The sequence below is a fragment of the Equus caballus genome, chromosome X (assembly GCF_041296265.1).
Source record: "Equus caballus isolate H_3958 breed thoroughbred chromosome X, TB-T2T, whole genome shotgun sequence".
Classification (NCBI taxonomy): domain Eukaryota; kingdom Metazoa; phylum Chordata; class Mammalia; order Perissodactyla; family Equidae; genus Equus; species Equus caballus.
Window position 1 is genome coordinate 99,874,565 of NC_091715.1, and position 70,493 is coordinate 99,945,057.

Below are 70,493 nucleotides of genomic sequence, written 5' to 3' on the forward strand. Positions count from 1 at the left end.
ATATATTCACATCTATTATCCTGTTTGATTCAGGTGAACAGAGCAGATGTTATCCTCTTTCTGGTGGAGAAAAACCCACGGTTAACAGCAATTTAGTAGCAAAATTGGGATTAGAACCTTTGTCTTCTGACCCTAATTTAGTGTTGTTTCCACTATACCACTTCAACAGTAGCTTGAATGGTTTTGGTCTAAATGGAATACATTTGAAAACATAAATAGAACATAATATTTGGTTATATAAGATCCCAGCTGCTGGGTCTGGTTTAGCAGAAGCTTGAAGAACAGCAGACGAAGGTGGGAGGTAACCAAGTGTGTAAGCTGAGTGCTGCATTTTGAGATGTTCAACAAAAGCAGCAGAGGGTGTTCGGGACACTGACTGGGGCAACCCCGATTCTTCAACCGTTAGTCTGTCGTGGCTTCGCACTATTCCTTATCAACCCCAATGACAAAATCTAACCTTTTCAGCATCGTGCCCCTGCATTCCTAACATGTTCCTCCAACTTTTCTCCCGGTTTCCTGCTTCCTTGTCTATGTCATACACACTTGGTGAAACTCCCTCCCTCCTGACGTCTGACTCATTTTCACATCCCAACTTCTCCTGAGCCATTCCACCTCTGTCTGCCCCTCTACTTAACCCTTTCGTTTTTGCTGCAAGAAATCCCCATTCATTGGAAGCAATCTCTGCTACGTAAATAAAATAATGTGGCAAAACACTCTGCAAATAGTAACTGAGAAATGTTTATTATTCTCATCTTCTGCATTTTCTTAGTGCTGCTTTTTACTTCCCAGCCTTACCCGAAACTGGGAATTCTTTGCTCTGATGATGTTATTTCCCTCCAAACTTTCTCCAACTTGTTGGTAAAACAGTCTTGACCTGGATGTGTGTGTGTGGTGGATTGTGGGATGGAGGAACGTTGTCTAGTGGGGAAACGTTCTTCCCACTTCCCAGCTCACAGGAGTTAGCAAGCTCTCTGCTCTTCAGACATTTATAGACAGTAAGGAAAGTGTCAGAAGCAAGGAAAAGATTAAGGATGAAAGCAAGAGAGAGAAAAAATTATGAAGAGATTTTAGAGGAGAGAGGAAGAGAATGATGTGAGATCATGAGCAGAGGTATTGACCTTAGTGGGGAAAAAGGGATTTTGCTTTGTCTGGGCATGATGGAAGGACTGGAGAAATTCTGAGGTAGAGAAGAATTTTGCGGGGATAGCTTCCAGCTTCTCAGTAAAGCAAGAATGAAGGTTATTTGCTGAAGTGGGTGGGCTTGGGTTGGGTGTTTGAGAAGAGTAGAAACAATTTGAAGTAGTACTTTCAGTACACGTGGTCAGGGAGCCAATGAATAAGGCTGTGGAACAGCAATGGGAATTACCTACGCCACCTCTCCCACCCCCAAAGAACAAAAGAGCTACTCATAGTTTATTTCTCTTCTCTCAACTCAGCAAGTAGCAAGGCTAGGAAGAAATGATAAAAGGAAAGGACAATTCCCTGGGAGGGGGGCACTGTCCCACCCTCACTGACTGCCCTGCCTCGGGCCCTCCGCAGAGAGTACTGCAACTGCCTCCCACCAGGAGGCCAAACTTCCAGGCTTTCTCTCTTCCAACGCGCGACCTTCATTGCACACTATCGTATTGATGTTTAATTCATTGTCTCACCCATTACGCTGTGAGCAACTTGAAGGCAATTTCCAAGTCTTCTCTGAGCTCCTGGGGTCTAGCACAGATCTAGCATGTAGTAGGCACTCAATAATTGCTCTTTGGATGAAAGCTGTTAGAATGATATTTCCAAAACATAAATCTGACCCTGATGCTTGCCTTAAAAAAAAAAAAAAAGAATCTTAAATGATCCTTAGCATGGTATTCCAGTGCCTCCTTCTGTGCTTCCATAGCTCCATCTCCTGCCACCTCCTCCCATTTCCCACCTAGAACCCTGTCTTGAATTGGGCATACTAACTAGTACTGGAAGTCCCTTAGCAAGCCATGCTCTCTGACCTCTGTACCTTTGCACATGCTTTCTCTCTATCTGAAATGCCCTACCTGTCCTTGTCCACCTAGCAAGGTCCTGCTCAGTGATACCAGGGTGGGTCTCCAACATCCTCCTACAGGTTACCAGGATGGAGCCACAGACAAAGCTGGTGGCCCAACCTCCTTTGATCTTTCTTTTCCCTCCTCAGAGAAGTAGTTGAAGCTAGCCTATGCGTTTACTCTGTTTTGTCCAGATGTCTCCTGGGTGCAAATGAGTCTGCCTGGGGTTTAAGTGTCAGAGTGGACTTTTCTAACCAGTCACGATGCTAAGCATAGACGTTTCCTCTCCTGAAACGCAACTGGAGACTCTATCCATCCCAACACCCTCCAGGAAACAGAAAAGCAAACAACCCTCCTCCAAGTGAACCAGAAGACCAACAACGGAAACAAATGCACCTTCAGTGGCCTATGGGATGGTGCATACTGCAAAGCTCACGGGGGCTAAGCAGGTCACGTAAATGAGTAGAGGAGCACAGTGGGCTGTGGGGACCAGAGCAAACTGGAGAGCTCCGCCTCATCTCCAGGCCATTTGTCTTTTCTCTTTCTATCCAGTCATAGCTTTAACTTTGTAGGATTCACTCACTTGGGACTTCTCAGAGAGAGTCTTACCTCAAAGGTTCCTTTTTTCTCTGACCTCTAAAGGGAAGGGAGACATTTTGAGCAGAGGAAATAACTTGAGAAAAGGCACAAAGGATAGAAAAACTATCTGAGGAATTCTTTTGCCCTAATCATCTTTGTCTCAGTGACGTACTTAGGCCTGACATGTGATCAGGCCACTACTAGATGAAGGGGGCAGTAGAGCACAGTGCTTAATCACGTGGACATTGCCCAGAGAGACCTAGGGTAAGTCTTAGCTCCATAATGCATTAGCCTTGTGACCCTGGGCAAGTCATTCAACCTCACTATGTTACAGTGCTTTATCTGTAAAATGGGGATAATAATGGAAGCTATTTTAAGTTTGCTGTGAAAACAAAATGAGCTAATAATGTGTGCAAAGCACTTCAAACCATGCCGAGCCTATAGTAAACGCTCAATGTTAGCCATTATTATTGTTATTATTATAATCTAATAATTAAATTTTAGGTGTTGCTGGCTGATAATAGCCTAATGTTTTTTGCCTCATAGGTAATAATATTCTTATTTTCACAGGAGCCTTTAGTGTCATAAGCAAGGGAACGAGGAGGGAGTCATTCCCATCATGAGGGGGTCAGTGGGAGGGAGATTTGGGGAAGTCTTTTGTTACACCCCTCAAAACAAACGCTGTGGGTTTATTTTCATGGAGCCTGATACTGTACTTTTGTATCTGCAGCCTGAATGCTTTCTCTAGAGCTGGAAAAGGAAAAGTAAAGGCTTCTTCCAAGTGCTCCTTGTGATCTGGGCAAGTCCAACTGCAGTCAAAGTAGGGAGCAAGTACCCCATCCAGCTCACGCTCCGTCCTCCTTCTAGACCCAGACTCTGTTTTGTTTGGCGTGCTGGTGAGCTGGTGCCCATGGTGAGCTGTGAGTCAGGTTCCCATGTGTTCGGTGTGTGTCTGTCGCAGTCATGCTGTGTCTGTGCCAGCCCAAACAATTTCTCAGAGTGTTCCCTCTGGTCTTTCTTCTAGTCAACTGCCCCCTCCAAGTCATTCCAAGTCAGTTGTAAAGGACTCCTGGGGCCCTGGGTCTGAGTGGTGTTGAGAAAGCCTGTGAGCTGCCAGAGCGAAGACTGGGGCCGGGACTCAGGGCCAGGGCTGGGCTAGGCTGGGTAGCTAAGAAATGCTCTCTTGAGAGTGTGTAGTTTGAGAAGCCGGATGTCCTTTCCAAAGCCCCTTTAGAAATCAAAGGCCCTTTCTGCTCCTGCATGGGGGCCTGGCTGCTGCCACTTTGGCCAGGCAGGAGGGGCCGCTCACGCAGCTCTGAAAGCCTGGCTTGGGGGAGGGGGCAGTCTATCCCATTTTGTTTGCTTGTTTTAAAGAGGAGTCAGGCCTTATTGCTAACCTTTTACTGAAACCAGGAGCTTAAGTTTTGAAAATTTCATCTCAGAAGAAAACACACACACACACACTACTTCCTGGCTGAAGGTTTTCTGTAATAATAATAATAATGGTAATAATAACAATAATAATAATTCTCAGTTCTTATAGGGTACTTTGTAAACACTAGTCCTATGTCCTTTGGGCCAGGAAGTGTCTTCTGTTCTAAATCCCAGTGCATCAGAACTTAGAGAGTTTTTAGAGACAAGTCATCGAAGTTAAGCAAGTCACCCCCAAACCAATCTGTTTCTCTCTCATCATACACACCCTGTTCTCAGAAATGGAGGGAGGAAAGAAGACTGTTTCTCTTATCCTTTGCCTCGGCCTGGAGCTGCTGGGGCTTTAAGTATGAGTATTTTGGTGTAGGAGGATGGGGATGAGGGCTTTCTCACTGCTATTCACCCATCCATCCATCCATCCATCCATCCATTTAACATATTCATTCAACAAATATTTATTAAGTAACTTCCTGTGTGCTGGGCACTCTGTAAAGTGGTATAATCCTCTCCATCCCTTTAGCGGGTTCTCCCAGTGTATTTGGAGCTCATACCCAGGGCGTTAAACACTTTAACAGGGGTGATAGTTAAAAGAGTAAGGGCTGGTATGGACAGGAGGCGGGAGAGTGACTGGGGTAGTTGGTGAGGGGAGGCACGGAGGAGCTGTATCTTCCCGTCATTCCAGGTCCATTTTGTTTCCTCTATTGCAGAGGCTTTTTCTACATGTAGACCTAAGAGGGGGTGAGGACAGAACTTAGGGGTGACAGGCAGACTGCCCTGAGCCCAAGACTGTACCTTGGGTACTAGTGATGATTCTAGAGCAGAGCGTTTCAACCTCCAACACAGAAACTGAATCCTGGACTGGCTACCGAGGGGCCCTGCCAGCTGCTGGCTCTGAAGTTGCCTTTGGCTCTGGGCTAGATCTGTGGAAGTTGGGGCCCAGACTCCTCACTCAGCAGCTTGTATTGATCTCCCAGCCTCTTTTGTCTCCTCCTCCCCAGTGGAAGCCTCTCCCCCTCTCCCCCTCTGCTTCTCAGCCTCTTCCGCTCTCCTCCTCTGCTTCTAATGAATTGAAATCTCCGAGAGCCGCCAAGGCTCTGGTAGTTTTACAAAACTGTCCTTGCTCTTTCTGCATTTGTCCAGTCAAGGGTATCTTTGCCTGCGGTCAGAGTGATGCTGTTAGTCCGGGTGATATGATGGCATAGCAACACAGAGCCGCCTGAGAGAGGGGAGGAGGAGGAGAAGGCGAAGGAGGGCAGGGAGGTGGGAGAGACGGAGGGAGAGTGTGCATACAGCAGCTGTCGGCATCCCTGTCTCAGGGACTTCTTTGCTGATTCACAGAGGCAGCCCAGCCCCGGCCTCCCAGCTTCCAGTTGCCGCCTGCTCCTCAGACCTGACGGAATCTGAAGGTAGGCAACAGAGAAATGATTTCCAAGCCTCGCCCTTTTTCGGCTGGCTGAGGGGAAATGACTGAGGGTACTCTGTGTGTGTGTGTGTGTCTGCCTGCCTACTGCCTGCATGTGCCTTTAGGGGAAAACTTGCGTTACAAAATGCCCACAATGAAGTAGCCACCGCTCGTATTCATAGAGGGGGGAAAAAAAGATGCCCAGGAATAGAAACTCAAGCCAATTTGAGCAACTGATGAATAAGAGGAAGGCCCATAGTTTGCTTCTTTGAGAGGAGAGGGGTGTTATTTATTTGTTTGTTTATTTATGTTTGTCCTCAATGACATGCTTTTTGTCCATGGGTGGATTTCCTGGTGGGAGGGGAGGGAAGGGGTGTGGACAGCATTGGCTGAAAAGGGAGGAGAGACAAAACGTGGGACCTCAGAGCAGGTTCCCTGAACAAATGAGTGTCTGGCCAGCAGACAGGACACAGGAGCGCTTCCCTGGAGTAAATGGGGCTCTGACCTAGGAGCCTGGCACCGAAGGCGCATCCTGGCTCCATCTGTCTTTCCCGTTCCGTTTTTCCCCTTGCTTCTTCCCTTGGTTTCTTTTCTACCCCCTGTAATCAGTAGGCACCTCTCCACTCCTGAGAACATAGCTTGGAGTGCTTTGAAATGGGGCTTCCCTCTCCTAGAGTCAAACACCCCATTCCTTCTGCTCTCCTTACCTTTCCCCAGCATCAGGCCCAGTGCCCCAGCCTGACAAGTGGGTCTGAGACTGTGTGGGTAGTCGGGCTTATCCTGCCTTTGGTAGGCAGGTAGAGCCAGGCCCCACGGTGTTGGGTCCAAGCAGGTAGCTGGGCTGGGGTGGAGTGGAGAAGGAGGGATGGCAGCGGGAGTAACTGCCTGCTTCCATTGAGAGCATGGTGCATGCTGTCTGGAAAAGAGCATACTTTTGTCCTGTGTTTTCTTTCTGATTGCTCAAAAGAACAAAGCCTATAAAATGCTCTATGTCTAGTTCACCTCAGCTCCTGACTTTTCCAAAGGAGTGCTTGTTTCTAGATTAAAGGCCCTCAGGTAAATCACCTCTTCAAAGGTCCTGTGGAGCCACAAACCTCAGGAGAATGTCCTTCTGGAATTTGGATGGGGAGGTGATTCCAGAGACCTTCAGGGGCCTTCTAAGGAACCCCCCTGAAAAGGCAGTGCTGCAGGTGGAAGTGATAAGTGTCCTGTCCCTGAGAGAAGATGTGAGCCCCTCTTTTCCTGGGTTGGCCACCACCTGCCCTGCCGTCTTGCTAGCCCTGAACTATTGCTGGGGGCTGAAGGCACATGGAAAGGGCTCCTCTTCCTATGAGGATTATTCCCCCAGGCATTCTTCCCTTGCTAAGGAGCTCTGAGCTCCGGGCCAGAGGCCCCTTCAGCTCTGCAGTCACCCAAAGGAGGACAATGTGGCTTGGAGCAGCAAATTTAGCAAAGGCCCAAGAGCCAGATGCAGAGAGCGCATCTGGGATGCAGGACTTCTAACCACAGATACTCAGAACTTTCTGACATTCAATCTGCCATAATGCCAGATAGGATGGGCTCTCACTAATGAAGCTCAAGAAGATATCCTTCTAAACTTGCTGGAAGTTTAGGAACCCCACTCTGTGGACATTATACCATGAAACTACATTCCTTCCTTACAAAGGATTCTAGACACGCATCAGCAACTGAAATCACCAGTGAGATAAATCCTTCCAGGACAGCACTTACCGAACTGAACCACAGAACGTTGCTCTGAGAGACTGGTAATAGATTCTGCTTTAAAATAAGGAGTGGTGGTAGTGCTGGTGGGTGACATGCTACCGTCCAAGAATTTTTTGAAAATGCTTCATCATTGAATTCTCTTCTTGGAGAGTCACAATGTATAGACATATATTAAAGGCTCTGAGAAGTACTCCTGGAAAGAAATCTGTTTAATTTTGTTTGACCCAGAATATCCCAAACTGATTTGACCAGGGAACACTTTTCTGCATGGAAAACACTTTAGCATCTTGCAGGCACAGTTTTGGGAATTGCTGCTCAAAAAAAAGCTAGAAGAGATTGTTGCATGGAAAAAAATTTGTAAGATATAGTCTGCTCCAATGCCACATTTTTAAATGTGAGAAAGTTGAGAGGTTAGTCAGATTGTTCTCCTTCCCACAGCCAATGAATATCTGAGAGAGGGAAGCCCTTATCTCCTGCCTCGGTCCACCGTGCCCAGCTGCTGCTCTCTAGCAGGTTCCCTCCTCGGAAACTAGTCCCAGGAAATTGAAGCTGGTTTAAGGAATAAGCCGGCATTTTGAGTGCAGAATTTATATCTTATGCATTTTTTTCAGTATTTTGTTATACCCCCAAATTATGAATTTTCCTTTCAGCATGGGATTTCTTGCGTTCTTTTAAACAATGTGTTATGAAAATTTTTATACATTCAAAGAGGTGTAAAGAATAATATAATGAAAATCAGGATACCCACCACCCAGGTTAAGAAAAAACATCACCAGTAGAGTTGAAACCCTCTGTCTGTCCTTCTGTGATTAAACTCCCTCTTTCCCTTCCTCCCTCTGAAGGAACCACTCTTCTCGATTTGGTGTTTATTATTCTCATGCATTTATTTATACTTTTGCTACACGTGTATGTGTCTTTAAACAGCGTATACCACTGCTTTATGTGTTTTAAAATTTTCTGTTAATGATATGTATTCTTCTCCAATTTGTTTTTTCTATTCTATGTTATATTTGTGAAATTCATCCATGTTGTGACATGTGCCTCTAGTTCATTCATTTTTTCACTATTGTATAGCATTCCCTTTAATGAATATGCCATGATTTATTATCCATTCTGCTGCATATAGACATTTAAACTGTTTCCAGTTTTTGGCTCACAGTTGGGGCTACTATGATCATTCTTGTGTAGATGTTCTTCTGTGACTGTTGCTGTCGCATATATCCCTAGGACAGAAATGTCCCACCACAGGGTACGAGAATCTTCACCTTTGGGAGACATTGTTAAATTGCTCTCCAAAATGGTTTACTGATTTATACTCCCACCAGCGGTGTATAAAGGTTTCAGACGTATTACATTAATTGGCTCTTAGAATTAAATTCTCCCCATGAGGACACATCTCTGATTTTTTCACTGGAAAATAAATTTTATTTTTCAAAATTGCTTGACAGCTAACTTCTCAGGAACGTATATCATTGTTCTGTTTGTAAATGAGAGGGTGGCCTAGATAATCTCTAAAGTCCCTTCCAGTTTGACAATGTGAGTTTCCATCATTTATTCATTAAGTGAGAGCACCCGAAGCAGAAGCTTGGCCTTTGGCTACGTTGCCGGAATTATTTTAGGAACACACAACAAGGTTCAGAACCAAAGAACTGTGTGTCCCGTCTCTTAGTGTCGTGCTGTCAGGTAGAAAGGCAGTGCTGGGAGGGCATCATGCCAGGTTACCTTGGCTTGGAAGGAAGACTCTGTAGCCCATGGGAAAAGGGTCTTCTTCCCACTGCCCTGTTCTCTCCCGAGGCTCTTGTGATTTAGAAGTTTGCCCTATTTCTTTATTTTTTCTTCCAAGAATAATAAATGCTTGTTATAAAAGATATATATATACACAAAGTGTATAACGTCAGAAGGAGAATCCCCCTCATACAACTCTCCAGAAGTAATGTTGCTGAACACTGTTGCATATCCTCGCAGGCTTTCTTTCTGCGCATGTACACATGTAGATTTTTTCATGAGGGTTCTTCAAAGTCGGAGTTCTACCAAATGCATTATTCTGACACTTGTTTTCTTTTGCCTAAAGTATATATCTTTGATATCTGTTCCAATCAGTGCATACAGATCTACCTCTCTAACAGCTACGTAATATTCTGTTGTGTGAGTGGCTACCGTAACAGATAAGATCTGAGTACTTACTGGATATCAGCAACTATGAATTAACTCCTTGCAACGAGGCAATGAGATAGGTCTTTTTGTTATCCCTGTTTGACAGATACAGGGACCGAAGCACAGTAAGATCAGGGAGCTTGTCCGAACTTGTGCTGATAAGCAGCAGAAGCAGGATGAAACCCGAGCATCCTGGCTCCGAGCCTGCCCCTTAACTGTCCTGCTGTGCCACCTCTCTGACATAGTCCGTTTAACCAGTCCCCCGTGGTTGGACATTTGAGTCGATTGCAGAGTTTTGCTATTGCAAACGATATTGCAGCAGATTCCTCACCCACTTCTGCAAGTATTTCTGTAAGACAGGTTCTTAGACTTCTCCAGTTTACAGGTGGAAAGAGCTTATTCATTTGTCCAAAAAAATGTTTACTGAGCTCTGAGGTCAGACTAGGAGAGTTGACCAAGAATGTTACTTCTCAGATGTCCTAGGCAAGTCATTTAAATGCTCCGTAGGGTTTGCCAGCTGGGTGATGCCCTAGACCCCAGGCTCACTGCATCCTGTCTGTTCTTAATTGCTATGTCTTTGGCTGGGTAGTGGCATGACTGAGTCAGTGCTTGGGCTCCCACCTGGTGGCCCATAGCCAAAAATCTTCTCTACTTGACAGGGATCAGGGACTACAATGCCTCAGAGCCTGGGTTCTAGAATTTACAGAGGCAGAATAGTGTAACAGCAAAGAACTCGTATTCTGGGACACACTTGCCTGGATACGCATTCCAGCTCCTCATCTCATATTCACAACATCACTTTGTACAAGTTATGTACTGCCTCTGTGCCTCCGTGTTCTTATCTGCACAAGAAAAGCAACTATAGTAATTACTTCATAGCGTTGTCATGAGGATTAAATGACTTGATATGCAGACTGATCAGTATGTAGAGTGATTAGTTAATATATGAAAACATGGAATACAGTAAGTTTTAACTATTATTATTTATTTGGCTATAGAAAAGCTGCTACACCAATCTTTCAGGAAACAGTTGAGGATGTCTATGGCAATTTGGTGAGGAGGGGAGGGGAGGAGGGGAGTAGCTGTTAAATAGCTAATATATTTACATGGTTCAAAATTCAAAAGGTACAAGGATATTCAGTAAAAACTACATGTGCTATTGGCAACATGGGGCTTTTGTGGATGTGGGTAATTATTCTATTTCTCAACCTGAGCAGTAATTATAGAGGGATTTGCTTTATAACAATTCAATATATTTTACACATATGTTTTATGCACTTTTTTGTAGGTATATTATATTTCTCAGTTTTAAAAAGAGGGAAAATAGGGAAAAATTCTAAAGGAATGGAGGGAATTCTCCCATCTCTATCTAGTAGCCACTTTGTTCCCTTCCCCAAAGGCAATCAATGTAAACACGTTCATTTGTATACTTCCAAAGATATTTTACTGTAAATACAAGCACATATTTTCCTTTTTTTAAAACAAATGTGAACTAACCAAACATATTTTTTTTCTTGTTTTCATTTTACTTAAAAATTTATCTTAAGAGATCATTCCATATTGGCACATAAAGAGTTCTTAATTCTGTTTTTACTAGCTGTATAGAATTCTACTGTACGGATACACCATTATTTATTTAACTAGTGATGGATATTCAGGTTGTTTGCAATGTTTTGCCATTTCAAGGCTTGCTTCAAACGCTAACATTCTGCATACATCATTTCACATAAATGCAAGTAAATATGCATATCCCAAGCCTTTCTCTTTGTGCCTCTGGGGATTTGTACCTACAAAGTTGAGGACCTGTACAGCTACCTAATTGGAGTTCAATTCAATAAATCAGGTCAGGAAACATTCACCGAGTGTCTGCTCTGTGCCTAGCACTGTGTTAAAAAATATGTGGGATAGAGATAAATATCAGGCAAAGACCTCGTCCTCCACGAGCCATCAATTTCGTTTTCATGCTGGAATCCTGGTATTTCCCACCTGTTTTTAAAGCTTATATCTCTGTCCAAGAAAAATAATGTTTTCCCCCAGAAGCCTCCTGGAAGGGCCTGTGTGCCGCTTTGAGAACCAGGAAAAGAGTAACCCTAGTGGCAAAAAGCGACAGCTTGATATCTAGCAGGATCCCTAGGGAAGATCCCAGAAGAGTTCGCTCCACCCCAGAAGCATCCTCCACACTACTCCATGTGTCCAAATCTTCTCTCTCACCTGAGCTCAAAAGCATCTCTTCCATAAATACATCCTAAATCCCCCCAACTTTAGGTGAACACTTCCTCCTCTGTGACCTCTCATGGCCTGACTTCTGTGTCCCACATAAGGGATGAGTCATGTCCTCCCTTAAGTTATACTTTTGTGTTGTTTATATATCTTTTTTCCTACACTTGACCATCTGAGGACCAAGTCATACTCATCTCCAATTCCTCACAGCCTCTGCAAATTAAAGGAGGAATAGGAAGAGAAGCAGTGTGTGTAGGCGGTAATTTGGGACAGGATAGAGATAAGTAGAGAAGCAGAAAGAAGAATCTTTGTGTAGAACAAAACACTGGCCAGGAGTCATGAGGCCCAGGTTCACTCGTGTCTCAGCCTCTTCCTCTGTCAGATGGGATCATAATCCTGGCTGGGCCAATCTTACCAGATTACACTGAGGATCAAGAAAGACAGTACAGCAGGCTACAAAAGCATGCTGCACAAACATGGGAAATGCTAGAGTTTTCATGCGTGGCAACTCTTAAACATCAACATTTTATAAGTTAGCAAACCAACATCTAGAGAGGTAAAATGACTTGAGTTCACAGTTGGTGGCAAAGTCTGAAAATAGCAGAGAATAGTCATGCTAGGACCAAAAGGAGTTTATTCCTTTTCTTGCCAGTATTGGAATTAGAAGATCTGAATTCTCTGACTCCTGGGTTTGTTTTATTTTTGTTTTGTGAGGCATCAACTTGAAATCAGGTCAGCAGAGGAATGGGAAGGAAGGAAGGAAATCTATAGAGAGGTGAACCTCAAAAGAGAAAGAGACAGCTCACGAAAGAAGAAATACAACTGGCCACTAAAAATGTAGGGGGAAAGTTAAGCATCTTTAGTAATTGAGGAAATACAAAGTAATTCTCAAGATGCCATCTTCACTCACAAAATTGGCAAAGATATTCTAAAAATAAGAATACTCACTGTTGGCAAGTGTGCTTGGAAACTGGCACTCTCTACATTGCTGGTGGTAGTATAAAGTGGTCTAACTTTTTTTCTAGGGCAATTTAGAAGTATGCGTCACAAGCCTGAAATTGGCTCATACCCTTTGATCCAGGAATTCTCCCTTCTAGGAAATTATCCTAAGGAAAGAATCACAAATATGCATAAGGCTGTTCACTGCAGTGTGACTTAGGTCTAATTGTTAAATTATGGTATATCCATTCAGTGGAATAGTATACAGCAATAATTACAGCTGACATTTATTGAGCAGCATACTATTGTCAGACACTGTGCTAAGTTATTTAAATACATTATTAATTTTAATCATTAGAACAATTTCTATGAGGGCAGTATCCTTGTCATCCCCATTTTGCAGATGAGGGCACTGAAGCTCAGAGAGGTTAACTTGTCCCAGGCCACACTGCTAATAGGTTGAATAGTGTGGATTTGTCTGACGCCAAAGGCCATGACCTCAACCATAGCGCTCTATCTCTTTTGCAGCCACTAGAGATCATAGTTTAGAGGAATAGTTGGTGACATTCTAAAATAATCATGATATAAATGGCAAACGAGAAAAGCGCAATACAACGTGATGTATATCATATGATGACAATTTTATTTTGAAAGTGTATATATATTTTTTCATAGAAAAACTACTGTAAGGCTTTTCACCTGTTAGTAATGGTTATCTCTGGGTGGTAGTATTGTAGGTTCCTTTTATTTTCATCCTTATGATTTTGTGTATTTTCCAGTTTTTCTATGAAGAACGTGCATTACTCAAGTAATCACCAAAAACCAAAACATTAATATAAAAAGAGGTCTGAAAGCAAGCTTTCATGCTTATAGCACGTCCATAGCAATACTTTGTTTTTTATCTGAGTTATTAAGTCTTTTATGTTGGCATTGGACCAGGGGGAGCCACCTTTTCATCCATTCTTTGGCGAATCTCTTTGGGGACGAGGAGCTATGTATCTGTGTAACCTCTAGGGACTTCGACTACAATAAAGTGTCCTTTAGACCAAAATTCTTGCACCGTCGTGATCTGTAACAGTCCCCAATCTTTGGATCATGGACCCCTGAGGAGGAGGGAAGGGTACTTACTGCAAGGAGTCCACAGATCTTTAAATGTGTGAGTGTTTTTCTCACTCTGTAAGTATAAAAGTACAGCTACTATTGTAGGTGTGAGTGGGTGAAGTGAGATTTTTCTTTTAATCTTAAGAAGTGGCCCTTATACCCAAAATGTTGGGAACCACTGAAATAGAGACTAAACATGGTGGCTATTTAATCATCAGCATCAGGAATCAAAGATGCTCACTTCCTGCCCTTTGGGTCAAGATTTGTATGTCTCTGCCCCCCACTAAAAGATATCACTTTTGTTATTTGCAAGCATTGTTTTTGCCACCCTTTCTCATTGCTCTTGTCTACATTCACTAAACTGTCAATTGGTTTGTAGATCTAACTTCTTCACTGATATCTTCCTTTTCTAAGCTTAGCTCCTGACATGTAAAGCTGAATATGTCTCAAGCATAGCTTATTATGGAACACTGCCCAAGCACAGCTTATTATGGAACACTGCTCTCATCCCCTACCACACCAACTTCGCTCCTTCTCCTGTCTTCCCTCTCTTGCTGTTGGCAACATTATCCACCCGGCTCCCAAATTAGAAACCTTTGACTCCTTCACCTCCCTTACCCTTCACATCCAATTGATCACCGAGCCCACAGTATTTTACCTCTTCAGGGTATCTCAGAGCCATGCTCTCTGCTCCATGCTCGCTGCAACTGCCTGCCTATTATACCAGCTTCTCAATAGGTTCTTCCCCTGGGAGAATCACTCCACCAGGCAGCCAGAGGGCTCTGTCTAAAATGCAAATCTGGCTGTGTCATGCCCCTGCTTAAAATCTTCAGTGCCTCCCTATTGTCTATAAGATAAAGCAAGAATCCTCTGCTTGTCATTCAAGGCATGACCCCATCTGGCCACAGCCTCATTTTCCAGCCTCGTCTGCTACTCCCCACAGGGCACCTACCTTGTACTCTGGTCACACATTTTATTTTCCTGCTGTTTGGAATGTTCTTTTTCGTTTTATCTTCTCTGCCTAATGACAATTCGATTTTTCTTTCATTACTCACCTCAAGCATCTTTCCTCTAGAGAGACTTTTCCTGACATGACCAGGAAGAACTCACCTCGTTTATCCCTTCTCTCCATCCCATAAATACTTCTATCGTTAATGCAAGCAACACTCTATGGCTTGATTTTTTCCCATGTTTATTCTCCCTGTATGTGAACTCCTCAGGGGCAGGCACCAAGTCTGTTTCATTTCTGTGCCTCCTAAACTCTAGCCAACTCTAGCCATGCTGAACTTACCGTTCTCCAAACATGCTATGCTTTTTTGTAACATCTGCCTTTGCACAGGTGGGTCCCTCTGCTGGCAATGCCCTTCTCCCTTTCTCCCCTTCTCTGCATAGGCAAACACCTACTTATCCTTCAAGACTCATCTCAAATGCCATCTCTCTGAAGTCTTTGCACGTCCTCAGATAGAGTTAGTTGTTCCCTACTCTGTGCTCCCCTAGCCTTCTGGTCAATCCTTAATTATAACATTTGCCACATAAGCATTTTCTTGTATAATTACCAGCTTACATGACTGTCCCCCCACCTCCCTAACCCCCATCCCAAGCTCTGAAATCTCGGACATCTTTGTGTCTCTAGCACAAAGTACAATAGATAATAAATACTTCCTTGATCAATAAAGAAAGTCTTTTATGGTACAGAGTGGCCTGGGAAAAACTATTGGGTAGGTCAGCAAGCTTTGAATATTTATTTACATAACTGGTCAAGTCACCTCTGGGTAAGTGCTGGATTCATAGGCTTCTCTAGGTCTTGACTCTAAATCTCTCCTTGTTACTCTTACAGGTGCTTATGCTCAACGGTTGGTGCACTGCCCATCCTCACCCCCCATGAGCCTTGGTTCTGATGCAACCTATGGTCATGCAGGGATGCCCTTACACCCTCCCACGATGTCATGAGTGGCAGGCAGCTGACCAGTTCCATCACAGCAGCAGCCTCCGAAGTGCCTGCCCCCAGCTTCAGGTAAGATGCTGATAATAAAACAAAAACCTGTGGAGAAAGAGTGGACACAGAATCTGTGTGTATTCTTGTGGATGTCCATGCTTCCTAAGGCTCAGGGGCACTCTCTATATGCATGAAACCCCTTGGATATGATGCGACCTCTGGGCTCATCTCTTGTCACTCATGAGGCCTTTTATGGGGAGTATGGGGCAAGGAAGTGTGTTGCACTGGGCAAGCCAAAGGGCCCGCAATGGCTGGTTCTATATTAACCTCCCAAGGGAGGTCCCAGAAGAGCTTGATCCTTCAGGGCATGGCCCAGGACAAGCCAGGACCTTCCTTTGCCTTGGTTTCTCTGTGGTATATGTCATATTCTGCATCTACAGGATATTCTCTCTCCTTCCATCGGCTCTTCCTTCTCAAGTCCTTAGTCTTATTGTAGCTCCTGGCTCAGTGCCACTAAGAATCCCCTGAGCTTCATACCTGCCCCTCCTCTCCCTCTCCTTCCCTAGGAGTGGAGTGGTGGTGCTGTGTATGCCTGACTGTGTATGTTGGTAGGTGGGCAGAGGATGTGTGAGAGGCAGTAATCCTGAGAGGGCAGCCTCCTTCCTGACAATAAGGGAGGTCCGCGGGAAAGTTGACTGGATAAGGGTGAAGCATAAGTGTACTTTGGCTTGCCGTACAATGCTTTGGGGTCCAGAGACCATCGGGTGTGAGAAGGTACCGTGTTTCCTGGTATCTCACAGACGAGCTGTGGTGCTGAGTCACTGCTGGGGGTGCATTCAGCAACTGAATATACGGGGCGGCGGGGAAGGCAGAGAGGAAGGCCACTGGGATGGAGATTGTGAGTGCTGGGGAGCCCATTTTTAAGGAGAATAATGAGAAAAGGTCAAGATCTAGAGAGGCATAAGATCCAGGTCCTCCTGAGCTGTTTTCCCACCTCTAGCCAGAGAGAAATTGCTACCTCTTATTCTTAGAGCCAGTGTCAACTTAGAGTCCCCCAGAGCACCTGTCCCTTCCCCAGAGTGGGGCTTTTGCAATGTCAAGGGATTGAGAAGCCTGGGCCCTTCCAAACGGGTTGCCCTGCTCATTGTCCATCACCCCTCCCAAGCTTCACCACCTAGGCAGAGGGCCCTGAGGGCTTCATTTTGTGATTGAGAATGGTGAGACCAACCCCTCTCCTCTGCCTCTGTCTAGTTTCTTCTCTTCCTTCCTTACGGCCCTGACGTTGTCTTAAAGTTTCAAGAGATAAGGAGAGATCCCTGTGGGGAACCGGGGTGAGAAGCCAACATCTTGGCCACGAAAGCCAGAAGTAGAAGGCCATTGATAGGGAGAGAAAACAATTACTATTTGCTATTTGCCTATTGTGTGCCTGGCTCTGCTAGTGGGACTTGTGAGTACAAGGGGGAACTAGGAGGGGAGAACAGGGCGATAGAGCTGAGTGGGGAGTTAGGAAACTACGAAGAAGGCTGGAGGGAATGCAAAGCTAACATGGGTGGAGCCCAGCTCATCGTGGGCGCTTCCCTCAGAACCAGGACAACTTGGTTGTGGCTGGGTCACAAGGGACCATTTCTAACTCTGGGGCATTCCCAGTCCAGGGGACTCTGCGAGACTGGCTTAGGCCCAATTATCCCAGCATAAGCAAGGCAGCAACCCAGAGCTAGAGCCACTCCCTGCTCTTGGCCTGCCAAGCCCTGCCATCCCCCAGCCGCCCTGGATGGCTCCACCCTAGACCCCCAGAAAGGGTCAAGCAGCTGTTCCAACTATTCCTGTAGGTGGGCCTCAGCATGGAAACAATGTGGAACTGTGGAAAGCCCAGAAGACTCTGTGGGAGATAAATGAGGATGGGAACAGAACCCTTTTTGGTAAAAACGAAGTGTTTTCCCTCAGTGCTGAGGGTGGGAGCCCAGCTCGGGAATGTTAACCTTTCCCCAGGCAAGTCTGCTGGAAAAAGAGAAGAGTGGTCACTTCCAGAAGGGCCCTGCCCCTCAGGCCAGTGGCCCAGGGCAGCACAGGCAGGGTACAGGAAGCCCCCTGGCACTGGCCACCTGCATGGAGCTGCTGGGTTCCATTTTGCCCACTCCTTCCTCTGCAGAGGTCCAAGAAGATGCCCGTAGACCATCCATCTCCCCTGCCCTGGAGTGCAGTGGGGTCTGGGCGCGTATGACTCTCCCTCCACTCCTCTCTGCCTCCCCGAGGCAGGGCAGAGCGTGCCCTCGTATTCGCACTGGGCTCAGATGAATCTTCTGCTGCCCGGCTTCCTGATCCTGCTAACCCATGGCTCTGTCCCAGGTGTGCCATATATGTTCCTCACTGCCTCTGAGGACACTTACTTAGTCAAGGACAAGGCTTATTTTCAAGCCCATCCTCCTGCCAGGCCTTGGGGAAATTGCTTACCAGAGGTTTGTCACCAAAGTGGTCTGTTCCTTTCCTCCACCTCAGGGGAGGGGTGAGCCCGGAGGCAGAGTGAGTCCTTTGTGTCTGCCGTGGAAAGAGAATATAAATCAACAGAGCTACCCTCTGCAAGCCCCTCCTCAGCACCGTGGAATGCCCAGTCCCACTCCCGCCATCCTTGCCAGCCTGGGAGGGCCCTCCTGGCCCCGGTGTGGCAGGCCCAGTTGGGAGCAAGCCGGAATTCCCCAGGGACAAAGCTCTGATTCACCGGCTGAGCCCTGACATAGCCGCCCCCTCCAGATTCCTGGGGGGTCAGTAAACAAACAGGGTGACAGCTCCCGCCTCCTGGCCTGGCTCAGCGCTCTGTCTGCTCTGCCTGAGGGAGTCTGCTCAGAGCCCGTCAGGACTCTGCCTGCAGCTCACCAGGCACTGAGTCCAGATTCGTGCTGAGGGATAATCATGGAGCTGCCCAACCCTGCAACGGAGTCCCCAGGCAGCACAGGTAGGGTCAGCTCATGGGGACACAGAGTGACTGAGTTCCGAGCTTTGCCCCAAAGCTTGGCTGCTCCCTCACTTCCCTTCAGTCTGTGCTGGGAGCGCTGTTTTAATGGATGACTGGTTTTTGTTAATTGCCTGGAGAGTCTTGTGTGGGCAGGAAGTATGGTTTGGGGGTAAAGGGAGACTAGAAGAGTCTCGGCCACCAGCAGGACCATGTTCTTTCCAGAGAAGGCAAGTAGGGGGACAGGCAGGCTGGCAGGTGGGTTTCCCCTAGGGTGGAGCCGCACAGGCTGAGATTTCCTCTTCTACGCTCCCCTTCCCTCCACCTCCTACTGCCCCCGGGCTGGGCAGTCCTGGCACTGTGTTGGAAGTAGCTAACTTCTTAAGGGCTGTTTGGCACAACTTCCACTCCCCCGACCCCCACAATACCCCACGAGCAAGGGATGGGCTCTGAGCTTGAGGGCCCAAGGCAAGACTTTGGCAGGCTCCAAGGCTGGTCATCTTAGCTGCCGACTCTGGTCGGAGTCCCTTGGAGATCAGGATCCAAAATGCTGCTTTAGCCCTTTCTCAACCCATGGAAGGTGAACAGTCCTCTTTAGGACGATTTCCAGCCTTCCTGACTGGTGGAAAATGCGAGTGGGGAGGAGGGGGAGGGGACGCCAAGGCCTAGATTCATTTGGGAAGGATGTCTCTTGCTGATAGCTCTCTGGCTGGTCTGCTCTCTCTCTGAATCTTTATGGGGCAGCCCCTCAGCTTTCTGTTCTGGAAGGTGGGGTAAACTGTGGGGCCCTGAAATAGGAGCCTGCAGCTCACCTTGAATGCTATGGTTGCCAGTGTTTGGGCAATTGTGAGCCGCTCTTATCTAATGCAAGTACCTCCAGGACCTCATCTGGGCAATAGTCCTGGCAGAATTTACAACAAGAGAGATAATGATAGTCATCAGCAGTTATCTGTGACCGATCTGTACCAAGAGAGGACCTTGCAACAAATGGAGCCAAAGAGTCTTCCTTTATCTCAACCCCCACCTCCCCACTGAACACACCCTGGGACAAGGCCTTCTCTCCCCATGTTCACACTTGTCCTACTTTGGCTTGGTGCAGACCAGGGTGCGGCCCACTCCAGGGATTGCAGGATGTCTGTGTTTCTATCCAGGTTAGAGCTGCTGCCACCACCCCTGCACCTCCTCAGGATGGTGCTGGGGTTTCCTGCCTAAGCCCAAAGCTCTTCAACGGGTCTGTTGGCGCTGCCGGACCCCTGGAACCACCAGCCATGAATCTGTGCTGGAACGAAATCAAAAAGAAGTCTCACAACCTGCGGTAAGGCCCGGCCCCTCGAAACAGGGGCCTGCGGGATGGGCTCCGACGGTGCCGGGCTCCTTCTGCTGCTGCAGCTTGTCCTTCTCCTCGCAGCCTGTGCGTCTCCTTGTCAGCCTCACCGTCCGCTTCTTTCCTTCTCGGGCAGTGGGGAAAGAACCCGGGTCAGAAGTCAGGAGCCTCGGATTGGAGCCCCAGTTTTAAGTAGCTGTGTCACCTTGGATAAGCGGTTTGAGTTATCTAAATTTTAGCTTCCACTTATTTGTGGATTTTTTTGAGGAAAAAAATGAGTAGAAGAATAATACTGGTCCTACCTACCTCACAATGTTTCGTGAATATTCAAATAAGATATGGAAATCCTTTCTGAACTTCAAAGCGCTGATGTGTAAATGGAGGATATGATTACGCCCTCCTTTTCTTCTTCTCAGAACTGTCCTCCATCTTGGTAGGGCTCATCTGCCCTCTTCCCACCCTTTTAGCCCTCTACTCCCACCCATTGGTTGTGAGCCCACCTATTCCTCCCCAAGCTGAGGGCAAATCAGTGAGAGCCTGAGGGCAATATCCGCAGCACGTGTTCCTCTTCCCTCACCCCGCTCTGTAACATACACACTTTTTCTCTCCACTCCCTATCATCAAGGACCAAACTCCTGGCTTCTGGTGGGTTCTTGTGGGGATGAGGCAGCATGGAGAAGTAGAAAGAATGCAGGCTCTGGAGCCAGACAAACCTGAGTTCAGATCATAGCTTTACCAGTAACTCAACTGTGTGACCTCGGGCAAATTACTTAACCTCTCTGGGCAATAACAGTGCCTATCTTAAAAGCTGCTCTGGGAATTAGTAGAAGGAAAAATTTAGGTAAGGGGCTTGGCCCAGGTGGTAGGGAGGCAATGAAGAGTTATTACTGTCGGCTGAGGGGAGTGGGCTTGATGGCTGCACACAGGCTAGGCTGGCCTCCAGCTTCCTATCGCTTGGACCTCAGCTCATGGTTCATTTGGGGGGGTAGGCGGACAGAGATGATCATACAGTGTACATTTTTCTCCTTCCACACTTTAAACTTCTAGCCTGTGTTGTTACCATCCTTTGGGACCCTTGGGCTGCTAGTATTTGGGTGCATTCTCACACATGTGAGTGCCCACACTCAGCCACCTGACTTGCCTTTTCCTCTTACTGCATCCTCTCCTAGTCAGAGGGCAGACTCTGAGAAGCCCCTGTGGATGAACAGTTTGGCATGACTTGAGTTCCTCCAAGGCAAGAGGGCAACCAGACACTGTCACGTCTAATGCCCTTGGTCCGTTTCCTACCCTTCCCAGCCTGATGCTGGATACTCAACTCAACGAACCGACCTCCACAAAGTGTTTTAGTACTGAGCTCCATGGGGAGGTGCCTCGGGAGCCTCCGTGGGGGGATAAGAAGGAGGACTCCCGGCCTCCTCCTGCTTCAACCAGAGCAGCACCTCTTTAATCTGTGTAGTCAGCCCTCTGTCACTGAGGGTTCCACATCCGCAGATCGAAAGGCCCATTTAGGCAGAACACATACAGACCTTTTTCTTTGTCATTATTCCCTAAACAATATAGTCTAACAACTATTTACATAGTATTTACATTGTATTAGGCATTATCAGTAATCTAGAGGTGATTTAAAGTATAGAGGAGGAGGTGTGTAGGTTCTATGCAAATGCACCATTTTATATAAAAGACTTGAGCATCTGTGGATTTTTGTATCGGCGGGGGTCCTAAAACCAATCCCCTGCAGATACTGAGAGACGACTGTATACATTAAGGTTCCGCATAAATATTTGTTTGGGGAAAAAGATGTTTTGCCAGTTAAAAAGAAGATTGAAAATCACTGATCTTACCCATTGTGTGCAGTGCTCGCCTAGAGGCCTTCTCAGACCACAGTGGAAAGCTTCAGCTCCCTCTCCAAGAGATTATTGACTGGCTCAGCCAAAAGGATGAGGAATTGTCAGCTCAGCTGCCCCTGCGAGGGGATGTGGCCCTGGTGCAACAGGAGAAGGAGACACACGCGGTAGGTTAGAATTACGGAGGCCGCGAGGTGTAGCCTCTCAGTGGGGAAGGGACCTCTTCTGCAGCACCCTGACAGCCGGGCCCCCAGCCTCTGCTTAGACACTCAAAGTAACAGGAAGCTCTATGCAGTCCTACTGGTCTGTGGATAGCACTCCACAGAGTAAGTCAAACCTTCCCTCTCTATTCCTCTCATCAAACATTGGCCTCCCTTAAAATCCTGCCCTGAATTTTAATGGGGACAAGGAAAATGAACATGATACGATATGAAGTGAAAAAGTGCAGGATGCAAAACTGTATACAGGTGGATCTCAATTGTGCAAAAATCGATATAGATCTGTGTGCACCTATACACACATGGAAAAACAGAGAAGGAGCTATATCAAAATGTTCACATTGATAAACTCCAGGTGGTGAAATTAGAGTTCTTTTTAATTGTCTTCTTCATACTTTTCTGAAATTTCTAAGATTTCTGAGACTTATATTACCTCTATAATCAGAAAATAACAGATGTTTCTTAAAAATGACTATGGAATGCACTGGAAGAAATGATAATTATGTGATGTGACAGAAGTGTTAGCTAACACTACAATGGCAATCATATTGCTATATAAATATATCAAATTAATGTGTTGTACACCTTAAATTCACACAATGTTGTGTGTCAATTATACCTCAATTTAAAAAATGACTATGGAAAGAAATACAATACAGCAAGAAAATAAACAGACTATAACTGCGTGCCACAGTGTGGATGAATCTTAAAAGACAGTATATTGACTGAAAAAAAGCCAGGTACAAAAAGATACATACTGTACGATTCCATTCATATGAAATTCAAAAATGGGCAAAACTAAGCACTAGTGTTACAAGTCAGGACAGGAGTTACTTTGCTGGGAGAAAGGATAAGACAGCAACGGGAAGGAGCCATGAGTGGGCCTTGGAGGATGCTGGTGGAGTTCTGTTTCTTGATCTTGGTACTGGTTACAGAGAAGAAATCACTGTATGGAAATTCATTGAGCTGTACACTTTTGATTTGTGTACTCTTCTTTGTGCATACTTCAACAAAAAAAATTAATTAAAATTTTAATGTAAGTTCTGTCCATCCTGATTTTGATGTCTCTAAGCCCCTTACAGGGGACTTTCTGAATCTTCCAGAGAACCAAGATTCCCAACCCCAAATCACCGTGTTTCTCTGTACCTTGTAGCATAGACAAACCCATTTCATACCAAATAGACCTTCCAGCGTCAGACTTATTCTTCTGCCTATGAGGGGACTGCACTTCTTTTCGTCTGGGTAGCCCAAAGATACATGACATTGCCAAAGGATCAAGTTGCGCTGAGGAGAAGGAAGGTTGTCAATTACAGGATGGAATTGAAAGCAACTGAAAGACTTCCTTCCCTGTTGACCGTGTTGCTAAATTTCACAGGCCTTTATGGAAGATGTCAAGTCTCGGGGCCCCTACATCTACTCTGTACTGGAGTCAGCTCAGGCCTTCCTCTCCCAGCACCCATTTGAGGAATTAGAGGAGCCTCATTCTGAGAGCAAAGGTGCGTGGTCTTCTTCTCTTTCCCCTTCTTCTTGAGCTATGAACCACTAAACACCTTCCTGCCCTGCTCATTTTCTCGACTGTTATCTAGAAGGGTAGTGTTCTCCTAGGAGTCCAAAGGTGAGGAGGAGCAAGATTCATACTGCAAGAAAAAGCAAAGAGAACAGAGCTTGGAGCAGAACGAGTGTGTGACCCAAAGTTGTATGTGGCTCTCTGGAGCATCGTATGTGGCCTTCCAAAGAGGCATGAAAAGGAAAAAAGAAGAGACTCGAATGCACTCAAGTGAATAAAAGTAGTAGTATGTCCTTTAAAAACCTGCTGATTTTGGGGCCGGCCCAGTGGCTCAGCAGTTAAGTGTGCACGTTCTGCTTTGGCTGCCCAGGGTTCGCCAGTTCGGATCCTGGGTGCGGACATGACACCACTTGGCAAGCCATGCTGTGGCAGGTGTCCCATATATAAAGTAGGGGAAGATGGGCACGGATGTGAGCTCAGGGCCAGTCTTCCTCAGCAAAAAGAGGAGGATTGGCAGCAGAAGTTAGCTCAGGACTAGTCTTCCTCACAAAAGAGAAAATAAATAAATAAATAAACCCTGCTGATTTATCCCAACATAGAGAGACATGTGGCAATGCTCTAATCAACCAACAAATACAAAAACATTTTTACAATCTAAAAAGTTGGATGATGACATTTGAGAAGAAAATTGTGTCTTTTTGATACTTCCCCTGGTGACTTCTGGCCCCTTCCCTCGATAGAGTGGGCCACGCTAGGCCTAGGTTCAAATAAGGCAGCAGGGTGGGATCGACGGTGATTAGGTCTGAGCGGTGGCCCAGCAAGCCCTTTTCTCCATAAAGAGTCTTCAACCCTCTGAGATTGGCTATGAATAGCCTGGACAGGCCTTTCATTAATTGACTCCTTTGTCAATGTTGTTGACCCTCCCAGTTTACTTTGAGCCCCTCAGTAGGAGGGCCAGAACTCAGTGTACTGCCCAATGGGCCTCAGATAGGACAAGCTCAAGAGAGAGCAGGACAATTTCAATTAGCCTGGGGGCTCTGAATCTACTTCTGAGGGGAGGTCTGAAGGAGGAAGAGGAAAGCTACAATTTAGGAGCCTAGGTGGAAAAGTTGGGCAAGTTATACTGACCTCTCTTGGGCTGGGCCTTCATAAATATCCCCCTTCTTAGGATGGAAGTGGGCAGCAGACACTAACGCAAAATTGCATTCCAGGGTCCTGTGAATAGGATCCTGGGTGATTTGCTTCACTGCACCTTTTAATATACTTTACTCACTATTTACCTTGCCCAGTTTTTAAGAATATGAGGAAATTATATAGTCAGTGGAAAATACCAATATGGTCTCTTGACTGTGTTGGTGGAACCATGAACCTACACATATGATAAAATCACATAGAACTAAATACACACACACAAATGAGTACAAGTAAAATTGGGGAACTCAACAAAATTGGTGGATTGCACGAGTATCAATATCCTGGTTGTGATATTGTACTATATTTTGCAGGACGTTACCATTTGGGGAAACTGAGTAAAGGGTACATGAGATCTCTATGTTATTTCTTACAACTGCATGTGAATCTACAATTATCTCAAAATAAAAAGTTTAATTTAAAAAAACTTGAGTGTACAAAAGGAGCTCAACCATGGAAAAACGTGTATTTGTGTGTATATGAATATGTACACAAATGCACATGTGCACACATGCACACACGCACACTTTTATGAAGGGCTGTCTTTGTCTCTGTCTTTCCCTGGGCTGCCCCTGCCTGCCTGGCCTGACCTGACTTCCTGCCTACCCTTGCAGATACCTCTCCCAGGCAGCGGATCCAGAATCTTAGTCGCTTTGTGTGGAAGCAGGCGACGGTGGCCAGTGAACTATGGGAGAAGCTGACAGCCCGCTGTGTGGACCAGCACCGCCACATTGAGCGCACTCTGGAGCAGCTGTTGGAGATCCAGGGGGCAATGGAGGAATTAAGCACTACTCTGACCCAGGCTGAGGGAGTCCGAGCCACTTGGGAGCCTATCGGGGATCTCTTCATTGACTCACTCCCTGAGCACATCCAGGCTCTTAAGGTATGCAGGCCCCCTGGCTACAGTCCACCCTGAGACCTGACACTCCCCCAGACCCTGACAACGCTCCTGCTGCTGAGACTCCATTGTTGGCCCTGGCTACAACTGAGCCTCTCCCAGTTTATGTGCTGGATTTGGGGGCTGGTTTAGCTGCAGTCTCCTCTGTCCTACTGTCTTCTCTTTCCCTAGTGTTTTCTGAGAGTAGAAAGGGAAGAGGATAAGGATGGTGGCTGCCCACACCTTAGTTCAGTTGCCCCAATAGGCAAGCACCTAGGTTGTGTTGTTGAAACAAAATCTCTGGGTGAAGAAGGAGGAATTGAGGTGAATGACTAATGGTTCCTCTTTCCCACTCTCTGTCCGATGTGGGACTTGGGTCCTGGCCCTACAGCTGTTCAAAGAAGAATTCTCCCCCATGAAAGATGGAGTGAAGTTGGTGAACGATCTGGCCCATCAACTTGCCATTTCGGATGTGCATTTGTCAATGGAGAATTCCCGGGCCCTGGAGCAGATCAACGTCCGGTGGAAACAGCTACAGGTAGAAGAGGAGCCTGGAGTGAGCCATGAGGAAGAGCCTCAATATAACTAGGCTTGGGGGAAACTTCTCCAGGCCCGAAAGAAGTAAAGGGGTGTTGAAATAAGATCTACATGGGAAAGGAATAGTAGAGAGTTTGGGGCCAGGCAACAGACTTCTCAATCTCTAAGCTGCAGGGAGTGATCGAAATGAAGATCTGATCGGGGCCAGCCCTGTGACCGGGGGTTAAAGTTCCACACGTTCTGCTTCGGCGGCCCAGATTTGCAGGTTCGGATCCCAGGTGTGGACCTAGTCCACTCATTGGCCACGCTGTGGAGGCATCCCGCATATAAAGTGGAAGGAGATTGGCACAAATGTTAGTTAGCTCAGGGCTAACCTCACAAAAAGAAATGAAGATCTGAGAGGAGGCTGTCTACACGTGGGCACTTAGGGTAGACAGGGGCAGATGAAGAGTGACTGCAGCCGGGAACAAGGGATGCACTTCTCTGACCCTTGGGAGTGCTGTGATAGGGCTAGGAGTTGGGTGATGTTGGGAGGAGCTGGAACCAGAGGAGAGCCAGCCTATAAGGGAGTTCACAAAGATCCCCTGAGGGACCTGGAAACCCCGTACTAAATATCTGGAATGAATCTACTGACTTCCTACCTGTTCTTTCCATAGGGATCAGTTGGCGAGAGGCTTAAGCAGCTCCAGGATGCCCACCGGGACTTTGGGCCTGGGTCACAACACTTCCTCTCCTGTACGTGAGACAAACGGCACTTCACTTAGCAGAACCTCAGCCACCTTCCAAGAGAGTCTGCTGTTGTCCCTTGGGGGCCCGATGGGATCCCAGTATACCTTGGCATACTGAAGCAGTAAGGATAAAGCAGTGTAGCACAGTGGTTAAAAGGACAGGCTCTCCAGTCAGAGAGACCTGGGTCAGAGTCATTGCTCCTGGACTCCATAGCTGTGCAAGCTTGAAAAAGATAGCTTCACCTTTCCGAACCTCAATTTTCCCATATGAAAAAAGAGGGGGAATTATTACCTAGCTCATAGGGTTATGGGAATTAAATGACTTAATTTTTTCAACAACATATGTCGAGGGCCTCCTGTGGGCCAGGTACTGTTCTAGGCACTGGGGGTGTATCAGGAACAATACAGACAAAAGCCCTCAGACTTGTGGAGCTTACATTCTAGTGGCGGAAGCCAGACCATAAGCAAATAAGTAAAATATATATAAGGTCGAATGATGACAAGCGCTATGGAAAGAAATAAAGCAGGGAAGGCGTGAATAGCGAGTGCTGGACTTCAGTGGGGAGGCGTTGCGATTTTAATAGTGTGGTCAGGAGGGGCCTCACTGAGAGCACGGCAACTGAACAGAGGCTTCAAGGAGCTGAGGGGATGAGCCATGTGGACATCTGAGGGAAGAGCATACCAGGCAGAGGGAACAGTGAGTTCCGGGACCTTAAGGCAGGGGCATGGCTGAGGAACAGCAAGGAGAGCCGTGTAGAAGAGCATAAGGAAGGGAGAGAGCGGGAGGGCAGCGTGGTAGCGGGAGGCAAGAGGTGAGAACTTGGGATTTCATTCTGAATGGAATGAAGAACTTTTGGTGGGGTTTGAACAGAAGGATGACACGATCTGACTTATGTTTCAACAGTGTCAGCGTGTTGGGAAGCAAGAGTGGGAGCAAGGAGACCTGTTAGGAAGCACATTGCAATAATCCAGGTGTGGGCCTATGGTGACCCAGATCGGGGTGGTAGCAGTGGAGATGGTGGGAAGAGATAGATATGACAATTAGATATCTACACAAAGCATTCAGCAGAGTATCTGGCACATAGTAGGAGCTCAATCGATGTTAATGGAGGTTAGAACTATTGCTGTTACAATCACTGGCATGCAGCTATACGTGCAGAGGGCTCTTGTACCCAGGGAAGCTGCAATGAGGAGGTTGGCCAGGGAACTGAGCCTCTCCTGGAACATCCAGAAGATAAAGACACAGAGCAGATAGGGCCATCCTTTTCCGGAGTTCCTCACCAGGCAGAAATGGGCAGTACCATTCCCCATTGTCCCACAGGACTGAGAAGCTTGACCTTCTTGGGGAAGGGCTTTGAGCCGCACGAGGAAAGTAGGATTCACTTCATATCCACAGCAGTACCCCAGCTGTCTGCAGCTGAACGGGTAGAAATGGCGGCCTGCTCAGGGAGAAGATTGTCAGGGTGGCCAAGGCCAGGTATTCCTGTTCATGCCCCTGCCACGTCTCTGGCACATGAGGGTATCAGTGATGACCTTTTCTCCTTCCCTTGCCCTAACATCAGGGAGAGAAGTGTGTTCATTAGAAGTTTTTGTCCCACCCTCAGGGGCTGTTAAGAGCTGGCAGTGAAAGTCAAGCATCCTCTTTGGGGTTTGACCACCTATTTGGGAGGATAGAGCGGGGGAGTTGCCCGGAGCCTGAAGAGCATTAGTGGCCAGCTTCTTTCTCTTTCTCTTCTCCCTTACCAGCCTCTGTCCAGGTTCCCTGGGAAAGAGCAATTTCACCCAATAAAGTTCCCTACTACATCAAGTGAGTGATCGTCTGAATCAGAAGCGGGTCAGTCACCTGCCCACCTCCTCCCTTACTTGTCTTTTTTCCACGTGTCCCTGTCACTTCTTATCTGTTGGGATTCCTCCACCCAGTCCAGTTTTTCCTCCTACTCATCTCAAGAGCTCAAGATTCTACCTGGGTAAAGGTGAATGCTTGTGCCTTGGGATCTTCAGGGTTCACCCTCGGATCCTGCTGCTCCTTGCATCCAACCTATCACTGAGTGGTGCGCACCTGTGGGAGCGGGTGGGGGATGGTGTGGACCCTGGCGCTATTTATGCTTTTGTTTGTAGCCACCAGGCTCAGACCACATGCTGGGACCATCCCAAGATGACGGAGTTATACCAAACTCTAGGTAAGAATGCGGAGATTTATACAGCTGCCTTTGTCCTATAAGAATGGAAGGGAGTCCCATTCAAAGAGCCTCAACTGGAGGCTCTCCACTCCCCCTGGACCATTTTATCATCACATTAGGGAATTATCCTACAGATGTGAACCAGATTACTTTGAGAGACACTATCCCGGCTGTGATGAGGGTGACTCTCATGTGCCTTATCTTTGGCTACTAAGAGAGACTCACGATTACGTTGTAAATTTTACCCATGTTGATGCATGTGACTACAGTTCATTCATTTTTACTGCTGTAGAGTGTTCCATTGTATATACCACAGTTTCTTCATCTGTTCTACTGTTGATGGACATGTGTGTCATTTCTAGTTTGCAGTTAACAAGAACAGAGCTGCTAAGGAGCTCTTGCCCATGACTTCCAGTGCGCATGTGCATGTTTTCCAGTCTACAGGTCATAACGTCATTTCAGTTGTGACAAGCATAGAAAAAAATTGAAATAGACTAGGAAATATGAAACTGCAACAGATCCCTAGCGAGAGTCATAGGTGATATTAATTTTATGTTTTTACTTTATCAAATCTAGTAAGGTGGTGTTTCCTGAAATGTTTGATTCATTTATTTATTTATGTGCACATGTGTGTACGTATACTGGACTGCGATATAAATAAATTTCATACTATGTGTCTTGGTCAGAAAACATGTGAAAATCACTGCTCTGGGATACGTAGTTGGCTGGGTTGAAGGCTATGCGAATGCTCAGTTTTACTAGGTAATACCAAACTGTTTTCCAAGGTGATTGTACCAGTTGACTTTTCCACCAGCAGTTGTCATTCATCTACATCTTGGCTGACAATTGCTGTTGTTAGAGTTTTATTTTTTGCCCATCTGGTGGGTGTAAAATGGTATCTCGTTGTGGTTTTAGTTTGCATTTCTCTGATCTGAGTGAGTCTCTATTCTTTGCAGCTGATCTGAACAACATTAAGTTCTCAGCTTACCGCACTGCCATGAAGCTACGCAGAGTCCAGAAGGCCCTGCGCTGTAAGTCTCCCACTGCACTTCCCTGTGGCCTTCACCCCACTCCTGCTCTTCCTCATCTGTAAGCTGCTTCCCACTTTCATCCCACCTTGGCCAGGGTTGTTGATTCGCTTGATGGAAACTCTCCAAAGGCTGAGATATGCTGGCTGTGGACACCTGCTCTTTCCAGGGCCCTTCCATTCTCCCCAAGCCCCAGACTTGTTTCCAAATTAACCCACAGCTATCCTTTTCCTTGTCCCTTCTTCCACGCCCAACATGGATAATCAAGCAAGTCCTTGATGGCGGGAAGTATCCCAGTCGATGGTTTGGAGCCCCTGGGGGCTTGTGTTCTTTTGCCATCTTGAGGTCATTGGATGCAGCAGCAGAACTGTGGAAGCAAATTCCAGTGGTTAGGGGACAGCACGGCCGCAGATATAATGTGCTTTCTGGCCTTTCTCAGAGACACTGTCCATTCAATCCTCCTGGTCCAGGCATGTCTGGCTAGGCTGATTTCAGCATTGGGGGTAATCAAAAAGTCCTCCTGAGGGGCCAGCCCAGTGGCACAGCAGTTAAGTTTGCATGTTCCGCTTCGGTGGTCTGGGGTTCGCTGGTTCAGATCCCAGGTGCGGACCTACGCACCACTGGTCAAGCCATGCTGTGGTAGGCGTCCCACATGTAAAGTAGAGGAAGATGGGCATGGATGTTAGCTCAGGGCCAGTCTTCCTCAGCAAAAAAAAAAGAAAGAAAGAAAGAAAGGAGGAGGATTGGCGGCAGATGTTAGCTCAGGGCTAATCTTCCTCAAAAAAAAAAAAATCTTCCCGAGGTATGTCACATTTACCCAGGCATACCTAAGCCTTCATAACTGGTGTCTAGGATCTCAGAACAAGGCTTCTGGGCTAACAAAGCTATTTGCAGTTGAAATGTGTGTAAAGACAGAGAAACTTAAAATGGCATTTGACCCCTTGGGAGTTAATACAACAGAAGAGGTGAGTTTACTCACATCCCATCAACTTCTTGAAACGGATATCAAAGAACATGTGGATGTAGAAACATTTTGTGTTAATTTATGGGGGGCTTTTGTTGCCTTCCTCCTCTTTGAGATGAGGTTCTTGGTAAAGGACAAAGCCTGTATCATACTTACAAATGGTTGCTCTGGAGATTGAGTCGAATTCAGTGAGGCTGGTGGCCTTATCTCCTTGTCTAGCCCCTGGGCTTCTACTTTGGGCTGTACTTTCTCCTTCTCTCCTTTCCTTCCCAGTGGACCTGGTAACTTTAACCACAGCCCTGGAGATCTTCAACGAGCATGATCTGCAGGCTAGTGAGCATGTGATGGATGTGGTGGAGGTCATTCATTGCCTGACCGCCTTATATGAACGGCTGGAGGAGGAAAGAGGCATCCTGGTCAATGTGCCGCTCTGTGTGGACATGAGCCTCAACTGGCTGCTCAATGTTTTTGATAGGTAAGGTCTTGAAGCCCTGGCAGCCCTCAGGATGAAATTCACTGAGGCAGCTGGAGTGGGCATGGTGGGAAGGGCTTTCTCCCGTGGCAGACTTGGACCCAGCTCAGCATGGGGCATAGTTGGCACAGAGCCCTGCTGGGATCAACTCTGTGAGGGAAATGTCTGCCAAGATGTTAACCTTTTACATATATTCATGTTCTCAGTGTCTTCTTTTAAACCTAGTGGTCGCAGTGGAAAGATGCGGGCATTGTCCTTTAAGACTGGCATTGCATGCCTGTGTGGCACAGAAGTGAAGGAAAAACTGCAGTGTGAGTACAACTCCCAAGTCTGGAGTGGAGTTGGGTGGAGGGAGACATGTGGCGGGAAGAGGAAGGGTATAAGATAAGCAGAAGGTAGGTCTTGTGACTGAGCGGAGGGCTACTTGGGTAATGCTTCCCGCTCTAGGCTATTGCAAAGAACCTACAACAGCCAAAGGCCAATATAGGCCTAAGGCCTGTGATTATTCCCAGTGTCACTCCACAGGGTTTGGCTTCCTCTGATCTGAGGTAGTTACTTGACCAGGATCTGAGTTCGCATCTTGGGGTACCCAGGGTCTGGACTTTCTAGTTCCATTCCTCTGTGGCCTATCAGGCTTAGCCCTCCCCCAGTCTGAAGCTCCAGCCACATCACACATTCTACAGGAGACTTCCCATGGGAAGGGTACAGTAATCCCCAATATCTGGGAGGTGAACAGTATGTAATTCTGTGGTCTTTAACCTCTCTGTTTTAAAGTACCTTTGCTTTCCCCTCCCTCCTCCATCTTTTGTACGGCATTTTGTACTTTTCTGCAGTTGCATCGTTAGTCGTCAATTGCTTAATGTGTCATTTAGCATTGACCACTATGCTAAATGTGGTGAGTAAAGGATTCAATTAGACATGGTCCCTGCCTCAAGTGGTTTATAGTCCAGAGGAGGAAGCAGAAGTCACAGAAATCACGTTTTAAAGTGCTAATTAGCATAATCTGAATGGCAAAGGATATGGGCTATATCAGATCACAGAAGAGAGATGACAGTGGTCTGGGAAGACTCTAGAGGGAAGGAGACAGTTTAAAGCATTTCATAGCTATGATATTATTTATTTCGAACATTCCTCTGGGAAGGGATGGACAGTGATTATTTATCCTCAATTTACAAGTAAGGAAACTGCAGCATAGAGAGGTTCATGACTTACCCAAGGTTCTGCAAGCTAGTCAGTAATGGATCCAGAACTACAACCCAGGCCCTCTGCCTTCCACTTCTGTGTATTGAAGTAGGAAGTATGAGGTATGAAACAGACAGCCAAGAACCTCTGTAGGAGATTTTCTAAGGTTGGAGTGGGATCGAGGAATTCCCACAGGACAGATGTAGCCAATATTCAAATATAAGTCCTATAGTTTATTCCACGATCACTTAAAGATATTTCTTAGACGATCAAGTGCTTTGAATTACCTCCTCTTTTTAGATTACCCACGCCAGTGTTTCTTTCCATTTGTGTGGGTAATTGAGAGATTACTGCAGTAGCAGACTACATGAGCTACATGAACAGGAGGGGCTAGGGCAGACCTGCTGTAGCTCATGTTCAGGCACCTCTGAGCCCCACACCCTCTCATCTCACTTCTCAAGAATCTGTTTTCCCAGCGATGTCATATCTGTGTCTGGCACTACTCTCACATGCAGCTCGCTCTCTGTCTTCATCTCTCTCTCTCTCTTTCTCTTTCTGATGCTCTCTCTCTTTGTGTTTATCTCACTCTTTCCCTCCGAACACAGAGAATGCTCTTTTCAGAACTCCTGGGCTTCTAGAAGGTCAGGGATTGGCCTTGAGGTATCCAGTTTCAAAAGTCATTAGCTAAGTCTGTGTGCTCTTTCCCTGTCTTTCTTTTCTGCTCTTTCTCCTCGCACCCTTCTCTGGCCATTCCTGCATCGGGATTGGCTGTGACTTATGGTGGGGCCAGCAGACCTCTTCAGCCAAGTGGCCAACTCAGGCAGCCAATGTGACCAACGCCACCTCGGTGTCCTGCTTCATGAGGCTATCCAGGTGCCCCGTCAGCTGGGGGAAGTGGCAGCCTTTGGGGGCAGCAATGTGGAGCCCAGTGTTCGTAGTTGCTTCCGTTTTGTGAGTATGGAATTGGGGAGGGATGATGAGAGGGAGGGTGGGAAGAAGGGAGGGAGGACTAAAAGCTAGGCTTTTGATCCGAAGTACCCAGATGTAAGGGAGTTTGTTGGGATGAAACAACGGGGCAGAGAGTTCTCTGGGCTTTTAGGGTCAGAGTCCTGACGGGGAGGGTACCAGCTCAGCTAGGACAGGGCAGAAGGTGGACACCACTGGAGAATAGGCCAACCCAGGCCTTGCTGGTTCTCTTGTCCCTCTGAGGGCTGCCATTCTAGGGACAAGACACTTGGGGCTTCAGTCATTGCCATTGGGCTTCTTGATTCCTTAGAGCACTGGGAAGCCAGTCATTGAAGCTTCACAGTTCCTGGAGTGGGTCAACTTGGAGCCGCAGTCCATGGTGTGGCTGGCTGTTCTGCATCGGGTCACCATTGCTGAGCAAGTAAAGCATCAGACCAAGTGCTCTATCTGTAGGCAGTGCCCCATCAAGGGCTTCAGGTAGGGAAAGCAACGCCTACTGGAATGATAATAATAATAAATAGGCCATGTTATGCATAAATCATGTTACAAAGCAATGTATTACGTAATTATATAATTAGAGCTAATCTACCGTACATTGTTATATATTGTTATAATCTTTTCTATTGCAGAGTGTTTAACCTTTTAAAAAATCAGAACTGATGAAACATTTTCTTTTCTTTTAGTCGTGTTATGAAGGATTCCAGACCTACAAAAATGTGGAGAGAAGCGAAAGGGGGCAGGGTGGGGAAACAGCACAGAAAAGGAAATAATTTGCTCTTTTCCCAGGGAGCATTAGGTAGAACTCAGAAGCCCCAACACCCTGACATATAAGAACCCCTATGTACCAAATGGTATGCTAGCAAATGGTTCACAACAGACTCTCCAGAAAGCAAAAGAAGAAATCCAATTTGTGGCATTTGCTAATTTCCATGATGTGAATACTCCCACTGTGACCAGTGTCACAAGAGGTTGGGAAGAGATGCACAATTGCGTACTATTCATAGTATTTTCACCATGTGGATATGATAGACATAAACAACCTCAAGAGCACAGATAACAGTAAAATAATTAGGAAATGATGAGTTTTGAGTATTTATTACCTTTGTTTTTAAGATCATTTACTTAATTGTGAGTTTATATAATCTAATTTTTTTTCTCAAAGATTTTATTATTTTTCCTTTTTCTCCCCAAAGCCCCCAAGTGCATAGTTGTATATTCTTAGTTGTGGGTCCTTCTAGTTGTGGCATGTGGGACGCTGCCTCAGCGTGGTTTGATGAGCAGTGCCGTGTCCGCGCCCAGGATTCGAACCAACGAAACACTGGGCCGCCTGCGGCGGAGCGCGCGAACTTAACCACTCGGCCACGGGGACAGCCCCAATATATAATCTAATTTTTAAATAATGGCTGTGTTTAACAACTGGCTTGGAAAATCCCTGAAATTTTAACAGCTGGCTCTTGTGAGCTGGTGTGAGCCAGCTCCAGCACCCCATGGTGTGCACCCACCACCAATCTTAAGAAATAAAGCATGATTACAGTACATTTGAAGTTTCCCTGATTACATTCCCCTCCTCCCACAAAAGTAACCACTATCTTGAATTTGGCTTTCATCATAAAGCACTCAATTTCGAAAACTTTTTAAAGCACTAACACACGCTCTTTTTACAGCCACCCTGCATTTTTTAAAATTGAGGTACAATTGATATACAGTATTATATTAGTTTCAGGTGTACAACATAGTGATTCGATATTTGTATACATTGTGAGATGATCACCATGATAAGTCTAGTTACCGTCTGTCACCATACAAAGTTAATTTGATATTATTGACTATATTCTCCATGCTGTACATTACATCCCCAGACATTTAGTTTATAACTGGAAGTTTGTACTTCTTAACCCCCTTCACCCATTTTGCCTCCTCCCTAACTCCCCTCCCCTCTGGCGACCACCAATCTGTCCTCTGGATCTATGAGTCTAGGTTTTGTAACTACCTTGCTTTTTATAAGTAAATGAGGCACGGAGGTGGAACGTGACTTACCCAAGTTCACACAGCTGGTCAGTGTAGATCCAGGACCAGATGTTGGACCCTCTGACTTCTCTAATAAGTCTAGGTGCTTCACCAGACTATACTTCTAGGTCTGGGCAGTCCAGCCAGGCTTCAGAACTGGATCTGAAGGGCTAGGATAGATTTGGTAATAATAGAGTTATAATTATAAATAACTTTTAGCCAACTTGCCCAGGGCTAGTAGAATAAGTGGCCTTTGTATTGGAAGTGTAACTTTTCCAACACAAGTAGTACCTGTGAGACTGGACCTTTTGGGGCCATCCTAGTTTAGAATGCTTATTCGATATCGTGAGCTCTTTACTCCTGCCCCCTCCCTTAAAAAAGATAGTGAGACAGTGCTATTTCCTACATTTCTTGGGAGTCTGAGCGTGTGGTTGCATGGAGGTTTACGGTGTCTAGATAAGGCTAGTCATCTAGTGAGGACTGAGCCACTGCTGTGTATAGGAGGTTGAGCACGTTATGGCTCCATGCCTCCCCCTCTTCTAATGTGTGTGTATATTTGGATGTTAGGGAAATGGGGAGGTCACTATGGTACGTTGGATCCTCTGTCCTACCGCCTCTCCTCTCCCCAAGGTACCGGAGTCTGAAACAATTTAATGTGGACATCTGCCAGACCTGCTTCTTGACAGGCAGGGCCAGCAAAGGCAACAAGCTACACTACCCCATCATGGAATATTACACCCCGGTATGGAGCCTCTGGGCCGGGCGGGAGGGGTAGGCAATTCTCAGGCTCTGGGCCCTTGACCCACTTTGCCAAGCACTGGCTGACTGTATTCTGCTCTCCTTTGGGGAGCATTCACCGAGCAGTCCTGGTGATTTACCAGTTTGGAGGACTCAGGTCTCTCTGTTCTTCCAGCAGAGTTTCTCCCTCACCAGGGCCACAGCTGGCTGTAGCAGCCGAGGACACTCTGGGCCACTTAAAAGGCACTCACTATTTTCCTGCAGAGAGAAGTCTCCAGAAAAAATAGAGAGAGAATGGCAGTTCCAGGCGACTAGCATTACATTACTGGCTTTCACTTTTCCTGCCTCGCTTCCTGTATTGTTCCTGTCCCCTGGTCTTCACCTGCTACTTTGTCATTGTTTTCATCCCTTCTAGTCAATCCCAAAGTTTGTGCTCAAATTAATTACTCAGTCTCTTGGGGAAAATAAAGGTGTGCTCTTTACCTGGGTCCTCAAATTCCACTTGGTTTTCATTGGTAGCTGTGCCCTTCATAGCCACGTGAAACAGGTTGGTCAGCATTCTTGACCTCCAGCCACAGAATTTTTCATCTGCCGTGTTCAGGACCCCCAGCTCCAGGCTTGGCTTCCTGAGCTGACTCTGCTCTCTAAACTCCTTTATTCCTTCCTACCCCACAGACACTCCCAAAGTCCCAAGCATATCCCCAGCACCCCCACTGCCCTCTCCCCACCTACCTTACCATCTTTCAACTTTTTCCCCATAATCCATCTCTCCAAGCTGTCGTCTATTCTCCAAATTCTGTTGGCACAGAAAAATGTGTGACCCAGTAGGAGCAGGGAACTTGCCCTTTATTTTTCTTATCATTTTAAAATCAACACTATAAAAGTCATACACAGAAAGCTGGCTTGAGATGCTAACTGATAATCCTCTACTTCCTGCTCATTTCTACATCCCTAGAATTTACATAAAAGATATTTTCAATATTAACAAATCTATGCTCATTGTAAAAGATTCCAAGAATATAGAGGTATTTAAAATATAAAGCAAAAGTCTTCCGCTCTCCTCAGTCTTGCCCCCTCCCCTCCGGTCCAACTTCCCAGAGGCAACCAGTATTCACAGTTTGGCGTGTATCCTTCCAGCCCCTTTTCGAGGAGTGGGGTGTGGTAGGCACAAACAAGAGGGGATTCCCGCTCATATTCCCTGCACTGGGGAGCAGCCACACCTCCCCAGCATATCCTGATGCCATTAGGGTGAGTCCCTCTGCCCTGTCTCCCCCTAGACCACATCCAGTGAGAACATGAGGGACTTTGCCACAACCTTAAAGAACAAATTCCGCTCAAAGCATTATTTCAGCAAACACCCTCAGCGAGGTTATCTGCCTGTGCAATCAGTGCTGGAGGCCGACTACAGTGAGACGTGAGTACCAGCGGCTGAGCAGGGGCTGTGGGCAGCCTCGCTGAGCCCAGGGATGTGCTGTGAAGGGACTGAATCCCACACAGGCTAGGGGAGTGTTCCAGGGCAAACCTGACTAGTGACATGGCAGTTCAGCTGGGCCTGACCAGGAATCTGGCCTGAGAAATAAACTGGATTCCAATCTCTGTATCCTGTTCCCGTCAGCTCTTGCCCATCTCTCTCTAATTTGGGGTGGGGGTGGGGGGTGGAGGGAGCATGGTGGCGAGGAGACAGGCTGCCCAGCCACACAGTCTTTGGTCCTCTGAGTCTTTGCTGCTTTCTTCTAGGCCGGCTTCTTCCCCGATGTTGCCACACGCTGACACGCACTCCCGCATTGAGCATTTTGCCAGCAGGTACCACCAGGTTTGGGGGAGGGAGATTTTAAGGAGTCTAAGGGGAAAGGGCTTTTCAGTCAGAGCAAAGAGCATGGAGTCAGGACCAGGGGATGTGCACCGTGAGGTATGCCGCAGCCAGCGAGGCCCGACACCTAGGGGTGGTTGGGGCAGCCCCCAAAGCTAACGACCATATTAGGGGATTAGAGCCCTTGAGATGAAAGCAGGCTTCCCATCCCGCTTTCCCTTCTGTTCCTGTTCTTTCTTTCCAGGCTTGCTGAGATGGAAAGTCAGAATTGCTCCTTCTTTAATGACAGCCTGTCCCCAGATGACAGCATGTGAGTTTTCACAGCTGCTTATTTTCCAGGAATAATTCTCCTTGGGATCCCTCTGCCGCCATTTGGGAAGGCTATATCCTCAAAGGGAGGGAGGGTGTGGTGGTTAGGGCCCTTGACATCTTAAGGAAGGAAGGGTGCTTTCTGGGCACAGTGTTTAGTAAGACAAACAATCTCTGCTATCTATCAACTGAGCTGGGGAATGAATGATGGACCACCTCTCTGCCATCTGCCCAGGTCCCTTCCTTCTGCAGGATCCCATCCTTCTATGCCCAACTTTGAGGAAGAAGAATATGCCCTCATCTAAAGGGCAGAAATGAGCCATTATTCTATGCTCAAGATGCCAATGCCCCATCTAGTGCCACACCTACTCTTGGGAGTCACCAGGGTCTTGACTGAAGTGTGGCCAGAGAGATTCCTGGATGCTACAGCTCAGAGAAGGGGCCCTTCATCTTTAGGGAGGTCCCTGACCTGCTCAGAGGGCCTAGGAGCTGCCGGCTACATGGGTCAATCTGGCCCTGACTGGAACTCAGGCAGGAAATGGTCCCCCTGAGGAGTGAGGGAGTGAAGGGGGGCGAGGTGGAGGATCATCACAGAATGGGAAGTGATTTGCTCATTGTTTCCCAGGGAGCTTTAAGTAGAACCCAGAAGCCCCAGCATCCTGAAAACACTCTCTCCTAGTACCGCCAACCATGTCCTCTGCTGCCTTTGAACACTTTCATCCCTCTTAAGCCTGACTACATGGCCTTTCCCTTTCTATGTGACTTAGAAGTGAATCCTCCAGCATGTGTCTCCTGGGGCCTGAGCTGGGAGCTGGAAACTCATGCCCTGAGCTGTTTCTTGGTTCAATGCCTGGCCACCTCCTTTCCTCTCCCTACACCCATGCAGAGATGAGGACCAGTACCTGCTGCGGCACTCCAGCCCCATTACAGACCGAGAGCCAGGATTCGGACAGCAGGCTCCGTGCAGCATGGCCACAGAAAGCAAGGGGGAGCTAGAGAAGATCCTGGCTCACTTAGAGGATGAGAACAGGTGGGTGTGCCGATGGCACAGATCTGTGTGGGTTCTAGAGTCAGACAGCTTGAATTCAATCCTGGCACCTCCACATCCTAGCTATATGGCCTCGAACAAGTTACGTATATTCTGTAATCCTCTATTTCCTCATCTGTAAAATGGGGATGATGATAATAGTATCTACCTCCTAGGGTCACTAGTGAAGATCCAATGATCAGGCATATAAATGTATTAGCTAGTACCTGGCTTATAGTAAGAGTTCAATAAATGTTAGCTATTATAATAATTATTTGAGCCATTTTAATTCAATCCAAATATTTCCAAGTGCCCACTAGATACAAGCAGAGAGAGTCCAGAAGAGAGTATGACATTTCCCTGCCCTCCAGGAACGTTCAGTATTGGAACAGAAAGGGATACTCATCACTTAGTGACAGTAACAGAAGAGGAGGATGACACTACATGGAGTGAAGGAGGACTGGAAGAGGGAAGGTGAAGAAGATTACAGGGATGGCATTCATCTCCATGAAGTACGGGTGGCAGCAGGGGCCTGAGTAGGGTCCAAGTCCCTTTGGGGACAGGCAGAGAAATCCACAGTATCCCTCAGAACAGTGTTTCTCAAACATTAGTGTGTCCAAGGCACTTGGGGAGCTTGGTAAAATGCAAATTTTGATTCATAGGTCTAGGGTGGGGCCTGAGTTCTTGCATTTTTTTTTTTTTTGAGGAAGATTAGCCCTGAGCTAACATCTGCCACCAATCCTCCTCTTTTTGCTGAGGAAGACTGGCCCTGAGCTAATATCCATGCCCATCTTCCTCTACTTTATACATGGGACGCCTACCACAGCATGGCGTGCCAAGCGGTGCCATGTCTGCACCCGGGATCCGAACCGGCAAACCCTGAGCCATCGAAGTGGAACGTGGGCACTTAACCACTGCGCCCCCGGGCTGGCCCCTAGTTCTTGCATTTTTAACCTGCTCCCAGGGGATGCCCATGCCACTGACCCATGGCTCCATGTACTTGGAGTAGCAAGTCCTTCGAACAGGGCCAGTCCGCAAAGTGTTTGTTACTGGTTCAAGACAAGATAAATACAGAAATAGAGAGTAAGCTTTTAGAAACTTTTGTAGCAATTTGACATTGCCATGACATCCAAGCACATAATTAGTAAACTTGTCTTCATTAAATAAGGTATAGAACAGTTTGAGTGTTGTCGTGGCAAGTCACGTGTGGTGTGAGCTGCATACTAGCCATGAGCATTTGGACCACGTATTGATCCACGATGGATTAAAAATCCCCCTAGTTTTCCAGCACAGGTAGTTTGAGAAGCTCTGCATTAGAGCAGCAGTGGGAAGGCCCTGGGAAACACGGGGGAGAGGGAGAGAGTGATTCTGTTGCAAAAAAGAAAAAGCAGTGTCCCCCAAAGTAGACCATCTCTTTGGAATGTTTCCTTGATGACTCAACATGAGTGTTCAAAGTGGGCCGAAGAGGAGGGTAGTGAAGAGCAGAGGCAAGATGGGTGATCTTTTGCTTGTGTTATATCTTCCCCTGGAATCTGAAAATCTAAAAATGGAGATGAGTCAGTGGCCCTAATGCCTCATTTATTTGCAGACTGTGTTTCTGCCTGATTTTAAGGTCAAAATTAATCCCAGAAGCAGCACATCAAAGCCCTGAGACATTTGTTATATGAAATGTCAGCTCTCTCTGCTCCAAGGCCTAGGATGGCAGAGCAAATGATATGTGTGCTGGAGAGGAAGTAGATATGGCCATTCAAGCAAGAACATGGCTGATGGGGGGATGGGAGAGCACAGGGATTGCTCATACCTAGATATGAGCGGACATCTGGGACCTAGACACTCAATACCCCATTAAGACCACAGGTCTTGGCTTCTCTATCCTTGGCAGGATTCTCCAGGGAGAGCTGAGGCGCCTGAAGTGGCAGCATGAGGAGGCTGCTGAGGCACCTACCCTGGCTGATGGCTCTGCCGAGGTGGCACAGGACCACCGCAATGAGGAGCTTCTGGCTGAGGCGCGGATCCTTCGTCAGCACAAGAGCCGCCTGGAGACACGCATGCAGATCCTCGAAGACCACAACAAGCAACTAGAGTCCCAGCTGCAGCGCTTAAGGGAGCTGCTCCTGCAGGTGAGGCTGGAGCCAGGAGAAGGACCAGAGCAGCCCCTGAGCATGGGGACAGGGGTGGGGAGGGTTCTCCTTGGCGTTGGCTGTTAGATGACTTTCTGAAGAGAATTAGCCTGGCAATTGGGAAGAGCGGGGGAAGGAAGGGGCTGGTATGTCACATTGCTTGGCCAGCTCTCTTCCACCTAGCTTCCACTCCACTGTTGTGTGTTACTCTCAAGCCACGGTGGGGCCAGGGGCAGAGGGAGGACTTCTGAGGGCTCCCTTCTCCACAACCCATTTGAATCCAGTATTGAAAGAACAAGTTCAAAGAATCATCCAAAACATTGATTTTGCTACTTTGATGTTTGCTGGACAGAAGCAGGTTTGGACACGCTTGGCAAGAGAAAAATTTTTGCTGTGAAGGGAACTCTTGTTACTTCTTGTCCCTTTCTTCTTTGAGGGGTGGTGTATATGATGTAGCGTGGCTCTGGAGTCAGACAGCCCTGGGTCTGAACGTGGCACTGCCAATTAATGGCTGTGGAGTGTTAGGAAAGCTACTTAGCCTCACTAAGCCCCAGTTCCCTCATCTGTCAAACAGGGATAATAACATACCAACTCGACGGAATTGCAGTAAACACAAAATGAGACAACGCATTTAAAGAATTTAGCACAATGCCAGGAATATAGTAAAAACTTCATAATGTTTCCGATTATTGTCATTATACGTGCCAAGTAATATCAGCCCCTGCTCTTCCCTGGATGCTCTAACCAATGGCCTCTAGAGACCTGGAGGTCTCTAACATGTGATGTTATGTTATGAACTGAGGATGAGGTGTGCCACTTTACATTTCCACCCAGAATTGGTTTCTGAATAGCTTAATTATAGCTGAAATGACCTTTAGGTGTAATGCCATCCTTGTAAGAACTGGGAGCCTTTGACGCGTGTTGTTGAAGGAAGAAGGTAATTGGTAATTAAATACTCCAAGAAGCTTCCTAAAAGGGGAAGCCGCTGTTTGGGGGCACTACCAAAAGCTTCTTAAAGTCCAAGGGCAAACAGATGGGCATGAGGTCTTTAAGTTCCCTTCTAAGTTCAGGAGTCTGTCAAAGTAAGGTCAGGAAGGCCAAGCCACTTAAGTCATGCCTTTCCTCTTGCTAGCCACCCACGGAATCAGAGGGCAATGGCTCTGCAGGCTCGTCCCTAGCTTCGTCTCCACAGCAGTCAGAAAGCAGTCATCCTCAGGAGAAGGGACAGACGACTCCAGACACTGAGGCTGCAGGTGAGTTCCCTGGCTCTCCAAGTCCCTTTCTTTACGGCTTTGTCTTGCCCCGGATCTCCTGCCCAATCTTCTTGGAGAGCTGGGATGGTTTCTCCTCACAGCTTTGAGCTTAAAGTCAGGGATGTTTGGCTTATTGACTGATTCATTCATTCATTTATTCCACAAATGTATATTGAGCACCTTGTATGTATTAGGCATTGTGCTAGGAAGATACACATGCTTTAAGTTTGCCCTTCAGCTGGCTGTGTCCTACCTCAGCCCCTTGGCCTCATAAGGGAATGTCTAGTTCTCTTCCAAAATCTCTCTTTTCCAACTCAGATGATGTGGGGTCAAAGAGCCAAGATGTCAGCCTGTGCTTGGAGGACATCATGGAGAAGCTCCGCCATGCCTTCCCCAGTGTGCGAAGCTCTGATGTGACTGCCAACACCCTGCTGGCCTCTTGATGGAGCCAGATCCCCATCCTATAGGCCACGGTCCTCTCCCAGTTCTGGTCAAAGCCTTCCCTCAGCCTTCGCCCGACCCTTCCAGTCCCCACTGGCCCCACATTCCTCAGCCAGAGTTATTTGGGCTCTGGGTAGTAGCAGGGATCTGGTGGTATGTGAGGTGTGTGTGGGGGAGGGCCCGGGGTGGGAGAGGGATGATTCCTCTGACTCTAGAAGTACACCCTTTAGTCTTCAAGTTTGAGACGGGTCCCTTAAGTCCGCTTCTGTTGCAGCCCAGGCAAATGGCACTCGGAGGCCGTTCACATGGGGAGCAGAGAAGCTGCCTCGCAGAGTGAGGCAATGCCCTTTTCCCTTCTCCGTGTAATTATGGAGATTGGGAAGCCTAATGACCGCAGGGTTCTAGCATCATGAATCCACAGGAGTTAGCCCTACTCTCTGGCCCAACTCAGGGAGGCAAAAGGGAATTTTGGAGACAACCCTCCCCGTCAAAGTGCCCCTGAAAATGTCTGGGCAGTGTGTGCCATGTTACTTCAGCTCGAGGGCATGTCTCTAGCCATCCTGATGCTACCTAGGTGTTTTGTCCTCCTCGGATATCTTCAGTTCCTTCTGCCTCAGTCCCTGGCAGACCTTCCTCAAGGGGAGAACAGTTCATTCTGGTTCCTACTTCTACCTTACATTTGGAAACATTAAAGAAATACTCATGGGCTTAGATATTTTTCCCTGATCTTCCTCTTTCCTGAAGGCCTCAGCATCCTGAGAGACCAGCTGAGTTGTTCTGGGAACCCAGCTGAAGCCACCCTTGGCTCTTCTGAGTCTGCCCTCACAGCCCTGGGGGAGGGGCAGCAGCTTGATCAGCAAGGCGGGGGGTCTTCCTCTCCTTGGGCGGGGAAGGGGAAGCACCCTCTAGGTCTGGAGGAGTGTGACTGCCCAACACCCTTGCAGGCTGTGACCCTTCTTTCTCTTAGGCTGAACCCGATGAAGTGGCTGATTGCCCCCAGCTAATCATAAGGCAGATGCAATGGGCCAGCCTCAACAGCGGCCCCTTCCTAGGAGTCACTGGCCCCGAATCAGGAAGCTGACCACTTTCCACTTAGACAACAGCAAGGCCTTCCTTTGCATAAAACTGTTCTTTCTAACTCTGGAAGGCAAACCCAGTCCTCAAACTGAACTAACTCTTCCTAGGCAACATATATCACGATCCCTTTATCCAGATACTGTTCAGAGTAGACAGCAGGGGTTGGGGGAGTGGGCTTGAGAACTTTGAACAGAGTCAGAGGCCACTTAGCCAGCTTTCTATCAAAAGGAGCTTTATAACCTAGAGCCCTGCAATTGACTTAATTTGACTAAGTTTACATACGTACATATCTATGCTACATATTTACTGTACATCAGTACTCCCCTGGCCTCACTCACACATTAAATTCTAATACCTCTTAAAATATTAATGTTCTGCCTTGCTCTTTGTTAGCCCCAGCCTCTGGTTGGACGGATAGATGCATCCTGGCTGCTCCCCTAGGCTGTCTCTCCATTCATGTTTGGGGTGAGCTGTGCTCAAGACCAAAGCAAGAAAAGCCTGTGGCCACAGAGGAGTCTAACAGGAAGAGTCACTCTGTTCTCTTCATTCGCTCCAAATCTTGTTCCCTTGAGACCTGGGACTTGGATGAATTTTCCTGGGCTCCTCTAAACAATGGTTCAGGTGCTAAAATAGAACAAATCCAAGCTCTACTCACCCTATGCAGCAAAGAAGGAATAAATAGGCTTCTATTAGCCTTTGCCAAGCTAACACACAGAGTACATATTCTGGTCCCCTCCAATTCCTGTCTGGCTCAGGGCCTTAAAGAAAGCAGCGGTTGCCACCAAGGTCAGGAGGGTGTGAGACGATTGAGGTGTTGTGTTATAATTGAGCAGTGGGCCAGTGGGTAGAGCTCCTGAGAAGCTGGATTTATCTCCTGCAGGGGAGGGAGGGCAGTGGCTTGGGTCCGGAAGTCTAGGATTGCCTCCTTCTAGTATCACCGGGGGGGCACTAAGCCACAGGTCCAGGGTGTCAGACCTCAACACAACATCTGCCTTAGAACTCACGAGGTCTCTGGGTGGGAGAACTGGGTATCTGGATGTATGGCGAGCAGGTGGTAGGCAAGCATCAAACACAGAGCCTAGGCATCAGTCAGTGGGGTGGGGGGAGCTCTATTCGCAGGGGCCTAGGTTGTGGGCGGGAATGGGATAGAAGAAATTTGCTATAGGACAGAGAGCTCAGGGTCTTTGAAGCATATGCCTGCTAAGCCTTAGGAGGGCAGATGTTATGAAACAACCTTTGACCAGGAAAATCCTGGAAAATCTTTTCTGTAACCCCAACTCCACCTGAGAGATCTTGGACTGTTGAGGGCCTGTGGCAGCCGCAGTGGGCCATGGTAGAGAAGCTGTAGATCTTGTTATGTAGGATTTGTGCTGTAGGTGGACCGAGGCAGCAAGTCAAGAGTTGAATTCTCACTAACAGGGTCACTGACACTTTGGGGTCCTGCGTTTACCTTAATGCCGGAGAGGAGTATATCACTCAAGGGTCCAGTGATGTCACTGCAGAGCAGGTGTGGGCAGTTTGTCCTCAGTGAGGTAAACGGATCTTTGGGCACTGTGAATCCAAATTAGGGTGGGATTTACTGAGATGTGTTGTATGTTGTTAGGCATCTGTCATGTATCGTGTCTCCTAGAGGTATTGTGTACGATGTGGGTAGTTTATGGCCCTGTGCTGGAAGGGTGGTGAAGGGAGTTGCTGGGTAGGCAGCCTAACGAAAACCTCTGCCTTGTGGGATTAGCATCAGCGATAAGGAATGTGAGCATTTGCTGGAGTCGTCAAACAGTATCAGGGAACAGTTAGGGTGGATAGGCGATTTCTTCTCGGCAGAATCAGATAGAGGCCAAATGCCATTATGAGGGTGCCTCTGCTCCCAGCAAAAGCAGAGTGGAGTCATGTTGACTGGGAAATTATTAGGGAAGGCTGACTGGCTGGAAGACATCGAGTATTTGCTGTATGGTTCCCTAGGAAGGGTCCTACCCAGGAGGACATGTGCCCTTCCCTCCAGAATGGAAAGGCAGAAATCAAAGCTCACAAATGCTCATTTGCTTCAAGGCCCAAAGTTTGGAGATATTTCTCTGCAGAGAAACCTGTTTGAGTTTCTATGCTCCAGGAACCGGGCTGGCAGGAGGCAGTAATGAGAAACCCTGAGGCCAGGCCGAAGCCAATCCTGGGAGATGTTGTCCCTCCAGATTAATTTTAAGAACTACTCATGCTGCCTGAGGTGTGTGTTTGGGATCTGGGCTCCATATCTAGCTTCAGGTTAGAGCATTCCTTGAATACACCTTCTCAATGGCAGATTTATGGTCTCCCAGACTACTGCAGGCCAAGAATTTTATCAGAGTTTCTTGACACGGGTGACAGTAACCACGAAAGTAGCTGCCTTAAGACGAACAGTCCTGGGGGAGAAACTGGGAGCCCTGCCCTAGGGCTGTGGAAACTTAGCTGCTCAGCTGGGCAGCTCTATCTCTGGGCCTCGCTGCCAAAATCCGGCCCTGAGAACAAAGAAATACTTCAGCTCCTTCTTATTCTCTTGACACCAGTGGCTGTAGGAGAGGGAAAGGCTCAAGGCCAGGGCTCAGCTCCCAGCCTCTATCTCCTCCCACAGCTGCCGCCTTTGGGGGGGACCTGCTGAATGTCCTTGCTGTCCTCAGGACAGCACTGAAGCCAGACTGAAACCTGCTATGCTGCTCGCTGGCTGCAAGAACTGGTCACGAGGATGAGAGTTGGGGAAGGGATTGGGGGGAGGTGGCAAGGGTGGCACACGAGTCTAGAAAAGTTTGGGATGAAGGGGTGGGGCTGGGAACAAATTGGTTAACTTTGCCACTCACTGTGGTGCTTTTCCCCTTTCTCTTGAATTCTGCTTTGAAAAGAATAAATTTGTATTTGTTTACTTTGGGTCCTCTGGTTATACTCTTTGACTCTGATATTCTACATCCTTCCCTTTTTTGGGTGTGGGAAGAGAGGGTGGGCCAAGAAGCCACAGGAGCACTGCAAACTGTCGGCTACCAGATGAGTCCACCAGCTACTGAGCAAAAAGACACCCCGCTAGCCCCGTCCACCCCTGTCACCTGGAGCGGTTGCCTCTCAAGGCCCCACACAAATTAGTTTGTTGTCTCCTCATGGGATGAGCTCTCTATAGCAATGGTTCTTAAATACCATCCTCGTCAATCTGAGGAATTTTTCACCAGCCTGAAGCAATATGAGAGAAGTCAGGACAATGTGGCGAATTTCCATAAAGTTACACTTATTCAATTTAAAAGTCTATCCTTTAGATTTAGATTATAGATATATATATATATGTGTGTGTGTGTGTTAAAATGTCCCTGTGAATTGGTGGTGACGGTTTTTAAAAATTCCATTTTCTGGCAAAATAAAACCCTGTCAATCCTGCTTTCCTACTACCAATTTTTCTTTTCTCACCAATCTATAACACCACTGTCCAATAGAAATATAATGTGAGTCACATTTGCAATTTTAAATTTTCTAGCAGCCATATTAAAAAAGCAAAAATAAAAAGGTGAAATTAGGAGCTAGCTCCGTGGCCCAGTGGTTAAGCTTGCGCTGTCTGCTTCGGTGGCCCAAGGTTTCGCCAGTTCAGATCCCATACGGTTCGGATCCCAGGCACGGACCTAGCACCGCTCGTCATGCCGTGATGAGGCGGCGTCCCACATAGCACAACCAGAAGGACTTACAACTAGAATATACAACTATGTACTGGGGGGCTTTGAGGAGAAGAAGAAAGGAGCGGGGTAGGGGGGAGGGGAGGGGAAGAAGGAAGAGGAAGAGAAGAAGGAGAAAAGATTGGCAACAGATGTTAGCTCAGGTGCCAATCATTAAAAAGAAAAAAAAGAATTTGCTTTCCAAAAAGAAAAAGGTGAAATTAATTTTAATTAATATATTTTAACCCAACATATCCAAAATATTATCATTTCAACATGTAATCAGTATAAAACAATGAATAAGATCTTTTATATTCCTTTTTATTTTTTTTCACTGAGTCTTAGAAATTGTCAAGCAGGCTGACAGATTCAGCTGGTAAAGAAACAAGAAACCCACATAGTCCAGGCAATTTATTACTTGTAGAGACAGCAAAAGCAAATCAGCAATGCTATCAGCTCCCTGCGTCCCGTGTCTCACAGGGCAACACTGAAACAAAAGACGCCAGCTGACATGCAACATGAACGATGGGACTCCCTGTGGCTGAGAAGGGAGTCCACGCTGCCGCTAAGCAGTTCATGGCCTGCAGCCGTGCCCTTTGGCGGTGGGGGCAGGCAGAAAGGCCCAGGCCTCACCAGAACGAGGGAGGCAGATAAGAAACTGCCTCACCACAGCCTCCCTCAAGAGAAGAGGGTCAGAAATGGTCTGATAGCTCCTCCTGAGACCACCTGTCTTTCCATGTTCCCATGTTCCCATGTTCTGAGAGGATCACAGGGCACCCCGCCAAGGCCTGGGGGAGTCTGCAGTTGAGCTTTGCCTATGCGGCCTATGTAGACAGTGCAGTTCCCCTACAGAAACCAGGTGTATATTTTACACTTATGGCCCACCTCAATTTGGGCTAGCCAGATGTCAAGCGCTCAAAAGCCACACACGGCTGGTGGATACCACATCGGACAGTGCAGGTCTATAACATGCAAGAGTCAGAATCACTGGGCTATAGAAAAGGAAAACTCCCAGAGGTATCATGTGTGTGGGGTGACCAGAGGGCAGTGGTGAGGCGGCTAGCCGGGGTTACAGTGAGGTGTGGTGGCAGAGGAACAGACGGGCACTGCAGACGCGCGGATTCACCCCTGCCCCGTCCTGTCGTCTCGCCATCCGCCCCGCCTCTCAGCACAGCTCTGGCTGTTCTTGGGCTGCAGTATCAAACAGAGGCTGAGCGCCGGCTCTTCTACGTCTCTCGCCCCTGGATGCCACCTGGGGCACATGTGCCACCCTCACTGGCCTGTCTCTCCAGCCATGTCCCCAGGGTACTTTTTATCTGTTTCTGCTCCAGTCCTCTGCCTTCCTTCATCTGGAAAGGCCTATCTTCTTTTCAAACCCTGCCTCTTCGCCCACCTTCTGCCTCCGACAGTCAATTCCTTTTCCCCATTCTCTCTTTTAAATTCCCAGTTTCTGAAAAAAAGACTCCTTTTTATATTATCTTGGTTTTCAAATTGTCCTCTAAATTCTCTCCTCATCTTGACTTCATTTTGTTTGCCCTTGTTTATCTCCCTTAGTCCCACTTCTTCCCTGCATTTGCCCTGAGCATTCCTTCTGCCTTCATCCCTCCTCTGTAGGCCCTGCCCGTACATATTGACCTCTTCTTCTCTGCCCTTGGCTTACTAACTTCAACTTGGAATGGGAGCATAAAAGTGGCCCAGAAAACTTGGGAGTACACTTCTTAGAGTAGCACCAACTTCATCATTTGGGACTAGAGCTGGGTCTAGATGGGTTACTTCCAGAAAACCCTCAGGTGCCTCTTGGTGATAAGCATTATCACCCTTGATTTCCAGATGAAGAAACAGGCTCTAAGAGGTGTAGGGACTTGCCCAAGGTGAGTGGCAGAGCTGGGATTCCAAGCTTGTGTTCATTCCTCTGCAACATAATTCACTGCAAACACTGGAGCTGCCATTTTTACCACTTTTCTATTGGTGGTGTTAGTGCTATCGAGTCGCTTCTGATTCCTAATGACGTCGTGTACAGCAGAGCAGAACCCTGCCTGGTCTTTTTTTTTTTTTGAGGAAGATTAGCCCTGAGCTAACTACTGCCAGTCCTCCTCTTTTTGCTGAGGAAGACTGGCCCTGAGCTAACTTCCGTGCCCATCTTCCTCTACTTTATATGTGGGATGCCTACCACAGCACGGTGTGCCAAGTGGTGCCATGTCCACACCCAGGATCCGAACCAGCGAACCCCAGGCCGCCGAGAAGTGGAACGTACAAACTTAACCGCTGCGCCACCGTGCTGGCCCCCTGCCCGGTCTTTTGCGCCATCCTCTCTCTCACGTTTCAGTGCTGTTTCAGACAATGCTCCACCTATTCATAGGGTTTTTATGGCCAATATTCTTGGACGTGGGTGGCCAGGTCCTTCTTCCTAGTCTTTCTTAGTCTGGAAGCTCCTCTGAAACCTGTCCACCAAGGGTGACCCTGCTGGTATTTGAAATAGTGGTGGCACAGCTTTCAGCATCACAGCAGCACACAGCTGCCACAGTATGGCAACCGACAGATGCGTGGTGTGTTTCCCTGACCGGGAAATGAACCCGGGCCATGGCGGTGAGAGCATCGAATCTTAACCAGCAGACCACCAGGGCTGGCCTCATTTCTCTATACCCTCTCTCAAAATCCCAATGCTATATGGTTAACATGAGATGATTTGCTTAGTTCCTTAGGAGTTATCCTAAGAGCTCTTTAGAAGGATGCCCCAGTACTGACAGCACCTTCTGTCATTTCCTAATCATAGTTTATTGCTTGTCTCTCCAGTTTCCTTTTGGATGAGTGTATGCATCATGGGAGCGCTTTAATAAAGTGACAGTAATCCATTTAAAATGAAGAATTTATTTATTGCTTAAAGAATACAGACTATAAAACCTTAAAAATACAGCTGGAAAAAACAAACCCACCCAGGGTCTTCAAGGTGAAGTCTTCACAGGCATCGCAGGCATCTGGTTTTTCCTAACCTTCTCTGAGAGGGGCTAGGATGAAGAGGCTCAGAATAAAGGTAGCAGCTCGGAATTTCATCTCTGCTCATCTGGCTATTCCCTTAGCAGACAAGTAACAACCAGACACAGTCCTAAAGACATAACAGAGCAAAGATGGCAGCAGCAAGAAATCATCCCTGAGCAGGAAAGCGGCCCCATGACCTGAGCAGAGGACACAGCTTAGTATTGCCTGCTGTGAGGTAGGCACTTAAATTCACTGTGGCAGGGCCTGGCCCTTGGTACAAATGAGTTGATTTGTTCTATGTTTTAAGAAATATTTAAAACAGAAGAAAGAAAAGCTAAAACATATGCAAAACAGCCTGTACGGCCTTTAGGCTAGACTGTCTGCCTTTGGCAAACATGGCTGAATCATCTGATGACACCATCGACCAGAAACAATGTAAGTAATTCTCAAATTAATGAAGAGAAGCAAAATCTCATAGTTAAGTTGGATCTTTAGGCCTACTACTTTTTTATATCTGTCGCTTTCTACAGGAGCACAAACTTCAAATATAACTAGCAAGAAAAGGTTCAGAGAAACAGATACAAATGATCCAACGTGAGGAAATAAAGGGAACAGAAACATGCGCAGTTTCATCCAGTCTTCAGTCTGGATGGTGAATCCAAGGTTTCTGCCCCAGGCTGAAGGGTCTCCTCACTTCTCCAGAAGATATTTCAATTGGTCCCGCAGGGAAATAAGCTATAGAGAGAGGCAGCAACAACATGAAAAATCCATCTGAAATCTTAAGTCCCATTACTTGATCCAGAATTTACTTACATGAATGAAAAAGAACTACTGTAATTTTGCATTTACTAGATTCTCTTAGTCTTGCAATGTTCCAAAGAACAGGGCTGCAGTCAAGAGCGCACCCACGAGGCTGCAGCCAGGATGCTGTCCTTTATTATGCCAAACTTATAAAAGGAGGCCTTTAAAATTGAATATGCTTAAAAAATGGAATATGCTTGCTGTTAAGAAACTGTACCTCTGGGGAAGAGTGGGCAGAAGTCACAGCTCACTGTAGGGACAAAGGAAATGGGATCACTGTAGCCATATTGTAAGAGTTAGAAGATAAAGCCGTCGGGATAGCCTCTGCACACTGGATCTTAAACTGCATCTTAGTTGCTGCTTCTTGCCATGTTGAGACACCCGGAAACCAGGTCAGAGTCCTGACCAATTAGGAGCCTGATGATGTTCGACTTATCCTGATGCTTTCTAAGTCAGAAGCCCTGAACCTTTTGTGGTGTAGGATTTTTTTTTTTAACTTGAAATGACAAAGTGACCAATAACATTCAGAGAGGTATACTGTTTCTGGGAAAAGATTGTTTTTGACTATTATTCAAATATGGTCACTCCATACCAGTTTGGATTTTCCTTCTGTGAAATGAAAGGAATGGAGCATTAGAAAATGATTCTACGCTGCCGTCACCTACTGAATTGCTCTCATTGCCAACTACGGTAATTTAAAGGCTCTTTTCACTCAGATGCTGACCATGATGACAACCACTGACTGTCTCAGTTCTTTCTCCTATGTGGGCTCTTTTTCTTCCCACCACCCACTAAAGAGAAATTTTTCCCTGGGTTCAGACTTCTTGCTAAACAGTCAACCTGGCTAACTCATCTAGCCCCACAGCTTCAATGATCGCTTCTAAGCATGAGCCACTCTCCAGTCTTCCATTTTCAAAAGCACTTCCAACTCAACATGCTTCCCACTCAACACATCATCTTCTCCATCCTCCACCCCCAGTAATCCTCTTCCTGTCGTCTTCATTTCTGTTAGTGGCACACCATTTTCCAGTGAACCAGGCTTTGGACTCCTCTTTGTTCCCTTTTTTTTGCCCTGTAAATCCAATCAGTAGTTAAGCTCTGATTCCTTCTATCACTTGCATCTTCCTCTAGTCTCTCCCACTCCAATTTCTCCTATTTGCTGCTGGCAAAGAAATGTTCCCGAGTTACTGCCCAGGGAAAAAGCTTTGATGGCCCATTATGACCTACACCAAAAATCTAAACTCTTTACCCTGGCATCACCACTTCTGCGCCATTGTGCATGCTACTTTCTATACAGAATGCCCTCCTTTCCCTATCGCCTTATTAAAACCCTATCCACCTTTTAAGGCCCAGTCAAACACCATCTCTCCATGAAGTCTTCCCCAATCTCCATGGACAAAAGTGAGCTCTCATTCCCTTAATTTCCTATCCCTCTCATGGATCTCTCTCCAACTGGAGGCAGACTGTGTTGCAAGCATTTATTGTTCCCTGCAGAACCTAGCTTAAAGTAGGCACTCAAGAAATCTACACTGAATAAAGGAGCTAATATAAAGGGCTCTAAGTGAGTAAACTTTACACATATATTTCTATGTTGAAAATAGCACTCCCCAATACTAACTAGCCAGCCCTGGTGGTCTAGTGGTTAAGATTTGGCACTCTCACTCCCATGGTGCCAGGTTTGGTTTCTGGTCGGGGAACCACACCACCCAGCTGTCGGTTGTCATACTGTGGCAGGTGCGTGTTGCTGTGATGCTGAAAGCTATGTCAACAGTATTTCAAATACCAGAAGGGTCACTCATGGTGGACAGGTTTCAGCAGAGCTTCCAGACTAAGAAAGACTAGGAAGAAGGACCCAGCAACCCGCTTCCCGAAAAATTGGCTATGAAAACTCTATGAATAGCAGTGGATCATTGTCTGATACGGTGCTAGAAGGTGAGAGGATGGCGCAAAAAGACCAGGCAGGGTTCTGCTCTGCTACACACAGGATCACTAGGAGTCGCAATCGACTGGACAGCACTAACAACAAAAAATACTAACTACTTCCATGGATGAAAACAAAGACGTTTAGTGGGTGCTAAAGTAATCTTGGTATTAGCTGTTCCCATGATTGTTTATAAGCGGTACTTGGATAACTGATTTGCTGAGGGGAAGGAAGGTACAGAACATAAGAAATCCCCAGACCTTGTTGGGATGGGGCTGGAGACAGGGGATGGCATCTCTACCTTAAGAGCCCCATGCTAACCCCATCCTCATAACATGACCTCCAGTCTCTTTTAAATTGTTGCTCTCAACAGTACAGGGCTGGAGTCAGCAGACATTTTCTACACAGCTACTTGACCCTCACTTATCCTACGCTGCCCTCTTTTCACTCCGCTCACTCTCTTGTGGCTATCAATACAGTCATTCAAGTTAGAAATCTGGCATACTTCCTTAACGCTTCCTTCTTCAACACCCAGTGACTGACCCAAGTCCCATCAATTCTACCTTTAAAATACATTCTCTCGTATATGAATGTTCGCAGCAGCATAATTCATTATAGCCAAAAAGTGGAAACAATCCAAATATCCTACAATGAATGGATAAGCAAAATATGGGATATCCACACAATGAAGTATTATTCAGCCATAAAGTGGAATAAAGTACTGATACATGCCACAATATGGATTAATCTTGCAAACGTTTGCTAAGCCAAAGAAGCCAGACACAAAAGACCATCCACGTTTCCTTTTCTATGAAATCACCAGAGAAAGCAAAGTAGGCTGGTAGAAAGTAGATGAGTGGGTGCCTAGGGCTGAGGGGGTGAGAGGAATTCAGAGGAAATGGGGAGTGACTGCTAATGGGTACAGGTTTTTTGGGGGGTGATGCAAATGTTCTAAAATTGATTGTGATGATGGTTGCACAATTCTGTGAATATACTAAAAGCCACTGAATTGTACAATTTAAATGGGTGAATTTTACGGTATGTTAATTATACCTCAATAAAGCTGTTATTAAACACTTTTATTGCAGTTAAAAATATACATATTCTTCCCATATCCATTGCCGCCACCTTAGCCCAAGTGACCATCATCTCTTATTAGACTACCTGACAGCCCCCCTGCTTGTAGTCCTGCCCTCCTCTAATCCATTCTCCAGATAATAATCAAGGTGATCTTGAAAAAGTTTAATAAATGTGACTCTCCTGCTTAAGTCTTCAAGGGCTTCCCATTGCACTGAAGACTAAAACCCACCCTCCTTCTCATGGCCTGCAAGGGACCACACAATACAGCTTCCGCCTACTTCTCCAACCTTATGTTAAGTCATTCTCTTCCTCAGAGGACCGCAGAGGTCCTCAAAGACGGCAAGTGCTTTCCCAAGTGGGCCTTGGCATATGCTCCACCCAGGAGGCTCTTCACCCCCTCTTGGCCTGAAGTCAAGGATACTTCAGGTCTCAGCTTAATTACCACTTCCTCAGAGAGGGCCATTACGATCCCCTCAATTTAATTCAGGACTCTCTTTATTCAAATAGCGCCACTGACTTTTTTTCCTTCACAGCACTTCTTCATGATATGCACCTTTCTATTTGTATGGTCATTTGTTTCCTGTCACTCTTCCCTACTAGACTGTTCGCCCCACGAGGACAGTTATTATGTCTGTCTTATTCAACAACACGCTATTACATCCGGTGCTTTTTACTTAACAGGCATTCAGTATCTGAGTGAATTTTCACAAAGACCTTGTTTCAATCTGCTACCCTCATTCAGAAGATTTGGTCACTATTATTCCTGTGAAAGAAACAGCCAGAAAGGAGACTGACAGTAGGGTGGGGGGAATTCCCTGCAGAAAATGTTTTCTGTTGATTTGAAAACACACTTCTCACCTGCTCACTTTTTTGTTTTTCCTCTATCTTAAGCCGCTCCAGTGCAGACTGTAAATGACTCTGGAAAACAAATTGTATAAATGATGAATGCTGAGTCTCAAAGGAAAAGAGAACCAAGAGAGACAGAGTTTGGCAAATAATTTGATAAGTAAGAAAACTGTCAGTTGTAACAAGAGCACTCTTTTTAAAGGATTTAGAGTATAAAAACTGCACCGCCTAACTAGAGGGCCATTCGATTTGATTTTATACACCCTACACAGCATTTTTTTATTGCCCTAAAATAAACAGTTGAAATGCCTTCGTGTTACCTTTCTCTAGTTTAGCACAAACCCTTTGACTGTGTTGAACAATTAAATAAACTGGCTTAGAATTTGGTGTTGACACCTTCATTTGCCTGCATTAGGGCAGAATATTACTATTCCCACCTAGTACTGCAAGCAACAATCATATGTATGTATCTTTCAAAGTGTATCCACATCTCTTATCTCACTTGGTTACTCTAAAGGACGACACTTTGAATAGGTATAGTTCTGTGTCAAGTTGCTCCTTCTTGATGACTACAGCTCTACAGAAAATTATATCCGGCAAGGAATTCTCCAGATGCTTCAGAATTTCCCTCACTAGAAAAAGGGAACCAAATATATCATAACATGTATTTTCCTTTTGTTGAAATGTGTATTAATAAAAATAAAGCTACTTATTCTTGTTCAACCATCCATCATAAAATTTAAAATGACTTTAGTTAATTCTCTTTCACTGCAATGAATACATTTTGGTACACGCAACAAGGTTCAATCTATGCCCTACCACTTCCTGTGGTCCTTGGCAAGTTACTTAACCTCTCTGAATTTCAATTCCTTATCTATAAAATGGGAATGACGACAGTACCTCTATTTCAGAGATGCGAGGACGGAATGAGATGATACATGTCAAATGCTCAGCTCTTTATGCACCTTTCACATAAGTAAGCGCTCAATATTGGTGATTACCTCAAGTCTCCTGGTCCCTTCACAAAAATGCTTATCATGAGATGATCAAAATTAGCCAGATAAAAAGAAATAGGGTTATCTTTTATTCAGGGTTTCTAAGAGGTTGTTTAGGTTCATGAATGAACAAGAATGCTGCAGAGACGACAGGAACGGAAACACAAAAATGGGATTATACCAGCTAACAAGAATTTACCTTGAGCATCAGGTTTTCCAATTTCATGATGAGCTTCTTCTGTCTTTCCGCTCTGTACTGAATCTCTCGGAGCTTTTTCTCCATGTAGTAAATCTGCTTCTGAATTTCCACAGCTAATAGAGACAGACAGAAACTTATGTATCTAAACACAGCCTAAACTAGTTGACTGAGATCCAAATCAACTAAAACTCCATTACACATCTGAACAACAGCTTCTCAAACTTCGCCTTGCATCTCACACGTGTTTAGAGTCAGTCTTGAGCACTGCCACTCACTCTGTCCCAACCCTTTGGTTTTTCCTCTAACTTACTTATTGAACTGGCTCCTTCCTTGGCCTCATACTGGTCAGATTCAATTAACTTGGCCTGTAGCTCCCTTTCCAGAGCCTCTTCATAACCATCTTCCTCATCTTCATCCTCATCATCCTCCTCTTCATCATCACTGTCACTGCTGGAATCACTGAACATCTCCCGAAGTGTATCACATTCTATTGGTTTTAAGCAAGAGGAAGTTAGAACTATCTGAAGCTTTTCCAATGACTCACTCTAGCTGCAATTATACTCCCTCCCCCTCAAATTCACTGGGTAACCAATGAATTTTATAAACAATTTTCTCACAGGAAGATTATCCCCTTCACAAAACAAGTACAGGAAATGCGAAACACTAACGTTCATTCACGTATTCAATGATCAAGACATTTAGAGAATCTAAGGGCCCATGGAAATCTATAATACCAGGGATGGAGGAGAGATTAGAACACCAATCTGAAACCCCTAAAGCACTGAGGGACCACTAAGAGAAAAGAAGGGCAAAGGAATCCCTTTCCTGTGATTGGCCGGGGAGTCTAGGGAGAATGGTCTGACACACAGCCGACACCTGCCCTTTCTGAAGCTGCTGCTTGGCCTTTATTAAGTTACCTGATGAGACACCACCCTGCTTATAGCCACTTATTCCTGGGGATGTCTCAAAGACAGGGATGAAGCCTTGACTATCTATTTCCTTAGTTCCATCTTCACCAATGACTTCCCATCCTGAAAACAGGGGCAGTCAAGGAAAAAGCAGAAAGAAAGGAGAAGGCACAGTTGAAAGGCAAGAGGGTCTCCGGCTGAAAGCGCTATTTAATTTAGTCCACTTCAGGCCATTTGGATCCGGATTCCTAGTACGGAGAAGTGCCTTATATTGAATTACACAAGTAAATAAATTTCTAGTCCCTGAATTTACTGTTCCTAGCTAGAAAGTAACATTTCCAAAAATCTGAAGTTCTGCACATCAAAATTGGCACACAAATACCAGAAGCGAGGACTTGCCAGGAAGTGCATATGGGGTGGGAGGGATGACACAGAAAACACTTAGTATAAAAGGATACGGGCACTGATGGCTTCGGCATCAGAACACAGCAGTTTTTTCACTTCCTTTTCCACATCAGGAGACTCAATGTACTGCACCGGAGCGGGAGAGAAGGGACTACCAGTAACATCATTTAACTCCCCGGGTTTTGCAGTAATGTCTTTATCCTGCATACAAATGAATTCAAATAATTAGGCCTCTTTAATATCCATCCAACCAAATTTCTACTGTAAGTAATACTGTTTATGGAGGAATTTTTGACCTGGGTCTAGATTTTTATACAGTAAGCTTATTTTTTTTTCCCAAATTACTTGAGACATTTAATCTTTTCAATTTGCAACTCTAGGTTAAAGACCTCTCTCAGAGGCACAACCTTTAGGTCTCAGTTATTAATTATTCGCCCTGACCCACAGTGGCAAAGAATTATAATTCCTTATTTGTTACTTAGAAACAATTTGGTTTAAAAGTCCAAATGCCCGGACGTCACTTCCCCACATCTTTATTATTAAGGATTTTCCTTTAAAAACTGGGTCTTAGTTACATGTTCTCCCTTAAATCCAGTTTTAGACAATCATCTCCACAGCAACCAATTCGTCATGCCACAAATAGAAATTAGAACTTTGAGGGGGAATAAGCAATTGCAAACAACTGCTGGTAAAAGTGAACTCCAGCTTGCAAGAAATGGCTTTTTAAATAACTATCAGACAAAAAAGCAGATTAGAATACACAGGGTCATTGGCCAAACTGTATCTTTTCCTCTAGGAGTTATCAAACAGTAAAGAAGGAATTCATTTTTCAGTGAATCAAATTCAGTGTATGCCTATGGGAATGAGGGTTAGAGGTGAGAAGGTAGGCTTGGAAGTAACCTTTATGATTTCTCTGAAATTAATGAGCTATGAAATAAAACACACTAAGGGTAAATGGTAAAGTTATATTATGATTACCTCAGTAAGGTTGGTTTCTTCAACATCCGTGAGCTATGAAATAAAATACAATAAACAATGAAGTTACATTACGATTGTTCTACTTCACTAAAGCTAGAGTTCTAAAAGTATTATTAACTTAGTTTTACATTTAGTAGGCACTCACGAATATTGCTGACTGACAGTATAAAAGCCAGGGCATTCGTGTCCAGAGATTGAAAGACTCAACACAATAAAGCTGTCAATTCTCCCCAAACTGATCTAGAAGTTTAATGCCATTCCCATCAAAATTCCAACAACGTTTTCTATAGATATAGACAAACTATTCTAAAACTTATATGGAAAGGTACAAGCTGTAAATCGGTTAAAACAATCTTGACAAAGGAAAATAAATTGACAACAGTCTTTCTGATTTCAAGACATATTATATAGCTACGCTGCGATACTGGTGGAGGGATCAACACATAGACTGATGGAAAAGAACAGAGAACCCAGAAAAAGACTCACACGAATATGCCCAACTGATTTTTGACAAAGGTGCAAAAGTAATACAATGGAAGAAGGATAACCTTTTTTACAAATGCTGCTGGAGTACTGGACATGCAAAGGCAAAAAAAAAGGAAACTTCACATCTTTTACAAAAATTAATTCAAAAATGGACTGCAGGCTTAAATGTAAAATATAAAACTTTTAGAAAGAAGAAATAGGAGAAAATCTTCAGAATCTGGGCTGGGCAAAGACTTCTTAGACTTGACACAAAAAGCAAGATCCTTAAAAGGAAAAATCAAGAAATTGGACCTCATCAAACAAGAAATTTTTGCTCTTTGAAAGATCCTGTGAAGAAGATGAAAAGACAAGCTACACACTGGGAGAAAATATTTGCAAACCAGATATTTGACAAAAGACTAGTATTTAGAATAGACAAAGAACTATCAAAATTCAAGTATTAAAAAAAAAATCCATTTAGAAAATGGGCAAAAGTCCTGAACAAACATTTCACTGAAGTGAACATACAGATCGCAAATAAGAACAGGAGATGTTTGACATCGTTAGTCCTTAGGGAGATGCAAATTAATACCACAATGAGATAACTACACAGCTATCAGAATGACTCAAACAAAAAATAGCGACAACACCCAACGCTGGTGAGGATGCAGAGAAACTGGATCACACATCCATTGCGGGTGGGAAAGTCAAATGGTACAGCCACTCTGGAAAACAGTACGGTAGTTTCTTATAAAACTAAACAGGCAACACCACACGACCCAGCAACTGCACTCCTGGGCATTCATCCGAGAGAAACGAAAACACGTTCACACAAAAACCTGCTTGCAGCTTTATTTATAATAGTCAAAAACTGGAAATAACCCAGATGTCCTTCAATGGGTGAACAGTTAAACTGCGGTCCATTCATACCATGGAATATTACTCAGCAATAAAAAAAAGAAAGAACTATTCATACGTGCAAAAACTTGCGTGGCTTTTAAGGGAATTATGCTGGTTGAATGAAAAAAAAGCCAGTCTCAAATGTCAGACATTGCATGATTCCATTTACATGACATTGTTGAGATGACAAAATTACGGAGATGGAGAACATATTACTGACTGCCAGGGGTTAGAGACTGGGGGTGTGGGGTGGGAAGGAGGTGGTGTGGCTATAAAAGGTCAAAATGAGGGATCCTTATGGTGACAAGTTTGAACTGTTTAGAATCTTGGCTGTGCAGAGGAACATACAGAGGAATAAAAATGTAGAGAACTAAACAGAGGCACGCACACACAGGAGTACAAGGAAAACTGGAAAAATCTGAGTAAGATTGGTGAATTGTAATAATGTCAATTTCCTGTTTGTGATATTGTTCTATAGTTTTGCAAAAAGTTACAATGGGGAAAAGTGGATAAAGGGTACACGGTGTCTCTCTTTTATTTCTTACAACTACATGGGAATCTACAATTATTTCAAAATAAAAAGTGTAATTTAAAAAAGAAGCCAAGCCACAGTACTCCTGTAGCTTGCCCAAGGTTCTACAAGTCTGAGGTAAGGTGAGGAATATGACTACAATTCCCAATTCTCAGGTTCTGAATGGGTTCACTTTAAAACTAGATCTTGCAATTGAAAACCAAAAGCATTAGCAGAAGTTTCAAATTCATGACACATCCAGATACCCTTACCGACCAGCCTATAACCTCAAGGATCAAGTCTGGTTTAGTTCACCATATATTCCCAGTGGCTAGCACACAGTGCCTGACATTTAGCTTGCAATGAATGCTTATTGAACATATAAATGAACAAATTAATCCTCAACTGACTGTCTCCCCCACCATAATCCTCTTCCAATCCACCCAGTAGACACAGAAACAGCATGCAACTAACCTTTTGTTTGGTTTTGCGGAATCTTTTCTTTCGGACATTCTTAAGTGGTGGAGTAACTAAAATAAATTCAACATGGTGAAACACGTATATGACTGACGGTAGCCACATATCTATCTTAATTTGATAAAGAGAAAGGTCATCTTATAAGTCACTGGCTCATGACATGACTCATTCTTTTAAGAGTGTCTGGATGCTTAATGAACCAAACACCTAAGTGTGGTAACAGGTCCCTGGCTCACTAGTAATTAGGATTCAGCAGATAAATGCAGTCTGCTGGAATGAGCAAGGGGCTGGTGACTTACTGCCATGCTTCCAGACATATTTTTTCTCTCCCTCTCTTTCATCTTTCCCGATTACTTTAAGATCAGTAGAGGTAGCTGGTTCTTCCGGAGAAGAGTGGGAATCACCATCAGCAGTGCACACAAGCATCTACATTTAACAGACAAAGAAGTTGACTATGACCATAAATCTTGAGTTAGGAATGAATCATGAGCATTCTTACCACCAGAAATCCTGGAGCATAGAAGCAAGGAGCATGTTACTTGGCATTTCCAGAAAATCAAGTATTACACACATTCATATTCATTCTCTCTCTGTCTCGGCAACACTGTATATGGACTCTGAGTGTTTTTAGCTCGAGTGCTTACCGCTGCAGAGGGAATATGTTGAAAACAGATATATCTTAGAATTTTGACTTAGAAAGGAAACAAGAAATCAACAGTAGAGATGACGAATAAGAACCAAGGTGAACCTCCAGAGTTAACAGCGTGCTGCGTTAGCAGAAAGTTCAGAAGAAGATCCCAGATGTTCATATTTTTCAAATAATGAAAGTCACTATAAACGGCAAAGAGGGGGCTCTAAAAGCTATTTGGATAAAATAAAGTAACGGAAAATTATCAATCAAACGCTAAACCAGAACGTGATATTGTATTCCTGCACAATTGAGCTGGAAATCAGAAACGACAGGCAGCCATTCACCAAGTGGAAAGGAGCGCTGAAAGAAAGATAAAAGAAGGGAGAGAGGGATTTCTCGAAGGATGCAAAAGCTACTAGATTAAGAAAACTCATCCATACCTGGGAAATATCTGCTGTTTTATAAAAGGTGTTTTTATCGTGAGTTTTCAGGCTTCCAATAACGCAAGGCAAATCAACCAGCTTAGCAGTTAGTGAGACAGCTTCCACCTCCACGACTGCATGACGTCCATCAGCTGAAGAGAAGCAGGAAAGATGAAAGTTGACATCTTCCCAATGTACTCTTAAGCCTCCTAGGGTTTGAATAACGAAGACTTATGTGGGATGGACTAGTCTTTCAGTGAAACCTACTCTTCTTCATAATGCTAGAACTGTGTACGCAATTAGTAACTTCCTAGAGAAAAGGCGGCACAGTACACGGGGCTCTTTTTTCCCAGTTTATGCCACTCGATCAAAAGTAGCTAAATTTCTTGGTGATGGCTGTGAACTAAACGTGGATGCAGTAGTAAATGTTTCCTTCTCATCCTGAAAGGCAAATTCCATTCATTCAAATCCATTCATTTTGACACCATTAGAAGCATTCAATTGTGTCACTGTACACGCGTGTTTTCAAAAGGCTGGGTGAGGGAAGGGTTGATCCAAGAATGGTGCTAATAAGCCTCAAGTTACAATCTCTGGTTAGCTTCACAAAGATAAAATTATACACAATAGACATATACTGAATATATACATATATTCATATACTGACAACTCTGAATCTTGCCCAGATGTCTCAAATATGAATATCTTTTGACACAAGAGGATTCAAGTGTAATCTTCTAATATGAAGTGAAAAGAGAAAGATGCAGAACCATGTTTGACATGATCCTTTTTGTGTAAATTAAAATATAGAAAGATTATTTAAATGTTGGTATTATGCATAAAAATTTTGTCCGTAAGGAAAGATGAGGAGAAATGGTTATTACTACTTATCTTTGGCATTGAGGTTGGGGCACTGTGAGGGAGAGCTGCACGTCTCCTTGTGAACTTTTCTGTCTTGTTTGAATTTTCTAACCATGAACTTCATTACCTTTTTTGTAAACGTCTACAAGGGCGACCTGAACAGTGGAATTATGGGTCATTTTTAATTTTCTTCTTTATATATTTCTCTGTATTTCAAAAACCTAATACATATTATTTAAAAGAGAAAGATATGTCACGTTTGTAGACAAAGAGCAGTACATTCGGCATTTCCTGGACAGTCAGAAATCTCAAAGCTGGCATGCAGGAGACAGTCGGCAGTATGCGAATCGCACAGTTGAGCCCCAAGTTCTTCCTTATACACACTATGATAATTACCTCAAGTTGCATAATCTCTACTTCCTTTCCTCCAAAAAGAAGAGATGGAAGTGACTTAAGTCTCTCTTAGAGACCATATTCTGTTCTTTGTCACATCCTTAGTATCTAGTATGGCGCCTGGCATACAGCAATCCCTTAATAAATTACTGTTCAACGTCCGGTGAATGGATATTAACTACTTACGAGATATGTCAATTTTCAGTTTATCCTTCATGGAGACACTTCTGGAACGTAGTAGCTTCCTGACAGTAGAAGCATGTTCCTAAAAAGGAGGTAAATTGAAAAATCAAAAGGATGAATTGTCTACTTGGCAGCTAATACAACAGATATGTCAGAGACAGTCCCCCCTTAGATGAGACCTTAAACCTCCCAAAGGTTAGAAGTGACGCCATATGCCTGAGATACCGTGCACTGTGTAAGTCAAGTTAGGATGAGGCTGTCTGTAAGCTCACTGTCCTCTTTTAGTAGCTATAGATAATGCTTTCTCCTACCTCTCCATTCCTGCCTCTCACTGCTGCCCCTTAGCTGCAGTTGCTAAGGAAAGGCTTGGCTGCAGTTTACTGGGTATATTGACTAACCCTAACTGAAGAAACACCCTTCTGAAGCCCATCCTTAATCTAGCTTTCTTAGACTAAATGACACTTGAATACAGGTATCGACGGGGAAGAGACCCTCATACGATGCTGAGACGAGCTTCCGCAGCCTTGCTTGGTGGTGAATTTGAGGAGACAGTGCTGATCCTTCTCACCGCCCCTTTTGCGGTGACAGAAAGGATTTTAGGAGAGTCTTATCTTGGCTCTCCAGGGAACAGGCTGCTAGTGTCTGTGATAAGTGACTGAATCCATCACTGCCACAGCTGTTTGCCAGGAAATCAACTCACATGATAAGTGGCATATACAGCACAAAGAAATGCCACTGAAAGAGTACACACTAGGACAGGACTGCTTACTAGAAAACGATTCCTGGGAAACAAATGTTCTCAGTTTTTATAGCCTACCTTAAACAGAAATGCTACAGAATCCAAGCAGAACTAATACGGATGTGCTGAAGATATTTGGTCTGAGATGCAAAGGTTTCTTACCGGAGGCAGACGCAATATAAACTGGTTCTCAAGTTCATAAGGAGGTTCATCCTGGCTTCTACTCATCTCTTCTTTAAGTTCATGAAAGCAAAAACAAAACCAACAGTAAGTCACCAAAAACTCCTCTTGCTCCCTCTGCTGACCACTTCAGGTAGTACTGCTTAAATTGTACAAGATCTTGCCTATAACTCTCACCGGAACGATGTGTGTACAGCTCTGAAATACCTTATTTGCCATAACTTGATTATTTCTAAAAGTCACCTCATCTCCCCTTCAATATGTCCAGATTTTCCAAAGTTAATTGGAATTGCATGATAACAAATGAAGTAAGAATTGTTGGGGCTGGCCCCGTGACCGAGTGGTTAAGTTCATGCACGCCACGTCGGTGGCCCAGGGTTTCGCCGGTTCGGGTCCTGGGCGCTGACATGGCACCACTCATCAGGCCATGCTGAGGTGGCGTCCCACATGCCACAACTAGAAGGACCCACAACTAAAAATATACAGCTGTGTACCGGGGGGCTTTTGGGGAGAAAAAGCAAAAATAAAATCTTAAAAAAAAAAAAAAGGAATTGTTATGAAATATGGTTGAGTCTTCTTAATGATATTCTTAGACTCAGGTAAAGGACCACAATTCATCAACACAGCAGTGGCTACCAAAGCAAACCACACACCTCTGCCGCGAAGAGGGCCCACCCAAGGCTGCAGTCAACCAGAACCACTGGCAGAAATGTTCTGACGATGCGAAGGAAGCAAGAGCTTAATTTTCAATATTTCATTCACCAATCCTTAATGGATTGGTAGGACTTAAACCATGGGAGAGCAGGCAGCTTTTCATGACTCTAGAGTCAGCATCAACAACTCTGAGCTACCTCGGGGAAAAGTAAGGAGTCCAGTTCTTAGGGCCGGGCTCTCTGTGTGAGTACATTTAACTTCATGGAATAGATGCATCCCTGAAGGGGTGATAGGAAACAAGGCGAAACCCAATTTGATGTATTCATCACGAACACTAACTGCATGAATTCTATGCGCCAAGCACTAAAAGTGTGTTATGTCTATTATTTCTTTTAATCCTCACAACCACCACTTATTTGAAATAGCTCTAAAAACTGTTGAAAGGAATCCTAAGATGGATCCCTTTATATAAAAAAATACATCTCCTGTAAAGCGAATAATCTCCAAATTAATCTTTATTTTTAATCTCATTTTCCATCTATTTGGAATGTATCTGTAGTGGCTTGCATTTCGGGTTTTAGGGCCCAGACTTCCTCTGAGGAAATTTTTTCTCAAAGGTGGAAAGAAAGCAATATACATATACGAAACCTGACAAAGTTTTCTTATGTTCTAAGGACTATGCTTTACACCAAATTATAAAATCTTCACCTTAAATTAGATTTAAAACTCCAGTTAATGTAGAGCTACTAATACCCTGTAAACCATTAACTGGGCTCTTAGTTTTGAATTTGAATCTCACTGAAAAGCACTGGAACCTTGTTTTTAAGCACATACAAGTGAATCTGAGACCCTACGACGACAAAATCATTCACCAATTATTATTTCACTCCTTTAGTACCATTTCAGAAACTACCAGAAAGCACAAGAGAGGTCAGCAATGGAAAATCAGACACCCAGCAGGAGGGAGAGAGAGAAAAAGAGACATTGATTATCCGTGGTAGTCATTTCTTCTCTTCCTGCTTCATACACACACACACACACACACACGCAAAAACTAAATGTAAACGTAAGGAAAAAAGTTAACTAAAAAAAAAGTAGATAAAAAATCTTGGGACAGGGCACATTGCCTAACAGCAAAGAATAACAAACACTTAAGGTTGGGAGCAGAAATACAGATTACTTGAAGAACTAGCAGCGAAGCATGATTTTATCAGATCAGTAGTAACTTTTAGATTTCTCTGCAGAGCTAAGACTAGGGCATTTTGTTCATTTCAATGCCGTTCTGGCAACTCCTCTCTTATGAAAGAATTAAAGAATTGAAACTATTTCAGAGAAGGTGGACAACCCTAGTTGAAATGAGATTTCATTATTTTTTTAAAATTTGTTACTTGCATTTACCCAATTAACTGGTTGTATCGTATTTATCTTTCTAAAAAGGCTTCCATTTTTTTTTTTCCAGCAAGCACTCTTTGGTACCCAATTAAATTAACAGGACCAGCCGCTCTCCACCGTCCATCCTCAGCTCCATTTCGCTCCAAGGGAATCAGAACCTGAATTAGAGTTACAGCCGCCTGGAGGGCGCCTGACTGCATGCTCCAGGCAGCAGTCACCTGAACTGGCATTTTCTCAACGTCACAGCCATTGGCTGCTGCTGGGAGGCAGTGACCACTCCATCCTTAACCGCGGAGCACTAAGTTTCCAGGGGAAGCGTCCAGCGCCTAGGCTTTGATCCCATTTCCCTGGAAACCCTCCTGCAGAGCCAAGGGCCCCAGCCTTCGTTCCTCGTGGTCCGGGCGGGCTGCGGAGGGGAGCGCGGCGACTGCCCGACGCTGACCGTACCCCGTCCCCGCGCCCCGGGGAACCTTCTGACCGCCCTGCCCCCCGCCCCTCCGGACCCGTGCGGCCCGCGCCGGGACTTGCCTCTCTGCCCCGGGGGTTCCGGCGGGGGCTCGAGCGGGCTCCCGGGCGGCGGCGAGCGGACAGCGCGGCGACAGGTAGCAGGCGCGCGCCGCCTCTCCCGCGTCGCCTCGCCACGCCTCTGCGGCCGGCCAGCGGCCACGAGGCGGCGGCCGGCCAGCCTCGTGCACTGCCCGCCAGGAGGCTGGGGAGGCGCTGAGGCGCGGAGGGCGGCGGGGCGCCACCGCCCGGGGCCCTCGCCAATCAAGGCTTCCAAATGAACTCCCTCTACATAGGGGCGGGCGACCTTCTGGTCGGCCACACGAGGGACACCAGGGCACAGCGTTACCGCTCCTCGAACGCGCGAGGTTGGGCCAATTTGTCCCGTGGCGAGGCGACCTCGCTTGGTGACAAATACACCGCCACAAAAACGCACTAACTAGAAACGGCGCCCAAAGGCCTCTAACATCATCAGTGGCTCCCTTCGCCTCCACAGAATCACTGTTTTCCATCCTTTGGACAGAAACACAAGTCACGGCACTTCTCTCTCCCCGAGCGGGCTCGCCGCACAGACAAACTCGCAGCGGTTCGCTTCTCCCAAAGGAGATGCTAAACTTGCGGACGGACACTCGCAGCCGCCTACCTTTCCCCTCCAGCAGGGTGTCCAGAGCAGCGGCCGCCTGGGCGCCGCCATCGGCATCTGCTGGGGCGCTGGAGTCCGCCGCAGTGTGGGTGTCTTGGTCGCCAGGAGTTTCGGCGCCAAGGTCACCCGCAGCCTCAGCTCCACGGTCCCCAAGAATCTGGGGGTCGTGGGAGCTCAGGACTTCTGATGTTGAAGCTGTTGGTGGTGAATCATTTTCCGACGGAGCGGAAAGCTGTCCCTCAGGGCGCTCCATGGTCTACTGGTAGATCATAAAATGGCTTCCCGTTTAGTCATGTGACCTGGAAGATTCCAGAACTTTCATAAAATGAGGTCAACGATCTCCTTCTTAAAGACACAGGGATAATATTAGAGGCATTAGAGGTACCTGTTAGAGATTACAGTCGTGAAGTCTCTACCGTGTAATGCTTAAACTTAACCGTAAGGAATAAGTATTTTTGGAAGACTAATTATTATCGTACAATCATGTCTTCTGGATACATGATATTTTTTTCATTTCGTAAAGCTAAGTTACCAGAGCTTCAGACCTAGACAAAATCGTTTTGGTCCCTTTTAGAATACATCGGCTGATCTTTATTTTGGCCTTACGTCCGTCGTGCGGCTACATCAAGGGTCGTAATACAAAATAGACCAATGAAATTCATTTTTCATTTGCTGTAGAATATTCTTAAAGGCGTTTATTATATCAAAAAATTCTTTAATAATAACACACGAAAAATTCTATTTTCAGTAACTGAAATAGCTGAGTAACTGTGTGTTTTGAATCATATGCACAATGTGAATTATGTAATTAACTTTTCTCCTGATGGCTGCTAGGAAACTCGGAACCAGTTTTACGACCCACTTTTAACAACTGCGAACCTTACTGGCAAATGTTGATGTTTCTCTTTTCTTAAATAACCACATTCTCTCCCAATTCCCTAATTAGTTTTATGTTGTGCAGTTAGTAACATTGAAAGCTGCTTCAAAACATTTTTAAAAGAGAATCAGATATAAATATTAGATAAATAAAAGTAGTGCTCTGAAATTTGTTATAAACCAATATGACCTCAATTTAAATAAAAAGACGTGTCACAAGGAGCATCCCTATGGGTGGAGGAGGGGAGCATAGTAACTGCTCGCTTGTAAATTAATCATGCAACAAATGTTAATTGAGTCTAATGTGCCAGACTTGATTTGAAATATTTACTAAATGCTTAAAATACAGTAAGAGTTTCATGGAAGGAGGCAAAAATTACCCTTAAGATACAGGTATACACATATGTCATTTTTCCTTTATTGCCAGACTTCCAGCTCCTTAGGGAAGAAGGGAATGAAAAGTGCAAGAAAGCAAAGGGCACGAATTATGGTAGAGGAGAGCTGATGCAAGAAGGAGCACTCATGTACAGATACAAACGTGTCATAGACATACCATTATATTGTCAAACATGTACAGAATATTTTTCTGGGTTCTGTTCTGTAATGTTGCTGTCTTTCTAATAAGTTCTTCTGGATCCCACCCCCTTCAAAACCCTCCCCCCCTTTACCCTCCCCCCCCAACTATGGCTTAAATAAATTTTATCATGCAGTTGCATGTATTCCTTCAACAGAAATTTATTGAATTGTGTGCCAAGAACTGTTCTAAGGTTAATAATAGCTCACATTCACTGAGCACTTACTAGGTGCTAAGCTCTTTGCTAAGTTCTTTGTGTGCATTATCTCATTTAACTCTCACAATTGCTCTGTGAGTTTGGTGCAACTATGATCCTGGTTTTTTCTCAGATGAGTAAACTGAGATTTTTAAAAGGTTAATTAGGGGCCAGCCCGGTGGCACAGCGGTTAAGAGCACACATTCTGCTTCGGGCGGCCCAGGGTTCGCTGGTTCAGCTCCCAGGTTCAGACATGGCACCGCTTGGCAAGCCACGCTGTGGCAGGCATCCCGCATATAAAGTAGAGGAAGATGGGCACAGATGTTAGCTCAGGGCCGGTCTTCCTCAGCAAAAAGAGGAGGATTGGCAGCAGATGTTAGCTCAGGGCTAATCTTCCTAAAAAAAAATAGGTTAATTAACTTGACTCATGTCACACATCTAGTAAATGGCAGAGCCAATACTTAATTTAAGCCCAGGTTCATTTGACTCTAAATGTGTCTATGTCTACATCCTCAGACCTCCCCTACACAATTAGATGTGCAATTATTCCCCATTCCCCGCTCTTCCTAGCCCCTGCTAACTTCTATTCTACTTTCTTTCTTTGTGAATTTACCTATTCTAGGTGCCTTATATAAGTGGAATCATACAATATTTGTCCTTTGTATCTGGCTTCTTCCACTTAGCATAATGTTCTCAAGGATCACCCAGTTTGTAGCATGTATCAGAACTTCATTTTTTTTTTTTTTTTTTTTGCTGAGGAAGATTTGCCGTGAGCTAACATCTGTTGCCAATCTTCCCCCCCCCCTTTTTTTTTTTATATGAGCCATCGCCACAGCATGGCTACTGACAGACAAGTGGTGGTGTTCCATGCCTGAAAA

General features: G+C 45.7%; 2 protein-coding genes across 6 annotated transcripts; one reads left to right on the forward strand and one right to left on the reverse strand.

Moving 5' to 3' along the window:
- Positions 1-5,060: 5,060 nt before the first annotated feature.
- Positions 5,061-47,139, forward strand: DRP2 (dystrophin related protein 2). 2 transcript variants are annotated; one of them, XM_023633358.2, is made up of 24 exons: positions 5,061-5,203; positions 5,367-5,434; positions 15,407-15,583; positions 19,604-19,767; positions 21,631-21,787; positions 23,214-23,334; positions 25,151-25,419; positions 25,805-25,951; positions 26,607-26,685; positions 28,425-28,485; positions 28,797-28,858; positions 29,815-29,889; positions 31,124-31,325; positions 31,548-31,633; positions 33,298-33,455; positions 33,781-33,947; positions 36,108-36,219; positions 37,493-37,629; positions 37,953-38,018; positions 38,270-38,335; positions 39,221-39,364; positions 41,244-41,481; positions 42,614-42,734; positions 43,053-47,139. In XM_023633358.2, the coding sequence occupies exons 3-24, from the start codon at positions 15,467-15,469 to the stop codon at positions 43,175-43,177; spliced, it is 2,874 nt and encodes a 957-aa protein (XP_023489126.1). In that variant the 5' UTR covers positions 5,061-5,203; positions 5,367-5,434; positions 15,407-15,466; the 3' UTR covers positions 43,178-47,139. The 2 variants fall into 2 exon arrangements, with proteins under 2 accessions (XP_023489126.1, XP_023489128.1); XM_023633360.2 differs by lacking the exons at positions 5,061-5,203; positions 5,367-5,434; positions 15,407-15,583 and adding an exon at positions 18,320-18,455.
- Positions 47,140-50,664: 3,525 nt separating this feature from the next.
- TAF7L (TATA-box binding protein associated factor 7 like) lies at positions 50,665-68,296 on the reverse strand. Of its 4 annotated transcripts, none has more exons than XM_023633565.2 (13): positions 67,970-68,296; positions 64,759-64,826; positions 63,861-63,939; positions 62,442-62,575; positions 61,670-61,796; positions 61,368-61,423; positions 59,018-59,050; positions 58,093-58,240; positions 57,644-57,757; positions 57,037-57,213; positions 56,727-56,839; positions 55,545-55,604; positions 50,665-51,619 (listed from the first exon to the last, which is right to left on the reverse strand). In XM_023633565.2, exons 1-13 carry the CDS (start codon positions 68,220-68,222, stop codon positions 51,575-51,577), a joined length of 1,407 nt encoding a protein of 468 aa, XP_023489333.1. In that variant the 5' UTR covers positions 68,223-68,296; the 3' UTR covers positions 50,665-51,574. The 4 variants fall into 4 exon arrangements, with proteins under 4 accessions (XP_023489333.1, XP_014584533.1, XP_070112880.1 ...); XM_014729047.3 differs by having other exon boundaries at positions 64,759-64,829; positions 67,970-68,269; XM_070256779.1 differs by lacking the exon at positions 67,970-68,296 and adding an exon at positions 67,351-67,829 and having other exon boundaries at positions 64,759-64,829.
- Between the last annotated feature and the right edge of the window lie 2,197 nt (positions 68,297-70,493).

Excerpts from the sequence above, each read along its gene's own strand:
- DRP2 (XM_023633358.2), top strand. The coding sequence starts at position 15,467 with ATGCAACCTATGGTCATGCAGGGATGCCCTTACACCCTCCCACGATGT. Across the intron at positions 26,686-28,424 it reads GTCACAACACTTCCTCTCCT|CCTCTGTCCAGGTTCCCTGG; the intron begins GTACGTGAGACA and ends CTCCCTTACCAG. Across the intron at positions 33,456-33,780 it reads TTCGTAGTTGCTTCCGTTTT|AGCACTGGGAAGCCAGTCAT; the intron begins GTGAGTATGGAA and ends TTGATTCCTTAG.
- TAF7L (XM_014729047.3), bottom strand. The coding sequence starts at position 68,222 with ATGGAGCGCCCTGAGGGACAGCTTTCCGCTCCGTCGGAAAATGATTCA. Across the intron at positions 64,830-67,969 it reads CACCCTGCTGGAGGGGAAAG|AAGAGATGAGTAGAAGCCAG; the intron begins GTAGGCGGCTGC and ends ATGAACTTAAAG. Across the intron at positions 61,797-62,441 it reads AAACAGCAGATATTTCCCAG|ATGCTTGTGTGCACTGCTGA; the intron begins GTATGGATGAGT and ends TGTTAAATGTAG.